Below are 71,751 nucleotides of genomic sequence, written 5' to 3'. Positions count from 1 at the left end.
TTTATTAAGAATTACACGTGTTATTGTTCTATTACTGCTGACGTTTTGATGAAACTTTACTACAGAGACTAAATTATTATTTTAGCATAGTCCGAAAACTTTTGAATTATTTTTATATAATATTGAGCGATTTATAATTTAGACCAACTACATAAACTGATTTTGCATTTATCCCAATAATATTTTTCGGCCATGAACAAAGAACAAAAAAGACAGTCTGGTGTTCCATCCAAACTCAAATCCCCCTCTTCCATCCCCACTTTATTTCTCAATCGAAACTAGTTTCTCCTACTCCATTTCCAGCACCGACGCTCTTTCTCCATGATGGGTTTCTCCACTACCACCTCCTCCATCATTGGGTTTTGGCGCTCCTCAACCATATGAACTTAAGAATAAAAAAAAGACTACTCTCTTTGTGTGAGATAATGCAAATTGCCTTGATCTTGTTTGGCTTAAATTGTGTTTGCTTTAATATAATTATCATTATCTAATTGTTGGGTCAGTGACACTAATTACTCTGTAGGCTGAGACTGCACTTACGTTTATTGGGTTTATTGAGTCAAAATTTCCTTATATTTTACGTTGTCTAGAAACCAAATAAGTGTAGATGACAAAAAAGAACGGTAAGGTTTTTGAAAATTTGATTAAAAATGGCCAATGTCTTAAATAAGTATCTCTTTTGAAACTCAGGAGGATTTCATATGTTATTGAATGGTGTTCTTCTAATTCAATTCTTTTTTCTTTGTTTCATTTTTAGATTTTAATTCTTGAGTGTCAATGCCAATTACTCTCTGTTTTATTTTGTAAATTTCGCTAAATAAACTTTCGTGTACTCATGACTATTTAAGCTTGATGCTTTAAGTCACATGCTTGATTCTCTGTGTTTGGTAATAATAAATATATCTACGTAATATTTAACATTAAATACTCAATGTCATATATAAAAATGATTTTCTAACAAAAAATTTAATATCTAAATCCTTACATGAGCACATTTAAATTCTCACACAAGTTTCATGAGAGCAAAACATTACAAAAGTGAGTAGATATAATGTACAACAAAAAGAACTCTATGTAATTAAGGAGAGTAAACATCAATAGCACACTCATATTTTAACTACAAAAGAGTGCATATGCTTTTGTTCTTAATCTACTAATATATGTAGCAAGACAAATTAATACAATATATAGTAAAAATTAATTTGTGGGATATTTGTTAATTGATATCAAATTTAGCTCCAAAAAAATACCACTTTTCAACCTCATTGTGAAGGCATAAATTTATTCATTTCCATTTGGTGCATCATGAACAAAAGTAATATTAAGTCTATGGCGTGGTCCTTTGCGAACTTCAAGCGCCATAACTCCTAGCCGGATAATAAATCTCGTTCAAAAGAAAGCTTTATAATGCTTTCGATATCTGCAATGCCATCCTATTACCAGTAAAGTGAAAATACGATAACCTTAAAAAATAATAATAATAATAATAATAATAAAAATACGATAACCTTATATTATGGATGAACATGGATCAACAAAAAGAACAAAACAACTCAAAGATAAATTTCTAATTCAAAAGCATAAAGCATAGACATTAAAGAAGCTTAAACCAGGCAACAAAAGAGAATCAACAGTCTAGCACCAAAATGTTTGGCAAGAGGCTTTGCTAATCTCCCGATATATCTTTGAACCTCAATAAATTCTATTGGCATATAATGTCTCACCAAGGGAAAAACTACACATAATAATATATATATTTTATAAGACACACTAATATGAAGTAGATCAACATAGAAATAGACAAATAGTAGCAGTACTTGCAAGAGCAATCAACATAGTTCAGTTATATGGTGCTGATTATTCAACCAGTGGCTTAAACTAATTAAACGGTAAACACTAATATTCTCGAGTCTCGACAACTTGACATATTGCCACAATTTACGTAGGATATGATAAAAAATAAAATAAATAAATAAAATAAAAATCCTCGCCCAGCAGCAGACCTGGATGAAATAGAATTCCTTGAGTTTCGACAATTTGCTTTTAGTGAATTATATCAGTATTTTCCATTTATTCTCTGCAATTTAAATTGTTTAATGTCAATTAATCCTAAATTTTGAAGAGTTTTTCACTTGTTCTTTAGTCAGTTGATGCTTCTTGAGTTGCCTTGATTGACAATATGCGAGCATTACACATAATCTGTTCACTATGTGATAGAATCATTCAATTTAAAGAATCTCGCTGAAAGAGGGTGGTGCTTATTGCTGATGTTCTCATGCTGTTTTGTCCTCTGCTAAAGTTGTTGTCATCCAAGGATATCAACCTTGTTGGCTACACTTTTAAGAACTTTGAAATTGATATCTACCTGCCTTTCTCCATGGACACATTTCTATCTAGTCTTATTACCTGAGCTTCCTCATTTGTTATTTCTCTGAATAAGAGTTGAAGAGTACCTAATGCTTTCTTTCTTATTTATGTGTTATTAGAGCTTCCTCATTTGTTATTTCTTTATGCAACTGACTCAATGTTGTTGGGAATAGGCTATTTCATATATGGCTTAGCTGAGCTGTGTTCAATGTGTACTTTTTCCTGATTAAAGATTGGGAAAGGGAGAGTTATTAGCTAGGTATGAAGAGAAAAGATGGGTTCCTACTTTCTAGAGATGCAAAAGCAAAATCATCATCAAGGTTATGACATTACTTTATCAAAAAATAATAATAATAATTACATGTTTCAGTGTTAAGGATATTCCCACAAGTGAAATAATTGTCATTAAAAATTAAAAGTCTTACCCCAAGTACACCATGTTAAAGTGAGTGACAATATCAGATAATAATTCATTTTAGAATATAACTCAAAAAAGCATATGAAAGCAAAGGAGCATGTCCACATTTAGCATAAATGGTGAATGGTACACTTATTCTTTGAGTTGCCTCAAAGCTCAATTAAGTGAATTCCTGTGTCCTTAAGAGCAGTAATGAGAGTAGCATGAGAGGAGAATTGTTTCGACAATTAAAACAAAAACTAATTATATAGAGAATTTGAGTTTCAACCAACATGAAGGAATCTTTGTACTATAAGGAACAATAGAACTCATGCTCTGGTAACCATTCAAGTTGATGATGAAAGGAAAAAAGCAATTAGCAACTATCAACTTAAATCAATAGCAGATATTCTTCACCTTCAGACAATCAACAGTCATATCTACTGCATCTAACATCCCCACAAATTGATTTATCATTCTGATTCGACCATGTCAACATTTTTAGTGCACCTTGACATATACAAAATGAAAATTTCCAGCAACAAATTAGCTAGGTTAGTACTTAAACTACCTAGACAGAAAAACATTACAAATCAGCAAAACTAGAGGACTAGACAGGCCCTTCATGCAGCCAATACGTCACGTGAATCAAGAAAAAGAAGCATCCATTTTAGCTTTTTCACTCTTTAGAGGCCAAGAAAAGACTTTAACAGCATACACAGAGTATGGATGTCTCGATTCAAAGCTAAGATTCCAATGGCAACCAACACTTGCAAATTAGATAAGCCAATTAATTGGCATTCCAAATACTAACTGATTCCGTCCTTACCAAACCTCATTTAAAAACTAGATAAGCATACTTTACCCCAACATCGACTAGACATGCCAATATCTACAAACTAATCTTAATTCTATAGCAGATATCACAAACACTATACAAGAAGGAATTCAGCAAATGATCCAGGTTATAAATCTAATCAACTAAGGAAAAACTGAAAGGAGAACAATAAAATTTTGTCTACACAACTGGTTGCAAGGAATAAAGGCTTTTTTGACTTGTGTTCATGCATGCGTGTAAAGATAATACAGGAATAAAGCTCTCAGACAAAGAAAATAATAACAGGAAGGTAGAGTAGTGATTCTGTGTAGGCTATATAAACATGTAATAACAAGAATAATAACAGAGTTGTCCTCTGCAAGAGCTATGCTAGATATCTTAATGCTATGTGGAAGAAACGTTTAGATTTCAGAAGACAATATGAATTGTTTTCATATGCATTTGGCCTAGACAAAATTATATAACTAAAATCTTGCATCACACACATTGTTTGTGTAACGACCGAGAGAAAAGCGCTAGCACATCTGCGCTATCACCCCAAAATAACTAGTCAATTTAGAGTTTCCCTAGAATTCTTTATAAAGCTCAGTTTCACCTAATAACTAGGCAATATGGAACTTAACACTCATAATTATCTTTATAAACCACCCACTGTACATAGGTTACTCATTTTCTCAATCTTTGACCCGCGTGTTACAGCTTGTCCTGGCATCACCCCTTTATCTTATGGGAAAATGGTGCAACAGCCAACAGAGTTGTCCTATGTAGCACCATACTTTATGATATCTTAATGACATGCAAGAGAACTAAAAACCACACTGTCAATTCAAAGAACATTACTCTTGATAGCTATCAACTGTTATGTTTGCATCAAACCAAGCCTGAAACTCAAGTATGTTTGGCAACAAATGAACAACACCACCTAAACTCTATGTGCTATATAAAATCTAGACAACATCGTGTATTCTTATTTTCTAATCCATACAAAACATTCCTTAAGAAACTCAAAATCACACATTCGGTAATCACTAATTCAATATCTCAAGGGAATAGTAATTTAAATATCATGCTACTCTCCTCATCTTGCAATATTTTGGCATTCGGACACTCTTAGGATTTTGAAATTCAAATCCTATATCTGCACCTATTTACAATTTCAGATTCATATTTTCTTATGAACAAGTTTCAAAACAATTTTATCTTCTTCATACGAAGGGCAGATATAATACAGTACATGAAAAAAAAAAAAAAAAAAAAAAAAAAAGGAGTTATGTTTCCATTACTCATTTATGATTCATCAAAGAAAATCAATAAACCCAAGTTACCCAACCCATAAATATCAATATATGTATATATAAAAGAATACTAAACATATGGGATAGGGAAGAGATAATTTTAGGCATTAGATTTTATGAAAATAGGGGAAGTTTTGAAAAACATTGACCAACAAGCCCAAATGTGCTGTCATTTTTATTTTATTTTTTATCAAATTTGACCTCTATTCAAAGAGCTCAATTTTGACAATTATGTCCACTAGCCCCATCAACCAGACCTAAGTACCAAAAAACCTTTTCAAAAGTAAATTGCTATGAAGTAGATGGAAAGAAATATCAATATATATATCAGAAATACTAAACATATGGAACTGTGAAAAGACAATTCCTCATGATAAGTAAAACAAAAATCATGTGCAGAACCCTTGTACAATTGCTTCTTTAACCATAAAAAAAATCTCTCACAATTGCTTCAAAAGAAATACAGGTAAAGTGTAAGAGTATAAATATTTGAGAAAGGCATAATTTGACAAGAATAAGCAGAAAATATTATCTCAGAATACACATGCTGCTTGAAACACACTTGGAAGAGATATAGAAAGATGAGCCCTCAAGCCTTGTCAACAATTGTTAGTTCAATGCCAAAAATTTTGTTAGTAGAACAAGGTAGCGAGAAGCCTTTTATTATTATTGAAACTTCAAATTTTCAATATATATATAACTCGGCAAAAATTCCATAATAAGCCAAGAAATTTTTGGGCTTTATATATATTCTAAAGACTAAACATATGGGACTAAAAAATAAATTTGCATGATAAATAAAATAAAGATCATTTGCAGAACCCTTGTACTTCTGCTTCTTTCGTCTTAAATTGTCTCACAATTGCTCCAAAAGAAATACAAGTTAAATGTAAGAGTTTATATATTTGATAAAGACATCATTTGACAAGACTAAGTAGAAAATATTATCTCAACACATATGCTTACTGAAACACACTTGGAACAGATATAAGATGGGCCCTCGAGTATTGTCAACAACTATATATCCTGCTCTTCAAATTCATTTCTTCCCTTGACAGAAACTAGGGTCTCCATGTAAGTAACCAACTGCATCGAGTCTCTGTGTCTATGATGAATTTAGAGATCAGTCATTTCTTTGGTAGAGGGGTCATACAAGACTAGTCCATTCACATTTTCCAAGAACATAGTGCCATTCTTCCAAAATCCTAACGGTCGTGGAATTCCCGGTCCAATAGTGAAAAGCTTAGTCCAAGAGTCTTTAACGCCAACTTCAAGCAACAACCATATATCAAAGCAAACATTCGACCAATCTTCAGAATGAGAACTAACTGCCATAGCAATCGATTCATTCAACAAAAATAACTCTTCCCAAAAATTTGGATCGCGATTCCTCATAACAACATCCGGCAGCGGAGTTTCTAGGAATACCTCGTCGCTCATGTCAAATGACAAAACACCCCCCCAATCATAACCATCACCAAGTACCCGCCAAGAAGCCACCCCGTTGACGTATGTCATCGGACCCTTATAATCATCTGTAAGAAAATGCACCCTCCTGTGTTCCCAGTCAACTATTCTCCAAGAATCGGCATTTAAACTGTATACCGCTTTTTGGTATGAATAATTTTGGTATGGATAATTTCTAGAGTTAGAGTGGGGATGAAAGAGAAAACGAATGTTGATTATTTTGTAGTCATTAGTTTTGGCATCAAAACCAAATCCGATACAAGCCAAGGGGGGTACGTTTGATTCGGGGACGACCTTTGTTTCTTTAGTTGCAGGGTTCCATATAACAACATTGAATTCATATATTGAATTACCGTGGAGACAAACGAGTCCATTGCAAGAACCCACCACATAAATCCCACCCTCCTCGTAGTCCCCAAAAGAAAACAGTGGAGGTAGAGATTGTGTAAGGGATACTTGGAGTGTTTCGTAATCAAGCGTGTACACAACATAATTCCATCTTAGGTCGCGCAGTTTAAGGAGAAGCTGGGTGTTGCTCCTGTTGTTGTTGTTCTTCTTCTTCTGTAGAAGGTGTTTTGTTATGAAGTTTTGGTGAGTAATGAGAGCGTACCAGGATTTGCAGACGCACTTGAATCGCAAGAGAGAGACGACCGGAAGCCATAGCAGAATCTGTGTCACCAAGTCTTCCGGCAATTCCTTGAACATCGCCATCGGGTTTCTCTGTTGCTTCGCCACAGGTATAGGGTTTTCAGATATTAGATAGAGGTTTCAATTTTATTTTACTTTTCTTTTTCGGTTTGTTATTTGGTGACTTAATTAGCCAGCTGGTAGGTATTAATGCTTCTTCTTTTGGGACTTAATTAGTTATCAATATAACTAGCCAGCTGGTAGGTATTAATGCTTCTTTTCGTGTCAACCCAACTGACCCGATTAAGTAAACGGGTTCAACACGAACCCGACCCAATATTAATCGGATTGAAACCCGTGACCCGAATATGACCCAATTATTAATCGGGTAATTCGAACACGACCCGATAAACACGATTACTTAACGGGTTATGTCAACCCGGCATGACCCGACACGACCCGATTTTTATTTGAAATGATTTTTTGAATGCTGTTTTGTGATTTTTTGAAGCTATTCATTCGAATCATTCTGCTATGTAGATCTACTGATCTACACTTCCAACAAGTAATACACTTTAACAAAAGAAACATTGGATTTCAAAAAACAAAAGAAACACTGAACCGTGTGGATCTGGTGGCCGTGGGTTGACTCCGATGCCGTTCTCCGAGTCTCAAACAGGAAGGGCGCCACGTGAAGGCCGAAGCCGGTGAGGCGTCGTGGCTGTCGGCTGTGTGAACATCGAACGATGAAGTGGTGAACGAGTGAAGCTGTGAAGGGCATTGATTCACTGAAGTCTGAAGATTGAAATTGAAGGCAGAAATGAGAGAGACTGTAACTCTGTTAGAGTGTAAGTCTGAAAGAGTGAAAGCAATGAAAAGTTGAAAACTGAAAGGGCGTGCGGCTAGGGTTCTCTTCTCCACTTCTTCGTTCACTAATTTACTATTTTATTTTAATTTTTTTTTTTTAATGAACCGTGTCGTAATCATGTTTGCGGGTCAAAACACGATTATAAACGGGTCATAATCGGGTTGATCTGATTATGACCCGAACCCGATAATGATAAATTCAAATTCGATATTTTTGTGTCGTGTTCATACCGGGTTCGTGAGTCATATCAAAAATTACCAAGCCTAATCGTGGTAACTGCCAGCTGGTAGGTATGAATACTGAATATAAATAGTTATATTTTTCTGTTTTTAATTAGTTGGAAAATTATATATACAGGAGTCGTGAGACTCATGACTATTTGGTCATCTTTCTGGCTTTCTGCTATTAAATTTCTTCTCATTTAAATTAAGATTTGGATATCTTTATTTTTAAGGGTAAAATCATTAATTAGGCAACTACAGAATTAAATATTTCTTTCTAGAGAAAGCAGAGATGATACGCACGGGGTCTGATAATTTTTTTTTTTTCTTTCATTCTTGGGATTCTAATTACACAGGCTGTATTGCAATTGATGACTAACCTTAATTAATATCGTGGTAGGGAAGACTAAGTTATTAATGGTAATAAATTTTTCTCTTTTTTAACTTGATACCTTCGTTATATAATATAAGAGAAAATGTAAAATTAGTTCATGTAGTTTACTTGATTTTTAATTAGATTTATGTGATCAAAAAATGAACTCAAATCTTTTATGAATTTATTTTTTTTCTTTTTATTTTGAACGTTGGACTTGTGTAGCATAATTTCTATCTTTTTAACGTTTTAGAATAAATTTTATATTATTTAGCATTGTTAAAATAATCCATGTCTCTTGTTTTAGAATATATGCAAAACTGAATAATTAAGTTGCAGAAATTGAAATTTATATATAAAGTTAAGATTCATAAAACAAACATAAATTCTGCTATCAACCTCTCTGTATAATGAGAATGGATAATTACATTCATAACATAGTTGTATAGAAATAAATAAAATAAGAAAATCCAGTTAATTTTTATATATAATGATAATGATAAAGATAAAGATAAAAGAGAATTTTAAAGCACTACTTCTATATACGTTTTTAAGTGTCTTAAGCAAAAACTTATATTTTCCTCTCACTAAATTTCAACCCTACCCGCCATAAATATTAATTAAGAAACCTAACTTTATAAATTGACAAATTTTGGCAGATATATAGCAGTCCCTCATATTTTCCAATACCGCCACATCTCTCTTGCAAAAATCTCGATTTCTCCACCTCTATCTCTCTTGTTTTTCTTTTTCTTCTTTTACTAGATGTAGCAGGTACTCTTCCTAGAATCAAAGTTTTTTTTTTTTTATAAAACAAAGGCTACCCAAGTTCTCAGTTCAGATGTTGATGAAGTGGTATAATAGACCTCTCTTTCGTCCTTTATGATGATTTTTCTTTGGTCAATGGCGAAGCTAGAATCTTAGTTCACGGGCAAAATTAAAAAAAAAAATAAAGTTAAATAAAAATTGATTAAAAATATAAATGAGAAAATAAATAAACAAATTTATCAAATTTTAATTATTATTTAAATCATATAAATATAATTTGCAATTTATTTTTTTCACTCTTAGCGCTAATTTACTCATTAAAATTAATGAATCGTTGTAGTTGTTTATAATCTTAACTATAATTACATATTTTCATACAATTAAAATAGAGTAATGTTATACATACTTCCCACTTTTCCACACTCATTTCTTTAGACCCTTAGGTGGGTTTTAAAACCACCATTAGATTAAAATTCAATAGAGATCCATATCAAAATTAATGGTGGTTTTAAAAGCCACTTAAGAATATTGAGAAGTGGGAGTGTGTGTATCAAAATATATAACGAAAAATATATATTCATCAACAATTAATTTTAAAAAATAGTCTATATATAAAAATCAACCTAGATGATTTTATTATTAAATAGTAAATTTATAAATAAATCAATGTAAAATTTTAATTATATACCTTAAAATTTTTAAGAACCAAAAGGCTGACATTTTTCTTTATTTTAAGCCCTCTCTCTTCACTCCCACCATCCAACCTCTAAAACAGAAAAAAGAAAAAAAGTTACATGGTTGGATTTTTATATGCGCAAATGTGGATTTGTGAGTTCAAGTACTTTGATAATTTCTTCCTGACGCTAGCTTTTTTTGTTTTTTAGACCTTCCTGACTTACACTAATCAAGCTAAGAACCAGACTAAAGTAATTTCAATTGCAGACGTGGGTTTAAAGCTTGGACACCTGGCTAGTTTTTTTTGTTCTTTTTATGGCATCAAGCCATGATCAACTCTCAGGGACTGCTACTATTTCTATGTTGATCTACTTCATATTAATTAGTGTGTGTAGTTTTTGCCTTTCTAATCCTTGGTGAGACATTTTATATGCCAATAGAATTTATGGAGGTTCAAAGATATATCAGGAGATTAACAAAGGCTCTTGCCAAACATTTTGGTGCTAGACTGTTGATTAATTGTTGATTCTCTTTTGTTGCCAGTTGGTTTAAGCTTCTTGTAATGTCTATGATTTTTGCTTTTACAGTATAAATTTATCTTTGTTTTCTAGGAATTTTATTACCATCTCCTAAGCTACAAATTTCTTCCAACAACAGTGTTTTTTTTTTTCATCTTTTGGTTAACATAAGCTCAGCTGGGTTGAACTAGGAATTTTCAATTTTGCTGGCATCTTGGAGTTGTTTTGTTCTTTTTGTTGATCCATGTTCATCTATAATATAAGGTTATCGTATTTTCACTTTATTGGTAATAGGATGGACATTGCAGATATAGAAAGCATTGCAAAGCTTTTTTCTGAACAAGAGTTTATTATCCAGCTATGAGTTATGTCGCTTGAAGTTGGCGAAGGACCACGCCATAGATTTAATATTACTACATTTTTTCATGATGCACCAAATGGAAATGAATAAATTTATGTCTTCCTATATAATGAGGTTGAAAAGTGGTATTTTCTTGGAGCTACGTACACTTGATATCGATCAACAAATAAACTTTTACTATATAGTGTATTAATTTGTCTTCCTATATTAGTAGATTAAGAACAATTAAAGCATATGCACTATTTTGTAGTTAATATATGCGTGCACCATTGAGATTTGGTACTCTTAACGTAGAGTTCTTTTTGTTGTAAATTATATCTACTCACTTTTGTAATGTTTAATTTGCTCTCGATCATGACACTTATGTAAGAATTTAAATGTGCTCTCATGTAAGGATTTATATATTAAATTTTTTTGTTAGAAAATAATTTTTATATGCGACATTGAGTTTTTAATGTTAAATATTACGTAGATATATTTATCATTATCAAACACATGCAGGGAATCAAGCATGTGACTTCCCAACTAGTATCTCAAATAAAACATCAAGCTTAAATAGTCATGAATACACAAAAGTTTATTCAGCTAAATTTACAAATTGAAACAGAAAGTAATTGATATTGACACCCAGGAATTAAAATCTAAAAATGAAACAAATAAAAAAAAATATATATATATATATATATAGATGTACTCTTTATTTTATTTAAATATTTTCTCTTAAAAATTTTAATTTTTTTTTTCTCTTCACTAATGTCATTGCTCTAATGTTTGCAATTCACGTTCCATTTCCACTCAACAAAAATGGAAAATGATATTCTTTTTTCTTTTCGTCCTTGACTCGTGCACGTCTCCACTACCACCATATTAATTAAACTGAGTCATCAACAGCAATTAATTAAGCCCATTAATTAGAAGCCCGCCCGAGAATGAGAAATAAAAATTAAATATATTAAATTAAATTTTAGGTTAAATGTATAATAAATTTCTGAGTGCGCGATTTAAAAATGGTCATTCATTTTTAAATTTTTAACATTGACTCCTTAACTTTTTTGCGATTTTGAATTGAGTCACTCTTTCACTTTTCCGTTCAATTTTGCAAATTCTATTAGTGTCACGTGTCCATTTTTGCTACATTATCTTAAAATATTGTTTTTTTAATAAATTTATTTTATAAAAATTTTGAAAAACAAAAATAATAATAAAAAAAGGTGTTGAGGGTGGCTACGTGGCTACCCTCAACTCCTGGCGGTGGCTTGCAGGCCACCATCTCTCAAGGGGGGTGGTTGCCACTACCTTTATTATTATTATTATTATTATTATTATTATTATTTTTAAAATAAAATTATTAAAAATATATATATTTTAAGGTGATGTAACGAAAATGGACACATGGCACTAACATAATTTGCAAAATTGGACAGAAAAGTGACGGAATGACTCAATTCAAAATCGCGAAAAAGTTAAGGAGTCAATGTTAAAAATTTAAAAGTAAGAGACTGGCCAGTTTCAAATTGCGGTCCAACTCAGAAAGTTATTATACATTTACTTTTTTTTCATGTTTTCAAACCGTTATATTTTTCAAATCGAACATTTTCTGCAATTTTATTTTTATATTTTAAAAATATATATATACTTTTAACATGCAAGTACCTCTACAGGATGTGGATAGACCTCAACAAAAAATTCAATAAGTGATTGTACGTGTTCAATAATTCTTCATATAAAGGAAATTAAGCACATTAATTAATCCACCCATTGCTAATTGACAATCTTGGTGACACCAAATCTCATGGTATAATTGTTTCATTAAGTTTATTTATTTCCATTTGCTGCATGTGATGTACAAACATTGCATTATATATATATATATAATCTCACTTATGCATGTGAAAGAATAAAGCATTCTTGTTATAGAAAATATCTCCTTTATTATATTTTTTTATTACGAGAAAAATTTCTCTATTTGAAAAGAGAAATGCTATGGTGTACACTCCTGTACGTCACCTTCACTTGTGTTTATCTATTTTATTTATTATTTTATTTGTTTAAAAAATAAAAACACATTTAATAGGATGAGAGATGTGCAGGGGTTTTCCACCCTAACATTTCTCGAAAAGAAGAGTAGCCAGCTAGAGAGTAGAAATTATTAATGAGCATTGCATTAATGTTCATCAAATCGAAAGCTATTATAAGAATTAAGTAAAGATCAAATTCTTCCCCCTACGGCCAAATAGAGTAGAGAGATGTACGTGGACTAAATTAATGCACACAGTAGTACTCTTACTACTCTTGGTAAGAGTAGAAAAAGAGTCGACTTAATTATGAAGTAAATAATAAATATTGTTTTAATTTCCACAGACTGCATGCATATATAAATGCTTTTAAAAACATGCAGATTGCAATCTGCAGGCATAGACGTTCTTGATATTTTTTCTTTCCCATAGAAATGCCCTTGTTTGTTTCTCATTTATGATATATTACGTTGGCAACAACTTAATTAGAACTTGAGGGTTGATATTAATTGTTCAAATAAAAACTATATATAGGGACTAAATGATAAATCGATAATTAAGAAACTAAAACTATATATATATATATATATATATATTGGCCTTGAAAATTCTAGTAAAATTCAATTGGATTTACTGGTTTTTGGAGGAGTACTAAAGCGGAGATCGATCACGCATGGCATTGCTAATTAATGTCTTAATTAAGGATAACATATTCCTTACACTCTTATGTGTACACTCAATCGATCGTGACTTGTGTAGAATCTCTTAATTAATATATATTTACCATTACCAACCAGTATTACTTATTCCCCAATATATATCATTTTGATCATCAATTAATTAATTATTTGTTATTTATTATTTATTTTTTTGGCTTTTTTTTTTGTGAATATATATGTCCAAATTATGTCAGATCGATAATGAACATGCATCCATGCAGTAATTATGACATAAAAAAGGCAATAATTAATGTGGCCATAAAAAGTACTTCATTAATTAAAAAGATCGAGTTATACAGCATGTTAATAGAAAAAGAAAAACCCAACATATTTTGAAATCTGCTAACTTATGAGCACCATCTCAAGCAATATATGAAGCAAAATTGATGATGATCGATCACTAAGAAGATAAAGATCATCATCGGGAGGCACCCACGCAGTGAGTACGTAACAGCTAGCATAAACATACTTCTCGATCCTTCCTAGTTCCTAGTGCTAACAGCCATGCATGTACGTGCCGCGTCCGATATATCCCCCGGCCAGCAGTATCCTCATGCATAGAGAGATCGAAAATATGACATTCAAGGAAATGCAATACTAGTAATAGGGGACTTTGTTGGATTACACGCCTTCGGAACGAACCATCTACAGTTAATAAACTGGGTTCCTGCCTGGTTCATACAAAATCTTATTTCGTACAGTTGTATAATGCTATTCAAGTCGGTGTTGCATGCGATGGATGGTGTCAGTCCAATTTCCAGTTCGATGGCTGTCTTGCATGTAGGCTATTGCATCGTATGTCCCACCACGATGAATCCCTGTTAAATGTACAAAAAGAGAAAATTTAATAAATAATAATAAATGAAATGTGAACCATTTAAGTTAATTAATTAACCTCTTTGATTGAGTGCAATAAGCACATCAAATTTAAAGGCCGCATTACAAGCTTTTAGAAAATATTCATGCTGTGTAAAGCTGGTACAAGTTCCGTGTGTAACCCATTCATAACCCCAGAATATTTGGTTTGCATTTCGAATGTTTCTGAAGCTAGGCCACATGAGCTGCATATACCGGTAGAGGTTTGGGTCATTTGTCACCTGAAAAACAAATGAAAAAAAAAATGAAAAAAAAATCATGAGATGATATATATTATTAGTTACTAACCATAATATTAAATTAATCATTTGGATAATATGCACAATATATACATACCACACTTGGATTGAATGGAGGTGTGCCTGCAGGGCATATGACTGGGGGGCCATTGATCTGTTGTGGCCATAGGCCATGTATGGTGAAGTAGAGAGGAATATTTGAACACTGGACTGAAGAGTCTGAGTTGCAAAATGAAACCGGCCATTGGAGAGAGAGGTAGAAAAAGTCAAACGCCAAGACAAGAGGAAAACAGAAAAGAAAAACAAAGATAAAAGGAAACAAGCAACTCATTTTTGATCTCAACAAGCTTGTGCATGTGATTGCATCATGTATAATGAGTGGTATATATAGCGAGACAATTGAACTAGCATTGAAATTAATAAAGTAGTTGGGAGTAGGTGTACTGAAATCCATGGAGAAAATTGCTTACGAAGTTTCTGCTCTAAAAGATTTTGTCTACAAGTCCCTTGCTGTAATCTACAATCCAAAAATCAACAAAAAAACAAAAAACACACCAGTACATGGTTTGAGCAAACTAAATGAGAAATTAACATTACTCAGTCTCACAAAATAATCTGGTGAGTAAACCTTCTTGATAATTAAAGTGAAAAGAAGAACTTGTAGCTTAAGAATTCAATATTAGTCAGCATGAACTTAAAGAAATCAATACACTTTTGACATGTAAGTACATTAATTAACTAATCCACCCGTTGCTAATTGACAATTAATCTTGGTGACACCAAATCTCATGATATAATTGTTTCATTAAGTTTATTTATTTCCATTTACTGCATGTGATGTGTACAAACATTGCATTATATATATATATATATATATATATATATATATATATATATATATATATATATATATATATATATATATAATCTCACGGATGCATGTGAAAGAATAAAGCATTCTTGTTATAGAAAATATCTCCTTTATTATATTATTTATTAGAAGGAAAATCTCTCTATTTGAAAAGAAAAATGCTAGGATATACACTCGTGTACATCACTCATCCCACCTTTACTAGTGTTTATCTATTTTATTTATTTAAAAAATAAAAACACATTTAAAAGTAGGATGAGAGAATCAGAGATGTACAGAGTGTACACCTTAACATTCCTCAAAAAGAGGAGTGGCTAGCTAGATAGCAAGAATTATTAATTACCATCGCATTGATGGCCATCAAATTGAAAGCTATTATAGGAATTAAGTAAAGATCAAATCCTTCCCCCTACGGCCAAATAGAGTAGAGAGACGTACGTGGACCAAATTAATGCGTGCAGTAGTCTTACTAATAGTAAATAATAAATATTGTTTTAATTTCCACAGACTGCATGCATATATAAATGCTCTTAAAAACATGCAGATCGCAATCTGCAGGCATAGACGTTCTTGATATTTTTTTCTTTCCCAGAGAAATTAATGCCCTTGTTTGTTTCTCATTTATGATTTATTACGTTGGCAACAACTTAATTAGAACTTGATCGAGGGTTGATATTAATTGTTCAAATAAAAACTATATGTAGGGACTAAATTGATAATTAAGAAACTAAAACTATATATATATATATATATATATATATATATATATAGTACTCCAACCATGGTCTAACATGAGGTAACGTTATGCTGACCCATCAACCGTACCTAACTACTAACAAAACCTCTTCAAGAGTAAATTGCTATGAAATAAATATCAAAAAACAAATATAAGAAATACTAAACGTATGAGACAGTGAAACCCTTGTACTCCTCCTGCTTCTTTAATCTTAGAATTTTCTTACTATTAATTGCTCCAAAAGAGATACAGGTCAAATGTAAGAGAAAATATTTGAGAAAGACTTATTGACAAGAATAAGCAGATAGAAAGATTGTCTCATATGCTGCTTCAAACACACCTGGCCAACAGATATAGCAATAATAATAATAATAATAATAATAATAATAATAATAATAATAATCCGACAATCATGAAAAATAAAAAATAAAAAGGAAAACGAACAAAAAAATCTCCCCAAACCATTATCTATGCACAAACAAATTCCATTCCAAGTCCACCTCTAACGACCCATCTAAAACCTATGTGAGGTAGTAGGAAGAGGCAACAAGCATCAGCACATATGCAATCCCTTGGTCAATTGAAATCCCTGGAGAAAATTGCTTACGAAGTTTCTGCTCTAAAAGATTTTGTCTACGTACAAGACCCTTTCTGTCATCTACAAACCAAAAATCAAAAAAAAAAAAAAAAAAAAAAAAAAAAAAAAAAAACAACAGTACATGGTTTGAGCAAACTAAATGAGAAATTAACATTACTCAGTCTCACAAAATAATCTGATAAGTAAACCTTCTTGATAATTAAAGTGAAAAGAGGAAATTTTTAATTTCTCTAGGGTTTGATTATTTATTTTTTCTCTAGGGTTTGATAATTAAAGTGAAAAGAGGAAAGTCTTGGACTCTGTCTATGTAGAGCATTTTGACTTTTTTGGTTTTATGAATGAAATCATATGTGTTCTTTATATATATATATCGTGGTTGCTGCCAGCTGGTTACGTATTAAAGCTGATTATAAGTAGTTTTATATATATATATATATATATATATATATATATATATATATATATATATATATATATATATATATATATATATATATATATATATTTTTGTGTGAGTTGGAAAATTATATATACAAGAATCCTATATGGTAATCTTTCTGATATTAAATTCTTCTAATTTAAATTAAGATTTGGATCTCTTTATTTGTGAGGGTAATATCGTTAATTAGGCAACTGCATCATAATTAGATATTTCTTTATAGAGAAAGCAGAGATGACTAGCAGGTTTAGGGTGGATTTAGCTTAAGTGCTATAAAAAAAAAAAACTACAGTATAAGTGCGGTAGTTTTAGCAATGATCAAGATCTAGTTTTAAGCATTTTATAAGAAAGAGACAAAAAAAAAAAAAAAAAAAAAAAAAAGAAAAAAAAAAGAGAGAAGATCTTGACCTTAAACTATAATTTTTTTTACAACACTTACCCTAATCTATATATTTTTCTATTATTATTATTTTTCAGTTTTCATTCTCGGGCTTTCTTTTTTTTGAAGAGAACTTGTAGGGTTGTATCGGAGTAGGTAAGACTAAGTTATTAATGGTTATAAATTTTTCTGATCTTTTCTTTTAATTGGACTGTTGTAAGGTAATAAATATATGGTTATTATATTTCTTCTTATTTAGTCATCGAAAAGAAAATCTTCTTACTTAAATTCAAGATTTAAATCGCTTTATTTGTAAGGGGAAGTAATATGATTAATTAGGCACGTACATCATTTTAGTGGGTATGCTAAATTGCTAATGCTTCGATGAAAAAATCTCAAGTGCCCAAAATTTATCCATTTTACATTATTAAATTATTTGATACAATCATTATAAAAGAAAAAATTATATCATTTTTTACACTCATGATTAGCAAAAATAATGATTAAAATGATGTAGTTGACAAATCATTTTTCTAATCATAATTAAATTATTAGAAAAATTATATCATTTTTAATAATGAGTATAAAAAATGATATCATTTTTGCTTATAGGGCAACATAGAGCCAAGCTCATCACTAATTGCGAATGCACATACTACAACCAGTTTCTTAAAAAAATGTGGAAGTTTTTTATGTCACTACTACCATCAATATTCTATCAACAAAATAAGATTAGGTTCTCGCATATGGGCTAACAGCTTGTTTTAAGTTCGGTTTTTTTTTTTTCTTGGAAAAAAAGGAAAAAAAAAAAACTTATATATATATACATGTGTGTGTGTGATTCTTTTGATATTTATTTTTAAATTTTATATATATATTGTTTTTTTTTTGAAGGGATATATATTGTTAATAAGGCATGTAATTTTCATATAATTTTTAAAAATCATATACATTTTGGACAAAAATATTATTTGCTTATATTTTTCACGAGGCTTCTCATTAACTTCGTCGGTTGGTCCTTCGTAATTAGTTAGACAAATAAAAAAGAGGCCAACAAGTATACTTGTGCACAGAATCAGATGCAGAGTCGGCTCTCTTTAAACTCTAAGAACATTTATGCATGCAGATTGCGATCATCTGACATTATTCGGACATAGTAATAAAATAATAATAATAATAATAATTGAAAAGGATATTTATTTGTTCTTTTTTATTATTATTTTATAACTAGCTAGTTACCTGTACTTTTGTTGTTACTGGTTGCATGGTAAATATTATATTAACTTCTATATGAGTCACGAGTGTAAGATATACGTTGTCCTTAAACCCTTCAAGAAGACATTGGCATTTGGTATGGTAGTGCCATGTGTCGTCCTTCAACAATTTAGTCCCTATATATATGGTTTTTATTTGAACAATATCAACTCTCAAGTTTTAAGTTAATTAACTTGCTAACTCGGAAAACAAATTAATAACATTTTGCAGGTTGTGGAAAAACACACTTATTATTTACGTAATAATTAAGTCAAATAATTAAGAGTGTCTTAATTTCGTCCCACGTATATATCTCTCTATTTTGCCATTTGGGAAATAATTTGATCCTTACTAATTAATTCTTACAGCTTTTGATTTGATGGCCATCTAGGTACTCCTCTTTCTCAAATAGGAGAGATTTTCCTTATAATAAATAATATAATAAATGCGAGATTTCCTATGACAAAATGCTTTAATTTTTTCACATGCATACGTAAGATTATATATAGAGTAATGATTCACTATCATCTTTTAACACAACTTTTCACCACTTTGCTTATGTGGCAAGGTGGTCCCCTACTACTTTTTAGATTTTAAAAATAAAATAAGGTGGGGGACCACCTTGCCACATAAGCAAGGTGATGAAAAGTTGTATTAAAAGGTGGTAGTGAATCATTACTCTTATATATATATATATATATATATAATGCAACGATTGTACACATCACATGCAGTAAATGGAAATAAATAAATTTAATGCAACAATTATATCATGAGATTAATTTACTGTCGCTAAGATTGAAGATTGTCAATTAGCAGCGAGTGAATTGTTCTTAATTTTATATAAAGAATTATTGAACGCAATCATTTATTGAATTTTCTGTTGAGGTCTATCTATGTCCTATAGATTAACACACCGATTATCCAAGCTTCGGAATCTATGGAACAATTCGTGCAAGCAAACACTCCAACCGAGACGCCTATTCGATCTAGCCAGCTAGTGCACCACGGCTGGAGTCAGCCGGCTGAGGGTCATTGGAAGTGTAACAGCTGGGATGCATCGCTGGATATATGGGAGAAGCAAGAGGATGGGAACGGGGATAGTGGTTCGGGATTCCGCTGGTGGATTCCGGGCGGCTGCCATTTCAACCCTTCCGCTCATCACTGACCCAGAGGCAGCAGAATCCATTGCAGTTCGAAGGGCTGTGATCCTGTGTGAAGAATTAGGCCACCAATCAGTTGAGTACGTTCGAAGGGGATTCCTTGGTTGTAGTCAATGCTCTAAACTCAGTCTCTTCTTGTTGGCGGGCATGTGGTAGTGTTGTAGAGGACATAAGGGATCGGCTCCTCCAGTTTAGCACCTGGTCAGTCCAGCGTACAAAAAGGGAGGCTAATCAAGTTGCTCATTCTATAGCCAAGCATGCTTTGACTTTTAATCAGGAGATTGTCTGGAAGGAGTGTCCATCCTTCCTCCAGGATATTATTTATGATGAGCAATTGTAACCCTCGGTTTATTCAATAATATTCACGACTTTGATTCAAAAAAAAAATAAAAAAATTAACAGACACAAAAGCAACAACATTTATAATTCACTACAAAAAACCGAACATTTAGTAACGTGCAAATTTTTAGCACGTTACTAAATATTATGTCAATAAAATTTTTAAAAAAAAAATATAATTTCAAGAATTAGTAACGTGCAGAATTTTACACGTTACTTCTTACATGTTACTAAATATTATGTCAATATATTTTGTTAAAAAAAGTAATATAATTTTAAATATTTAGTAACGTACGTGCAAACTTTTGCTCGTTACTAATTTAGCAACATTCAAAATTTTCCACGTTACTAAGTAACGTGCAAAATTTACTATGTTATGAAATATTTAAAATTATATTATTTTATATATATATATATATATATATATATATATATATATATATATATATATATATAATTTAAATATTTAATAACGTGGTAAATTTTCTACGTTTCTAAATGAGGAGAAAGAGTGATGGAAAATATCAAAAATTTGAAAGAGGAAGTAAATGATTTGATTGAAATGAAAGATTTAAAGTGGAGGCAAAAAGCTAAGCAAGATTGGCTTCAATTTGGTGATAAAAACTCAAAATATTTTCATGCTTGTGTGAACTAAAGAAGGAAGAATAATCAAATAAAGCAAATCCAGAACCGGTTAGGGGTGGAATGCAGAGAACAAGAGACTATTGAAGAAGCTTTTGTGGATCACTTTAAGACACTGTTTCAAGCAACCCGATTAGAAAATGTGGAGAGATGTCTGGTAGGAATGGAAAGCCGGATTACAGCTGAGATGAACGAGCACCTGCTGCAACCTTGTACTCCAAAGGAAGTCAGCCAATCATTACAACAGATGGGACCGCTAAAACCCAGGCCCGGATGGTTTTTCGGCAGATTTTTATCAACAAAATTGGGGTACAGTTGGAGATGAGGGCTACTTCGAGAGATTGGGGACGTTTATCTAACCTTCTTGAGTGTTATGAAAGAGCTTCAGGCCAACTGCTTAATAAGGAAAATATTACTCTTTTCTTTAGCCGGAATACAAGTCAAGAGGCTCGAGAATGTATCCAAAGATTATCAGGGGTACCCAGTACGCAGAGATATGATAAGTATTTGGGGTTGCCAGCTCTGGTGGGGAAATTTAGGGTGCGGGAATTTCAGAATATTAAAGATAGGGTTTGGAAGAAATTGCATGACTGGAAAACAAAATTTCTCTCTCAAGCTGGGAAGGAGATACTGCTTAAGGCTGTGATTCAAGCTATTCCTACATATAGCATGAGCATCTTCCTTCTCCCAAATGGGCTTTGTACGGATATCAATTCAATGATGCAGAAGTTCTGGTGGGAGCATAAAGAAAATGATTTCAAGATCCATTGGATGAGCTGGAAAAAGTTGGGTTTCTTAAAGTCAAATGGGGGGATGGGGTTTAGAGATTTGAGGTGTTTTAACACAGCTTTGTTAGCAAAACAAGGTTGGCGGCTTCTTCATAATCCCCACAATTTGGTAGGCCAAATACTAAAAGCAAAATATTTTTCAAGGGTAGATTTTTTGGGGGCTTCTCTCGGGCGTCGTCCTTCTTTTGCTTGGAGAAGTATTATGTCTTCAAAAGATCTAATTCAGGAGGGCATGCATTGGAGAATTGGAAATTGTAATTTGGTTAAAATTTGGGGGGATAAATAGTTACCTATCCCGACGACGTATAAAGTTCAGTCACCTATAACGATTCTGCCGGAGGATGCAGTGGTGAGCACATTAATAGATGGGGAGATCAGAGGGTGGAACAAGGCTCTTGTCAACTCAATTTTTGCCAAGGAGGAGGCTGATATTATTTTTTCCATCCCTCTTAGCAAATATGGACATCCTGATATGCTTACATGGCGGGGGTCCTCAATTGGAGAATTTACTGTTCAGAGTGCCTACTATATTGAGAAAGATAGGCAAGAGGTACCACAGGGGGAATGTTCGACAACTATAAGTGATCAAAACTTGTGGAAGTTGATATGGGGAATGAAGGTCCTAAACCCGGTTAAGGTTTTTATTTGGCGTGCATGTCAAAATATCCTTCCAACGAAGGATAATTTACAAAAGAAAGGTATTTCTCTTGATCCTTTATCCTTGTTTTGTAAGGCAGAAGTGGAAACGGCGAAGCACATTTTATGGGATTGCCCTTCGGCGGCTGATGTTTAGGGGCAGGTGGAAGGCTGATTCAAAAGAGCTATGTGGTTGGCTATTCCTTTGCAGAAGTTATGGAGTATCTATTTGACAGGTGTAGTGGGGAAGAGGTTGAAGTACATGCAGAGATTGCCAGATGCATTTGGTTTAGGAGGAATTCGGTGGTTCATGATGGGGAGTTTTCCCACCCAAACGATGTGATACGGGTTTCTGCAACTTTCATTAACAACTATCGGAATTCTCTGAAGAGAATGGGAGATTATGATTCGTTGCAGACGACTCGGGAAGTACCGGCTCTAGTTAGATGGGTTCCTCCTCCTTTCAGTATTTATAAAATTAACTGTGATGTGGCTTTAGACAACAAAAATGGCAGGATGGGTGTTGGTTTGTTGATCAGAGATTCAAACGGTAAGGTTTATGTAGCTGCTAGTAAGGTGGTGGACTTTATAGTTGACCCAGTTGTTGGGGAGTCCATAGTGACTTTGAAAGCTGTTGAATTTTGTAAGAACATGGGGCTGGATAGGATCATGGTAGAAGGAAATTCCCTTCAAGTGGTACATTCTATCAATAAACCGGAATTAAATTGGGGAAAGTATGAACACATTGTGGTTGATATTCATGAAGTCCTCCGATATTTTCGAACTTGGAAGGTTTGTCATACGCCAAGGGCAGCGAACTCAGCGGCACATATGCTTACAAAAGAGGGGATTCTTTTTGTCGCAAATCAAATTTGGATTAATTGTTATCTGAATAGTATTAGAGAGATTGTAATTTCAGAGTTACCTACTCAGGATCTTTAAGAGTTTTATACTCTTGTTGTTTACCCGTTTATGAATGAAATCAATACGGGTGTTTTAAAGAAATGAGGAGAAAGAGCGAATAGAAAAGAGATAAAGGATACTTGTAAAAACAAACAAAAAGGCTAATCATGAGTTTTTTTATTTTTTGAAAGATGATATTTTTTATTTTTTATTATTTTTTTTAAAAAAAAAAATTATATATATTGGTTTTTTTTTCTTAATTTATAGTTTTTTTTTTCGTTTGTTTTTTTTTTAAAAAAAAAAAAAATCTTTTTCATTTTTTTTAATTTAATAGAAAACTGGTTTTATTTTTTTCTTTTTCATTTGTTTTTTTTTAAATTGTTTTCATAATTTTCAGTTATTTAAGAAAAAACTTTTTTTTTTTTTTAATTTGCATTTTTTTTCGGTTTTCTTTAATTTTTTTATTTTGTTTTCAAAAAATAACTCTTTTTTTTGTTTTTTTTTTTCAAAAAATTGGATTTTTTTTTCATTTAATTTTTTGTTTTTTTTATTAATTTTTTTTTAAAAAAAAAATTCTTTTTCGTTTTTTTTTTTAATTTAATTGAAAACTGGTTTTTCTTTTTCCTTTTTCGTTTCTTTTGTTTTTTTGAAAAAAAAACTTTTTCGTTACTTAATTTTCTTTTTTTCTTTTTTTATAACTTTTTTTCATTTTTCATTTTTCTTTAATGTTTTTAATTTGTTTTCAAAAACTAATTTTTTTTAGTTTCTTTTTCCAAAAAATTGATTTTTTCGACCAAAGTAATATACTAGGATCGATTGGATGATTCTATCGATCCTATGATCATGTCATGATCGATTGCACGTAAGATCGAATCGATAACTGTGTCAAGTTTTATTGATCGGATGTTCGTATTACAATAAATCGGACCGATACACTAGGATGAATTAAATATTCGATCAAACCTTCACTTGTGTCAAGTTTGATTGATCAATTGATCGTATTACGATCATTTAGGCATCCAATTGTAGGCGTTTTTGTATCGAGAGGAGGAACAACAAAAATAATAATAAATGAAAGAATTAGTGACGTTTTACATTTGACACATCACTAATTAGTGATAGATATTCTATCGATTCTGTCATGATCGATCGGATTAATACTTATTAGGATCAATCACACGTTTGATCGAACATTCACTATGTCAAGTACGATCAATCGTACTTGACATAGTGAATGTGAGGTAATAGGAAGACGCAACAAGCATAAGCACATATGCAATCCCTTGGTCAATTGAAATTGCTTACCAAGTTTATGCAATCTACAATCCAAAAATCAACGAAAAAAAAAAAAAAAACAACAGCACATGGTTTGAGGAAACTAAATGAGAAATTAACATTACTCAGTCTCACAAAATAATCTGATAAGTAAACCTTCTTGATAATTGAAGTGAAAATAAGAAATTTTTTCAATGTCCTTGCTACCTTATATGAACAAGATTAAGAAATGCTGGTGGAACCAGCTGGTTTAAGAAAAATAAAATAAATAAATAAATCTGAAACACAAGTAAATAATTAATACATTGGAAACTAGACAAGTTAAGAATTGACACCAAAGAAAGGTAAGCAGCATGACGATGAGTCATGATGAATAAAACAACTCACTTATACACAAATGTCAATAGTTTTGTTTTTATAAGAAATTGAAATATTATTAAAAAGCGAACATCCCAACTCAAGTACAAAGAAACAAATGTCAATAGCTAAACACAAAAGAAGTTTTATCTTAAGCAATGAAGAAGCGTTGTAGCTTAAGAATTCAATATTAGTCCGCATGAACTATAAGAAATCAATACAACTGTAATACTATAAAAAGTCCATATTATATAACAAAGAAATCCCTACCAAATCTTCAACCACTACAATTTTGGCTCTCAAAAACAAAGCCATATTCGAACACTAAAAGGTTCATTGATATTTCAAACATATGATTTCATATAAATTGTTTTAAATCCATCCTCTTTAAGTTGTATAATGCTAATGTTCAACTATAATCAGGTTCCGATGATTGTTACTTATCTTTCTTCTTTTTTAAATTCTTCCTGTATCACTTCTGCATATCATCGTCTATGAACCCCGAAATGGAAACTAAATCCTTCTCTTAGTTCACCTTTGATGATGATTTTGCTTTTGCATCTCTAGGAATCCATCTTTTCTATTGATACCAAGCAAATAGCTCTCCCTTTCCCCACATTTAATCAGGAAAAAGTATATAATTCAACACAGCAAAGCTAAGCCATATAGCCTAATCCCATCAACATTGGCTCAGCTAGCTACATAAATTCAAAACCCTGATGAAGGAGGGTTTTGTCAGATCTCCAAGAACGTTAATCTTCAATACTACATGGACACTATAACTTATATGAACAATAAAGAGGGTTAAACACAGAAATAATAAAGAAAGCATTAGGTACTCTTCAAATTATTTAGAGAAACAACAAATAAGGAAGCTCAAGTAAAAAGATTAAGATAGAAATGTCCATAGAGAAAGGCGGGTAGATACCAATCTCGGGTAATTGATGATCATTTACAACTTCAAATTTCTTAATAAGTGTACCCAACAAGGCAACAAAGTTGGTATCCTTAGATGACAACGACTTTAGCAGAGGACAAAACAGCATGAGAAGTGAGAACAACATCAGCAATAAGCGCCACCCTCTTTCAGTGAGATATTTTAAACTGCATGATTCTATCACATAGTGAACAGATTGTGTAATGCTCCCATACTATTATCAATTAAAGGCAGCTCAAGAAGCACATCAATTGACAAAAGAACAAGTGAAAAACTCATCAAAATTTAGGATTAATTGACATTAAACAATTTCAGTTGCAGAGATGAAAAGGAATATACTGATATAATTCACTTTCTAAATAGAAACACAAGGAACAACAAAAGCACACCAAATTACTACATCAATTGAACACCAAAGTAGGCAGAGATTTGTATCAAGTTTGTATGTTCGAGACGACACCAGGTAAAACCAAACAAAAGAAGTGTCTTTCACCTTCTTCGTTCATTTCACTCAAAGCAAGAACACAAAAACATAACTTGAAGATTAGCAATTGTGCGTCCATGAATGATTGTTTTCCAAATCAAAACCCCAATCAACCCTAAGGATAGTTAATACAGCAAAGGAAAAGAGCCTTTTCAAACTTATTAGGTATAATGTCTATTAATGAAGTATCTGGTTCGGTAAAAAGTAACAATAACAAATGAATATCTCTCAACTTTCAAATTCATGAGATCAAATTAGAAAATAAATGGAACAAGAAAACACTTAAGTTTATGAAATTATCATTCTTGGGACAAACTTATGTACAGGACAATGGCTTGTCACACAGGTTATTTTTAATCAAATTTTGAGTCTTCATTTAGACAAAAATGGTCTGAATGTAGAAATCGTATTAGATTCCAACAGAATTACCATCAAATAAACTATCATAGCTAAAAGGTCAAGTCGCACAATTCGAGTCACCATCATCATCAACAACTTAGATGCAAGCAAAGGGATTCGATTAGATTCTCACCCTCTGTTTCAAGAGAATCAAAACTACAATCATCCAGAGTATTAGCAACAGATCCGATGGAGAGACGAATATGAAATGTGAGAGTGAAATGAAATGAGCTTGAGTTGATTAATGGGAAATCTTACAAATTCACAGACAATACCCTTGCAAATGAGGATGGGGACGATGAGGGCGAGGTTGCGTCATATCCAGTGGAAGTTGCACTCTTCCGCGAGAGAGAGAGAGATTTCATAGTGTGCGTGGTGAAATGAAACTAATACATATATGATACTGTCGTCACTATTGTGGCCACACACTAATTGAACAGAATATTTAATTAGCTTATATTGCTATACCAAAGAAAGAAAAGGCGGGAGAATTATCATATTAATTTAATTATCAAGAAAACAGACAGGATTCTTCAATTTCCATTGGAACTTTTTATGCAACCTAGAAGGCATCTCACTCACAAAAAAAAAAAAAAACAAATTAATAAATATACAACTTGAAAGTCATTCTTTCAAGAATTCACAAATCCTCTAAAAGTGATATCCAAACTGAAAGAGGCTAACATCCTACGAAGATGAACTTAGCATAATCATTTTTTGCCAGATTATCCGACTTCCGTTGGGCTAGATAAAGCTAAGCATAACAAAATTGTTATTTTATTTCATCAGCTTCTTTTTTGCCAAATAATCCAAATTGTTATTAGTATGTCCAACTAAAGAGAAAAATGATAAAACATTTCACAAAATGCTAGATTCATATCTATATTAGCTAAATAATCTTTGGCAAGCTTGTAATGGAAATTAGATGTTCATCAACCAAAAAGAAAATACTCTTGCCTCCAGGATTGTTATCAACCTTTTGCCATTAAATCTTGAAATCCATTGCTGGTTTCTAGCTTCTATTGACCAGCAAAACATTGAATGCAAAGTTATTATTCACTAAGTGTTAAGTGCCACAGAAGACGAGAAACAAAAGTTCTTTCTCTCCAAAAATATTTCTTGTGTATCTGGTGCGCTTTATGTTTTTAATGACATCTCGATTACTTATTAAAAAAAATATTCAAACATTCTAATCATCTTATAGTTACAATAATTACCATATAGGGTATAACATCTCATTTACCTATTCCTTAGTGATCTCTGAAAATCCACCTAAGGTCCTAAAATGATAAACAATGTTTAAATCTAAGATGGTTTTCGAAACTTGGCCAACTAATTGACATGGGGTGAAACCCTGAAATAGTTCATGTGATTTCAACTGGGTGAACCATCTTGCATCACCTATAAAACTTAAAACATCTATATCGATTTAAAAGATTAAGACATAGTTCAATGCCAAAATTTCTGTTAGTAGAACAAGGTAACGAGAAGCCCTTTTTATTATTATTATTATTATTATTGAAACTTCAAATTTTCAATATATATAACTCTGCAAAAATTCCATAATAAGCCAAGAAATTTTTGGGCTTTATGATATATATATTATAAAGACTAAACATATGGGACTGCGAAAAATAATTCTGCATGATAAGTAAAAGAAAGATCATGTGCAGAACCCTGAACTTTTGCTTCTTTAATGTTAAATTCTTTCACAAGTGCTCCAAAAGAAATACGGGTTAAATGTAAGGGAGCACATATTTGAGAAAGACATCATTTGACAAGAGTAATTAAGCAGAAAATATTATCTCAACACATATATGCTGCCCGAAACACACTTGGAATAGATATAAGATGTGCCCTCGAGCATTGTCAACAACTATATATCCTGCTCTTCAAATCCATTTCCTCCCTTGACAGAAACTAGGGTCTCCATGTAAGTAACCAACTGCATCGAGTCTCTGTGTCTATGATGAATTTGGAGATCAGTCATTTCTTTGGTAGAGGGGTCATACAAGACTAGTCCATTCACATTTTCCAAGAACATAGTGCCATTCTTCCAAAATCCTAACGGTCGTGGAATTCCCGGTCCAATAGTGAAAAGCTTAGTCCAAGAGTCTTTAACGCCAACTTCAAGCAACAACCATATATCAAAGCAAACATTCGACCAATCTTCAGAATGAGAACTAACTGCCATAGCAATCGATTCATTCAACAAAAATAACTCTTCCCAAAAATTTGGATCGCGATTCCTCATAACAACATCCGGCAGCGGTGTTTCTAGGAATACCTCGTCGCTCATGTCAAATGACAAAACACCCCCCCAATCATAACCATCACCAAGTACCCGCCAAGAAGCCACCCCGTTGACGTATGTCATCGGACCCTTATAATCATCTGTAAGAAAATGCACCCTCCTGTGTTCCCAGTCAACTATTCTCCAAGAATCGGCATTTAAACTGTATACCGCTTTTTGGTATGAATAATTTTGGTATGGATAATTTCTAGAGTTAGAGTGGGGATGAAAGAGAAAACGAATGTTGATTATTTTGTAGTCATTAGTTTTGGCATCAAAACCAAATCCGATACAAGCCAAAGGGGGTACGTTTGACTCGGGGACGACCTTTGTTTCTTTAGTTGCAGGGTTCCATATAACAACATTGAATTCATATATTGAATTACCGTGGAGACAAACGAGTCCATTGCAAGAACCCACCACATAAATCCCACCCTCCTCGTAGTCCCCAAAAGAAAACAGTGGAGGTAGAGATTGTGTAAGGGATACTTGGAGTGTTTCGTAATCAAGCGTGTACACAACATAATTCCATCTTAGGTCGCGCAGTTTAAGGAGAAGCTGGGTGTTGCTCCTGTTGTTGCTGTTCTTCTTCTGTAGAAGGTGTTTTGTTATGAAGTTTTGGTGAGTAATGAGAGCGTACCAGGATTTGCAGACGCACTTGAATCGCAAGAGAGAGACGACCGGAAGCCATAGCAGAATCTGTGTTACCAAGTCTTCCGGCAATTCCTTGAACATCGCCATCGGGTTTCTCTGTTGCTTCGCCGCAGGTATAGGGCTTTATTTTCGACAAAGAGGGGAACAAAAAATGTAAATCAGATAATAGATAGATGATTCAACATGTACACATGCACCCCTCATCATCTTGTCACCTTTTTATAATAAAAATTAACTTTTTTTAAGAAAAAAAAAAAAAAAAAGGTAACAAGTGAATAAAAGACTCATCTTTAACATTTCTATATATATATATTATCATTTTATTTTACCTTTCCTTTTTCGGTTTGTTATTTGGTGACTCGCTATTAATATAATATTAATATCGTGGTAGCTGCCAGCTGGTAGGTATTAATGCTGATTATAAATAGTTATATTTTTCTGTTTTTTATTAGCTGTAAAATTATATTATATAAACAGGAGTCATGACTATTAGATTTTGAGTAATGTTTCTGGTATTAAATTTCTTCTCATTTAAATTAAGATTTGGATGTCTTTATTTGTAAGGGTAATACCGTTAATTAGGCAACTACGTCATAATTAGATATTTCTTTCTAGAGATGATTCGCAGGGTTAGGGTCTTATAATTTTTTTTTATTATAAATATTTTTCATTTTTCATTCTCGGGTTTTTAATTGAGTAATTTTATTAGTATATTAAATGTTTATAAAAAAAAATAGGTGGCTTTTAAAATCACTATTGGATGATTTTGATTAAATAATAATTTTAAAAGTCATTTTATTTTTTTATGGACACTTGATGAACATTTAATGCACTAATAAAATTACTCCTTTTAATTACATGGGTTGTATTGCCGTTGCATTAATTAATATCATGGTAGGTAAGACTAAGTTATTAATGGTTATAATTTTTCCTGTTTGTGTCTTTAATTGGACTATTGCAAGGTAATAAATATATGGCTATTATATTTCTTCTTATTTAGTCATCAAAAAAAGAAAATCTTCTAATTTAAAATGAATATTTGGATCTCTTTATTTGTAAGGGTAATGTAATTAATTAAGCAACTAAATCATCTTAATTAGTGGATATGCAAATGCTCGGATGAGTAAGCCCAAATGCTTAATTAAGAGTTATCCCATTTAACACAAATAATAATAATAATAAATAAATAAGCATTACCATTTTAGTATATCTCTAAAAAAATAAAAAAATAAAATCTAGTTTTAACTGAATTTTTTTTTTTTTATTTGTTTTAGTGTGTTGAAAGTTGAAACCAACTGCCATGAAGAGTGATATTTTGCAAAACGTTTTAAAACATGAACATCTTACTCTTGACTCGCGATTCGCTCTAAACGGTAAAGATTGGTCGACATGAAGCATCGTATGGCAGTCAAATATTTTTCTTTTTAATGGGAAAGAGGAGCAAAGACATTCCTACAATGTGCTTATGATGAAATTATGTAATATTTTGGGTTATGCGCGCTCAAGAAAAAGTTATAGCTAATCTTATGTTAGGATTGAGAATAGCTCAATTAAGTCCATCGGTTGAGTGAAGCCCTAATTCATAAAAATAAAAAATAAAAATTAATTAACACTTCTTAAAGTTTGAACACTTAAATACAAAAGTAATAAAAAATTATTGATTATAAGTGAAACATCTATTATGCTAACTTTGAACAACAAACTTGGCTTTTCCTCGACATGGATGCAACCTTTTTTTGTAATTAGTTAACATCTACATAGTTGATTTTACTGTATTTGTTACAAACAATATTTTTTTTTTTAGAGGTCTTTAAAACATGTTAGTGTTTAATAATATGTTTATGAGTTTTTTTATAAAGGGAGTATAAATTTTTTTAACAAAAATTTTAAGTTGATGACCGTTGGTCATTAACAAGCTTTACATTTTTTTTTTTTTTTTTAATTTATTCAAGAGTTTTTTCTTTAAAAAAAAAAAAAAACCGTTTTTTAACCGTTTTTTTTTTAGCGACCGTTTGATATATATATATATTTTTTATAGATACTTGCTAAACAAATTACATCAAAAGGAAAAATACAAAATAAAACACGATTGGGCTGGGCAACCCAAGAACAAAGCTAAGAATGAAAATACGCGGGGGCAATGCTTCCGAAGATGCGGGCCCTTTGGCTTGAGGCACGGATGCCACAAAGCCTGGGTCACCAGTAAAGATGATTTGAAGAGTGTATTGAGTCACAAGGACCCAAACACCTCGATTACAGGGGTAAACATGGGAAAAGTAGAACAAGTAAACCCAAAAAAATAAGAAAATAAAAGCAAACACAACAGAAATCCAGAAGCAGAAGACGGAATGGGAGCTGTCCCTGACGGCGCGTGAGACACACGCGCCGCGAAGGGAGAGCCTCTCAGCAGCCAGAAACGCCGGCGAAGCCATGAAACACCGGTGGAGGACGCGGGTGAAAGCGGGGAGGCCAAACATAGCGTCCACGCGCAGAAGAGAGCAGAAAACCCTCTGGAGCGTGTGCACCACGCACAACCCTGGGAAAGGCGGTGGAGTGAACGGAGACTGTCGGTAGATAACGGAGACGCCGAGGAAGCCGGTGGTGAGGAGCGTGTCATGTAGAGATTGTGGAAAGAGCACAGATCTAGAACGGAAAAATTGAAACAAAACTCGATCCCAAAAATTACAGTAAACACGGTGGAAGGTAGAGGATGTAGGCTGCTGCTGTGAAGACACAAACCAAGACAAGACAAAGAAAGAGCTGGAAAGATAGGTGGATAGATGGAGATCAGGCCTTAACTCCAATAGCCAAAAGCACTGAAAAACCTTAGAAATAAAGGTGGCCGGATAGATGGAGATTTGGCCTTAACTCCAATGGCCGAAAAGACAGAAAACCAGTAAGAAAGGTAGAGAAAAAGATGGCTGAAGGTAAGGAAGATGGGGGTATTTGTGGAGGGGTGGAAGGAAATATTAGGGAATGGGTAAAGATGTTTGGGAAAGAGCTTCTCACAGAAAGTTTAAGGGAGTTTAGAGAGAAGGGGGACGTTCTCTCACTAAGGGGGGCTTCGCTTACTTTGCAACCGTTTGATATTAAAGTCATAACGTTCATGACTTTGTTTTTAAAGCTTTTGTCCTTCAAACGGTAAGGAAAGCTTGGTCATACCGTCAACCTTTCATTTATGATAGTTGTTAATCATTTCTATTTCTATTTCTTTTTCTTTTTCTTTTTCTTTTTCTTTTTCTTTTTCTTTTTCTTTGCTTTCCAACGTGAATGTGTGTATATATATATATATATACACACACAGGTAGCTTTCCAAAGAAAATAGAACACCGTACAGTGTTGCAAAATACTTGTTTCAAGCATGATGCCATATATTATATTAATAGTTTTTTTTATAAAGAAAAATATTTTACGAATTTCCTTATCTACTTTAATCAAAAGATTGTTTTATTTGGTCTTTATTTTTGGAATTGTGTCCTTAACGAAGATAGACGCTATAGTCTAATCCTGAGAGGTTGCGTGTCGAGAGATCCGATCACACCGAATTATATATTTTGGGAAGCACGAATAAACTTTTAAGAACAATGCTCTTGCGTGATTCGATCGCATTGTGAGATATTTTCTTGCTTTAATTTTAATCTCTTGTACTGTATTTATTTTATTATTATTATTTCGGATTAATATGGTCTAATATCAACAATAATATTTTCAGCAAATTATTTATTTAATTATTAATTTTCAGACTGATATTATTTTATTTCAACAAAAAATTTGTGCACCATCCAAAAAAAAAAAAATTATTTCCAACAGATTTCTCATAGGGACTTGAGATTGAAATATGAAATGCCCCAACTACAATGAACTCAAACAGGAATAGAGATCTGTTTTTTGTGAATATGATGTAAAGAATATATACATATATATAAACATAAAATAGAGACTACTTTTTTTTGTTTTTTTGTTTTTTTTTAACAAAATAACCGGAGTTACAATGCATTAATTTGAAGAAGCTCGAGGGCAAATACAATGAATAAAGGCACATCGACACCCTACACACTAAGCCAGAAAAATCTAACTTGAGTGCCGCCTACAAATAAATAAATATTATAGGGACAGATGTTTGAGCCACTCTTTAACAATAAAGCACCCCGAACAAAGAAAAGATAGTTGATCTAGCTAACAAGCCATAAAAAGTCCAATAAAATCTACAAATTTAACAGACAGACTTTCAAAAACTACTCTAAAAAAAACAGAGAAAAAAATGCTACAGAAAGCACCCAACACATGCCGACATCAAAAGATAAACTGCGCGTGTCTTACAGGAACCGGTAGAAAAACATAAATCTGGCCTCAAAAGTAGATGTAGAAGAAGAAAACTCAGTCAAACTTTCGCCGGCAACACGAACAGAGGGGCCGCTTCCTTACGAGACGTCTCGTGTTAGCGTTTCTACATGAAGAAACCAAAAACAAAGAAAAAATACAAAGCTCCCTGCCCTAGAAGGACTAGAAGACCCAAAACTCCATAGCCCTAAAAGGACTAGGAGAACAAAAGCGCTACTGGATCTAAGCCAAAGAAAACAAAAAACCTTTATAGCCCTAAAAGGACTAAGAGGGAAGCACCATTGGGGGAGGGAGGCGTGGAGCAAACTATTAGAGTGTGACAAAAGAAATAAAAAAAACGCTCCATAAGCCTGTGTAACAAGCTAACTTGATTAATTATTAAGTCTAAAAATGAATAAATAAAAAATAAAAAAGAAGTGCATAGGAGCGCAACAAGGGGTGTATACAAAGATAACTTTCACTAAAAACTAAAAGAATAACAAAAATTTACAAATTCATAAAAATTTATTTTTTCAACGTCCCATATGTTTAGTAATATTTCTTATATTTCTTTCCTGCTGATTCACAGCAGTTTACTCTTGGAGAGGTTTGGTACTTAGGTATGGATGATGGGGTTAGGAGACATAATTTTCAAAATTGAGCTCTTTGATGAGAGTTAAGATTTGATTAAAACAAATGGCATAGCACATTAGAGCCTGTTGGTCAATGTTTTCAGTGCTCCATTGCTCATAAAATCCAATGCCTAAAAGTATCTTGACTTATTAGTGAAGGCATTTATTTAAAGTTATAAATTGAAAATATTTCATTATTTTTTTTCAAATAAAACAAGAAAAGGCTTTTGACTAGTTCTACTAGCAGAAATTTTGGCTGTGAATTTTATGAAGTAAAAGTTGATGGATTCAACTACCATGCGGTAGAAAAAATGTACCTATGGGATTTATATGAGAAAATATGAGTTTAACTGTGGTAGAAAATGCTACGGCCTGCCCTTTAAGCTCTCCTTTCTTGCCCTTTGCCGAACGAGTGTGATCAAAATGCCCTCGACCCACCTCCTTTCCCAAGCTCGAACTTTTCCCTAAAGTTCTTCGCGTGCCCAAAGCTCTTATCGAGCCCTCCCTCTCGCTCCCCTTCCCCATTCTCGTCCAGTATCGGCGTCGGACCCTCCGGCGGCCTCTCCTGACCTCTCCGCTGTAGAATTGCCATGATCAGCTTTGCTGGCGAGGGCAGTGAAATTTTTGCTGTGATTGGGGATTCAAAAGGCAATTTTCGAAGGGGATTCCTTGAACGTGGTTTTAGCTCTGAGAAGGAAGGGATTTTGTTAGAGTTTGTGTGGACAATTGATTTCTGATACTAACCTTTGTCTTTCTCGCTTAAGTTTTTGTGCTATTCAACATATTAACAGGAATGCCAATTAGACAGTTCATTGTATGGCTAAGCATGCTTTATCTCTATTGCTAGATAAAGTCTGGGTTGAGGATTGTCCCAATACTCCATAGTATTGTATTTGCAGAGCAAGTGACAGATTATTAATGAAAGTTTTATTTTAAAAAAAAAAAAAAGATTTTTTTCTATACCATTTAACATAATTAAGTTATATACTTAAAGATATATTTGAGATTCAATAAAAGATATAACGTGTATATTCACTTTTTTTCTTAAATTTTGTACAATTTGATCAATTTATAAAAGTATTTTTAGTGGGGAATCACTCATAGCATTTGCTTTTCAAGGATTATTGGTAGAAAAAAGTTCAAAGAAATTACAACTTAATATAATGATCATTATAATTTATAGTTGTAATTGATTTGTGATGGCTTGCGGGAGGTCCAACTTTTCCAAAGGATCTTAGGTTGAATCATTTATTTTTCATATATGATAGCTTACTATTCTGCACGGCTACCTCGCAAGAATGGGGCAGTTGTTCAACTCTTTGAACATTATGAAAAGGCATCAAGACAAAAATTGAAGAAAGAAAAAACCTCTATTTTCTTTAACTGTACTAACACAAGCCAAAAGGCCCGAGACTATATCTAATGGTTATCTGGAGTTCTTAGTACGCAGAGGTATGACAAATATTTAGGGTTACACGCCCTTGTGGGAAAATCTAGAGTGGGAGAATTTAAAAGTATAAAAGATAGGGTGTGAAAGTGACAACATGACTGGAAAACAAAGTTTATTTCTCAGGCATGTAAGGAGATTCTAGTTAAAGCAATGATCCAAGCAATCCCAACATATAGCATGAGCATCTTTCTCTTACCTATGGCCTTATGTAAGGATATTAACTTGATGACACAAAAATTCTAGTGGGGCATAAGGAAAATGACTCTAAGATCTATTGGATGAGTTGGAAGAAGTTGAGTTTCTCAAAGGCACAGGGAGGTATGGGCTTTTGAGAATTGAGGTGTTTTAACAAAACTCTGTTAGCAAACAGAGATTACGACTTGTATAGAACCCCCACAGTTTGGCAAGTACGATTTTGAAAGCTAAATATTTATCCAGAGCTTCATTTTTTGGAGGTTAACCTTTGTAAACGACATTCATTTGCTTGATCTGTTGAAGGGAAGGACTGATTTGAGGAATTAGAAGTGGGAAAGAGGTTCACATCTGGAAGGATAAATGGCTATCTATTTCAACGATGTATGCCATCCAATTCCCGAGGAAAACCATTCCGGAAAATGCAAAAGTTATCGCACTATTGATCCCGATACTAAATGGTGGAATGAGCCTCTAATTCAAGCAATCTTTCACGAGGAGGAAACTGTGGTAATTTTCCGCATCCCTCTAAGCAAGTATGGCCAAAAAGACATGTTGAACTGGAAGGGGTCTACAGCACGTGAATTCACACTTCATGGTGCGTATCATATGAAAAAAGATAGACAAGACATTATATTTGTAATTGTTATTAATTTCTTTAAAAGCATGATTGAAGCTACTAGATTGGTCAATGAATAAAGTTTGCCGATTTTTTGTTTTGATTTTTTTTTTTTTTAAAAAAAAAAAAAAATTACCTCAAACAAAGTGGCCTTTTCCACACGTGGCACTATATATGAAGGGAGTTTGTTTGATGTTTGGAAGAACATTTCACTCCAACATGGTATTGGATATAAATTTTCTCTAACTCAGCTCTAAAACTGTAATGTGTCCACAAAATATGTGTTTTTAACATGTGTTTTTTTTTAAAAAAAAAAAAATATATATATATATATATATAGAAGAAAAAGCTACCATTAACTACAAACTTGTTCATCTAATAAAAAACTTTAGAAAAGATTTGCATATCCTCTTCAAACTGCTACCAAATTGATAATTTTCTCCAAATTTTTAATTAGGACAATATCCCTCATTAACTACCAACAAATTGTCAATGTTTTCCTAACGACAAAAATACCCTTAATAAAATAAAAATAAACACCCCTCAATAATTTTCCCATTTCAATTCTAGCTACAAAAATACCCTTAATAAATATTTTTTTTAAAAAAAAAAAAAAAAAAAAAAAAAACCACCCCTTAAAATTTTCCCCATTCAATTCTAGCTATGGCCATATTGATAAGCAATACATAGTCCTCAATTAAAAACGTATATTTGTTTACTCTTATAGTTTTTATGTCAAGATCGATCTTCGAAGGTTGTGGGTCACCCATAAAAGCATGGAATGAATGATCTGAAGCTCTAACGTGCAAGCTTTTCAAATCTTTTTTTTTTTTTTAGATGAAAAGCTTTTCAAATCTTCAACCAGGCGGCCGGCCAGTTCATGCAGTTGGCCGGAGATGATAAATATATTGACCAATTTGACCCGGAGAGACAGTAGATAACTATGCATTGTACAACTTAAAAGGAAATTTAGAGGGAGAAAAAAGAAAAAAGAAAAAAAGTTATGCCTTTTTTGAGGCATAAGGGGACAAATTTAAGTTATGCATTTTTTATTTTTAAATAATATTTATTTTAATATATTTTATTTAAAAAATGATTCTTCAAGTTTTCTGGGATGCAAAATTACTTAAGTTTTTATATTTAAGTTGTTCTAACATTTCATTTTCAATTAATAATATGACTAATTCATTTAATCTTTTTTGTGATATTGTTAATCTTAGGTAGGATTTTATCAATAAAATAAATTTAACAATAATACCTAATTTGTCAAATGAATTATTTCAAATTCACTTAAATATTCATGATAGGATTATCTACACTTTTAACATGTACAAGGAAAGATAAAATACTTATTTTTAATAGTAAATTTTATTACTAGAATCAAATAAAAAAATTAATGCAAGTGATTGGTTGAGTTTTTGGTAACTAACATTATTTTATCACTGATCAACTATGGAATATATGATTTAGTGAATAGTGAATTGTTGGAAAATAATGAAATTGTAGAAGATCGAAGATAATAATTCATATTTGAATAAGACTTGAATAGAAAAATAGAGAGAAAAAAAAATGGAAACTTACAAAAAGATCGAGGAGTTTATAATTGAATAAAATATTTTGAAAACTTTCCATATTCTTAAGCATTTATTTTTTTTCGTTTTATTTTGAACGTTGGACTTGTATAACATAATTTCTATCTTTTTAATGTTTGAAATAAATTTTATATTATTAGCATTGAATGTTAATACAATCCATGTCTCTTGCAAATTCAATTGACAGTTGAGATCAAAATTTATTGTTGTCCATTTTTCTTATTGGAATTTTGGCTGCTCAATGCTCATAACAAGGCCCAAAAAATTTATACCCATAATGTAATGAGATATGATACGTTTACAACTTCTGTATAACTCTTGTGCAACTTTAACATTTTTTTTTTTTAAGATTAACTATTGAATATATATGACACACATATAAGAAAACAGATCCAATATTGATTAGTTTGAAAAAAAAAAAATTTGTTGGAGTTGTACAAGAGTTAAACAACAATTATTTTTCTAACGTAATTGAATATTATTATTATTATTATTATTCACAAAAAGAAAACGATTAAAGTTGAAGAATTAATTAGTTTTATTTAATAATTTATTTTATATTATTTTTAATTTTTTATTTAATACTATTAATTTTTTTAGACTCATTTCAAGAATGAAATGTTGAAGAATTAAATTATATTAATGTTTTTTTAATAAATTATTACTATAATTAGGGGCCTTAATTAAAGAATATATATTGATTATAATTAGGCCGTTATATATATAAAAATCCTTATTAATATCCATTAATATTGATTAGTCAATTATCCATTTTACTCCAATAATAAACTTTTCTTTATTTAAATGAAACTTAATACAGATTATAAGTATGGAATATCACCATTATACACGGAGGATGGCGTACGTAAAGAAGAGAAAAGAAAATGAAGGATGAAAAACGTGAAAAGAAGTTACAAAATGTGTATGCAAGAGAATATATGTCTAAGGTTTTACTGTTTTAGAGTAAAGAGAGGACTGAGAACAGTGTGAATTGAGTAGAGAAAAAGCAGGAAATATATTATTGCAGCAATAAAACCAGCGATTAGAGCTCCGGCGACTTGGTCGCAAAACTTGGGCACTTGGCCGCAAATAGGCAGCCATCCGGCATGACTGTTCCCTTTCTTCCCCACATGAGCTACCGCCAAGGCGGCCGACACGCTCGAGGTCAGTAGCATCGTCATAACCTAAATTCAAAACGAAATATAAAAAGTAAATAAAAAGATGGAAGAAGAAGTGAACTTTGTGTTTATCTATCATAAAAAAATATTAAACAAAAATACAGAAAAATACACAGAATCAGTCATAGTGATTACACTGATTTACGATAAGCTTTATGTGATGGTATTCAAATGTTCTGATAACTCATTGTGGCATGTAAAAATAATAAATAAGTTTTTATCATCAATTTTCGCCTAAAATTTTAATGGATTTAGTTAATGATTCACTTCAAATCTAATTATATAGCGACACATAGGGCTGGTTGAATGCCTAGGCCAATTAGGCAATCTCTAAGGTCTCAAATAGTAACAATATAATTAAGTTTCCTTTTATATATTAAAAAAAAAAAAAAACTTTTAAGGCCTCATGAAATGGATGCTATCAATTTTATAATCATGATTTAAAGTTAATATATCTAATGGTGTACATGATTTCGCATTATTTAAAATTTTAAAAAATATTTCAACATTGACTTCATATACACCGACCGTTAGATGCAATAATTTCAAATCCTGACCTTTCATTTAAAATGGATAGTTTCCATTACATTAAATGAAACGTAGAGGATTCTATTCCCAAAAAAAAGGGGGCTAATCAATACTCTTCAATTAAGGCTCCAATTATGATAAAAATAATTATAAAGAATTGAATCCCGAGATATTGAGACTTTAGAAGAAAATAAAGAGAAAAATAAAAAGTTTCATTAATGGGACCCCTAAATGATTAACTGAACTCATAATTTCACATGAACTTAAAACCAATGTGTCCTATAAGTTTGTTAATTACAATAATTTTTAGGAAAAAGTAAATTTCATTTTACACAAATTAAATTATGTTCTTTATGCATAGCTCAATACAAAATATGTCATCTATTAAAATTAAATGTCTCGTATCAAAGATGAATTCTGCAATGTCGTTTGGAAAGAAATGAAAAGAAGAAGAAGAAGAGGTAGAGGAATTTTATTTTTTTTTTCAATTAAATATTTACAAATAAAAAAGGCATTGCCTAAATTTGGCGTCTTAGGTTTCAAAATCTATGAATTGACCCATGACACAAGTTCAATTTAATTACCGACTTAAAAAAAAAAACATGTATATGAATATTTGCACAGCCCACGTATATCGCCATTAATTCATATCACGTGTTGTTGTGTAATTGGACATGTATATAATTGAAATGAAAGGTGGATGACGAAAACATGGTTTGAACTTAAAATCTATGTTCTGATAGTATATATGTTACCTCACAACTTATCTCCTAAAAGCTTAAGCTTAGAAGAAATTGTAAATTTAATCATTTACTTGATATTTTAACACGCATTCTCACGTGTGGGTTCAAACTCTATCTCTCTCAATAAGTGAGGCCCAACACATGAAATTTTTTATTAAAATAAGGGGAGGGAGTTGAATTGATGAAAATAAGGTTCAAACTAAAAACTTTTTACTCTAATACTATGTTAAATTATCAGTTATCGATCTTAAAAGTTTAAGTTGATCATAGAATTGAATTATTTAATTTATTTTATAACACGAAATTGATATTACATATAATTCCACTATCTAGTTTCTTTTTTAAAAAAAATATATATATATAATCTTAGAAAAAAAAAATTGAAAGAAACCATGAAATAGCAATTCATTAATTACCACATCTAGGATCACAACCAAGCGCGAAAGCAAACTCTTTGAAGAAACAAAGAGAACAATAACGCTGTATCCACTCGCAACAGCTTCTGCTATCACGAAGTACCTACGTACACAAATTAATAATCCCAATATTAACAACTAATTAAGGGAAGAATTAAGAAGCTCGATCATGATGTAATAATTACTGAAAATATAAATTAAATTAAATAATAAACTTACTTAAAAGCGGATTCATTGCTATATTTTGCTTTGAACGTTAAGTTCAAGACTTCAGCTGAGTCATGGCTCGTAACCATGGCTATGGTTGCCGCAAGCGTTGCTCCCAAGGCTAGGAGCCTCAGCAAAAGGGCGAAGATCCTCCTGGTCTTAGTCGTCATGGCCGGATATTAATTAGCTTGTCACTGAGTCAAGTGAAGACGAAGATGGGTCCTCGATCGATCTAGGGAAGTCTTAAATGTGAAGAACTTAACATATATGGGACAAATCAGCTGAGAAGATACTGTGTTGGGAGGTTTGGTAACCTATAAATGCATCAAGATATATCGATCTGTGCTTGTGGGTAGCTTTAAGCCTTTAATTAACATGTGTAATCACAAAATTAAATAGAGAAAGTAAAAAACAAATATTTATTAGGGAGTTTGACTAACCAATGATTTAATTTCTCTAAACGTGTAAGGTTTTGAAGATGCCACATGCAATATGGAGAATTTTTTGTTATTTCTTTTGGATGAATCCTCCCTGGCCGGTTCAACTACCTACTTATGGGTTCATGAATTGGGAGGAATAATGCTACATATTACTCTTGTGTCTTCCTTTTGTCCCTTTAAAATTGATGTGATTCTTAAAATCACCATTGGATCAAAATTTAACAGTGGTCTATCATAAATTCAATGGTGATTTTAAGAGTCACATTAATTTTAGAGGAACAAAAAAGGAGGACACAAATGTGATATGTAACATTACTGAATTGGAGTTATTGGGATAAAGTTTTTATCCAGAGAGGGATGAGAAGTTCAAACTACCTACGTTTGCAACTTTCGTCTAACTTTTTTTCAAATTAATCATTGGATCTGTTTTCTTATATGTGGGTCGTACATATCTAATGATTGATTTTTTTAATTGGTTTTGTCTTGTAATATGATGTAACAATCCTAATCAATTCTTATATCAGCTATTATTAAAAAAAAAAAAAAAAAAAAAAAAATCAAGAGTTTATTGAGACTGTCAAGTTAGAATTAATTAATTAATCTTTTTTAATAAGTACTGATTTAAGAGTTGGTTTGAACTGTCAAGTCAACGCGATAAAATAGTTGTAAGACAAAATTATAATTTCTAACATTACTCCTGAAATTAGGCTTTAAGAAATCATTTTTTAAGAAATTAGGTTTCAAATGAAATCATTTTTTTTGGCCCAAAGTCGAACTAATTAAGAACCAGCCGGATGAAGACGTGAGGTGGGGGTTAGTTTTGTTTCCAAGGACTCTTGACGCATTAGCAGTAGAAATTTATTAATATTTTTTAAACATAGGAAATCAAATTATTTTTTATTTCTATATTCAAATATCCAAACAATAGATTCTATAAATCTTTCCATATATCATTAAAATAATATTTTTTTTCTACTTTTACCCTCTCTTTTTTTTCTTTTTTTTTTTTCTTTTCCTTTATTGCATAAACATCTTTTGATTTTCTCTCTCTCTCTTTTAAGCGGAATCGTGTCACCCGGTCGGATTGATTCGTGTTGGAGCTAATTTGTGGTGGTTGTGAGTGGCTCCAAGCATGAGTAGCCCAAAGCTGTTCAAACAGGTGACGGGAGCTCACCTGTCCGAACAGCTTTAAGGTAACGGTTGTAATTGTAAATGATCGTGGGGCCCACTCCATTTGGAGGAAATATGGCTCAATAGCTATTCCTTTAGGGCATTTACATCGGGTTTAACAAATTCCTTTTTTCACTTTTTAAAAAAAAATTATTATGTTAGTTATTCACTTTTTCAAAGCATTTATATCACACTCTTTATTTTAACAATTCACTTTCCATTTCATTTAATATTTATTTTCAAAAAATCTCTTAATTCTTTCTCCAATAATCATATTTTTGAAAACTTGCATTTTTTTAACGGTCACATTTTCAAAATTTCGTCTCTTCATAACGGTCATATTTTTAAAAATTCATCTTTTCTTTCCGGTCATATTTTTCAAAATTTTTACTTTTTCTAACATTCATATTTTTTTTTTCAAAATTTGTCTTCCTTTTTTTTTTTTTTTTCCTGAGCCACCAAAATGAGTTTAATTAGTTTATTTAATTGCCTGAGAATTCAAAACAAACTTTCTCATACATTCCCGTGGGGAGTTTGATCCTTCGTGGACGAAATTATAAGGGAAAACTTCACAAAAGGGTATCAAACTATAGCGCTTTTTCACTTAAGGGTACCAATGTAGCAAAACGTTCAATTGAGTATATGTATTTATTAAAACCATTCAATGTCGGGTATTCTGTCAGCCTCCGTTCTAAATCGATAACGAAAGTGGAGTCACGTGACTTCCATGTGATTTTTTAAGCAAATCATCCCTTTATGCCCCTCAGCTCCCTTTTCTCTCTCAAAACTTCTCACTCGGAACGCGGAACCAACTCAGCCCTCTTTGAGTCCCTAATATCGCACCTGATTTCATCGTCCAACGAGCTTCACTCCCAGGCCGAGTCCATCTTCAACCTTTGCAAGTGGAACGAACCCAACTCGTTGTCCCTAAAGCTCGCCTACCTTCTCCAGTCCTCTCCCCATGCGTCCCTTGCGTCGGCCAAAACACAGTGAAGATGACTTTTGAGACATCTGCTGCACATGCATGCTCATGATCCTAAGCTACTGCATGTCTCGTAGCTTCGGTCAAAACCTCCAGCCATGAAATGCTTACATATGTCAAAACCTCCAGCTCCACGTGCAAATCATCCTCAAGTGGGACTCTATATGACCAACAACTCACAATAAAAGACAAACAACTCACACCAAAAGACACGGTCACCAACAACAAATCAGCTCATGCACTACCAGATCATAATTCCTTAAACCTCATAATTTCTAGGTCTTTAATTAAGCTTGGTGATAGCTTCTATCCCATTTTCTCTTGACGAAGTGAAACATTATTACCTTATGATCTTCTCTCAAGTGGTTGCTTTTGTTTGCGGACTGAGTGAGTGATACGGTTGGGACATCTCCACGCACTGTTTTAGCCCATCAAAATGCCTTCCAGCTAGACTGCACTATACTACTTTTCTTCTACCTCGCCATTCTCAAGCTTCAACCTTTAGCTCCAACTCTTACCCGTGACAAAGTTAACGCCTCTGCATCCATAGTCGGCCTATCAAACCCAACTTCCAGGTCTCCATATGGACCCGTCCTGAGCCTCTTTGTGTGACATGTACTCTCCGATCGATCCAAAGTATTCTCTGAGCTCTGAGCTCTACTGCAGAGGTTTCGCCATCATTGACAGAAACCGCTTTTCTGTCGTAAACCATTGCCCGTATATTTTCACGTCGAGCACCATGATTAGAACTGCAAAAACCAGCCAAAGAACCGATAAGTAAGATTCTCTGTATAAGAAGTTTGAAGACACTATTTGATTGGTTGTAATTGTCTTACTCAGCACCCACACGGCCACACTTGTTCACTATTTATAGAAGTCAATTTACAGAGGAGGAGAATAAATAAAATACAAACATCAGTTGAAGGACATGTTAACTACAAAAGATACAACAAGTAAACATCAGAAAAACAAAACACGTTAGCTACTGAGAGGAATGGCATGCAGATTTGAGGAATGACACGTCTTGAAATTAGGGAGAGAAGAAGTCCCACATTTCTTGTTGTCAGCACTTGTTTTGCTTTGAAGTTTGGTTGTCTCAGAATCGTGATCTTCATTGACATTGTTTGCAGAATTGGTTGACTGTTGACCTTGTTGCATGTGGGAACCATGAGGTGGATCTAAAGACCCGTGTCTGCTCACTGTCATTGCAATTGGCCAAATAAGGACATAAGAATTTGCATAATTGATTAAAGGACAATAGGCTTAACAGTAAGCAAGTGTATTTCAGCATCAAGGATATATGTGTTCATCCGGTAAGGACACAGACAACACTGTGAAGCTTCAGTTCAAACACTTGCCTACATGCAGCTGATGCTCTTACAATACATTCACTTCGAACCAAAAATGGCCTCTTATTTGCCAAGAAGTTTATTCCTCGTGTTAAAGAGGATTCACGAGGAACTGATGCTAAAACAGAGGAACTATTTCACTTCCATCACATATACTCTGTTTTACTCTGTTTATGGAAGTTAAAACAGAGGAAGCTTATTAACAGTCTTGGACATTATTGCCGTCATCTCCTAGCGTATTGGGACCGTCCATCTCATGAGCTTTTGGACTATAGAGACCAATGGAGATGGGTTGCTTGTTCTGGCCAACTATGAGGAGAGGCTTCGTTAGTTGCCTCCCGCCTCGAGGTGGTGAAAACACCGCTGGCAGGTAGTGGTCCATTCCATGTATATATATGGGATCAAAGCTTGTAATAAATTATATTTAAAGTATAATATTGATTAGAGGAATAACAGGTAGATAGATTACTTGAAATCAATGGGGAGATACACAAAATCGTAGGAGGACAAAGGCTGGTCATCGCCGTCGATTGTCCAGCATCTTCGGTGCTATGCACAAAGCCATCCTTCACGTCAACGTCCTTGGGTGGAGTCGAGTCCCATGATCGAGTACTCCTGCCATGGATGGCCCAGCGTCGTATTCGAATCTCAACGGATAGAATTGTGCCGGAGATGGTGCATGGTGTTTTATTAATAAGCATGCTATTAATACGGTGTCGTCTGGGAGCATTTTATAAGTTTTGTCTTTTATGTGTATTTGAACATTTTCTTAAGGGGCATAATAGGAAGAACGCTCTTAAAAATCACATGGAAGTCACGTGACTCTACTTCCGTTATCGATTTAGAACGGAGGCTGACAGAATACCCGACATTGAATGATTTTAATAAATACATACACTCAATTGAACGTTTTGCTACATCGGTATCCTTAAGTGAAAAAACGCTATAGTTTGATACCCTTTTGTGAAATTTTCTCAAATTATAACTTTAATTTTAAGGGGCCGGATTGAATTAATTGTTTTTTAGGAGCCAAAGTAATGAATTTCTAATAATTAGTTCGGCTTTCTAGATTTGCCGCACGTGATTGTATTTGATTTTGGTTTTGACTTTTGGGTTGATTTGGTTTCGGGGGCAGTCCAACACTTAAGGGCTGGGCTTAATGGATTTAGCTTTTGCTTCTTTCTTTAAACTAATTCACAACACCTACTCTAAAACTGTTTTCCATCCTTAAAAATAAGGAAATTTTCATAAAAAAAACAAGCGGTTACCGCTTAGAGTACTAACAGCAGTTTCATTTTGATTTTTTCTAAATTTTAAGGAACATAATTAAATTTACCTTCTTATTCAAATACGCTTCACAATATTTTCTCTATTTTTCTCTATACCATTAAAATATAATTTCTTTACAAAATACAAATTTTCGACTTACCCTTAATTTTTTTTAACAAAATCTTCAATAAGAAGCAAAAAGATGAGAAATGAGGAAGATATCTAAATTAAAATAATGTATATAGAAGCTAAATGATAAATGTATTGGGTAGCATTGTATCATTCATAATGTTTAGGGAAACAATAAAGAAGCTGTTGCATGTGACTTTTCGTAGGATTTTTTTTTTTTTTAAAAAAAAAAAAAGATTTTCTCTATATTAAAGAAAGAGAATAGGTTATAGAAAAATTGTTGTTAGTGCTCTTAACAACTTCCCTAAGTTCTATAAACATTGGATATGCTATAATGTTACCCAATGTGTAAAAAAACTCTTTATAACTTATCTATCCATTATTTTAATACAAAATATTTATTTCTTCTCTCTTATATTTGCCTTTCATTAGGATTGTGTTGAAATTTTATAAAAAATGTAAAGGTATCTAGGGCATTTGTATTTGTAAAGAAAAAAAATATCTAATTGATATAGATAAATATAAAGAAAGCTATTATGAAGTGTATTTAGATAAGAAAGCAAAACGTAGTTTTGTTCTTTAAATTGTAAAGTGTATTGACTTAGGGTCCATTTAAATTTGCGATTTTAAAAAAGTGCAATTTAAAAAAACGCAATTAACTGTTTGTTAAAATTGTAGTTTAGCCTTTAAAATTGTGCTTTTAAAAAAAACACTATCTTGCGTGCAATTTAAAAATGCAAATTTTAAATCGCAATTTTTTAAAAAACGTAATGTCAAACGATTAATGTTCTGTAATTTAGTTTAAAATCGTATTTTTAATTTACAAAATCGCAATATCAAATACACTCTCCGACTATAAAGTTTTTTTATTTTTTTCCCTCATTTAGTTAGTTCTTATTCATTAAAAAAAAAAAAAATTAAACAGTAGAAGTTTCAAGTGCTCTACTAATCCCTTCTCCAATGTCCACGGGGCCACGCCAGCACGAACCACCGCCTAAGCCAAAAAATAAGTAAAAGCAACCAGCGCCAAAGGCGATACAGCTCCTAGCTATAAAACCACGCACAAGTCAGAACCCTTAACTTTCGCTGATTTTGAACCTCAACTGGTCGTTAACTCAACCTCACCTTCAACGCTCTGCTAGGGTTTTCACTCGCTCTCACGCAACATTTGAAAGGCTTTTGAATTTCAATCGAAGAGCCATGGAAGACGACCAAGAGTACGACCAGCAGATGAGCTACGACGACGACGAAGAGGAAGAGATCACCCAGGAGGACGCCTGGGCCGTGATCTCGGCCTACTTCGAAGAGAAGGGCCTGGTGCGCCAGCAGCTCGACTCCTTCGACGAATTCATCCAGAACACTATGCAGGAGATTGTCGACGAGTCCGCCGACATCGAGATCCGCCCCGAGTCACAGCACAACCCGGGCCACCAGTCGGACTTCGCTGAGGTCCGTTTTTTCTTGACGAATTTCCGGTATTCCTAACGGGATTGCCTTTTTTTGTTTGGGAACAAACGGAGTTCTAGGACTTCTAGGGTTTCGTGTGATTAATTTACTTGGAGATGAAGGGGAGTGGTTAGGGTTTATGTTTAGTCATCGGGGAGCTTAAAGTTTAACTTTTGGTGAAAATTCAAGATTAACCTCGTCGGTTGTGGTTTTAAATGATAGGATACTTTTACACTAGCTTCAAATCCTGGCGTTGCCTGAGTATTGGATAGCTTCAAATCCTCTAGCCGCTCGATTCCGTTGAGCTAGGAATTGTTTCTTCTTTACTCGTTTCCTGGAGAGATTATTTTCTGAAAATGTATTACTCAACTTTAATGAATGGTGGAAGTTCGAAATGCAAAAAATGTTCATGGGGAGTTTTTATTTATCGAGAAATTATGTTTCCAGGAACATATTTAGGAATGGATTCTCAAGGTGCGAGATTAAATTACTTGCGAGAATGACTTTGAGTGAAAGTTACTTGTTTTTTAAAGTATTTTGATTAGTTTCAGAAACATGTAACCATTAAGCGAAGGAACTTTTAGTGAACGAACCTCAGGCTCTGTTTGTTACAATGGAAGATAGCTCTTGAAAAAATTGCTGAAAGGCTGCAACTTGAAACTTCTTTTGGATTGGAGCTTGGTATAAATCACCAAGCGGGAGAACACTTATTTCAATATTCACTACAACAATTTATCGTTTGAATAATCTATTGTGGATACATATAAATCATCCTTTTATATCTGTGGAGGTCTGTTAGTTTATGAAGAATTCGGAAGTCTTTTTTGTTTGGACTTTCATGGAAACGGTGTCTTTATACAATTTATTTTTTCCATTGAAGAACCTTTATTGAAGTTTTTGGTTGGAATAAATGGATCCTATACTTTTAAAATTATGGAGTATTGTCTTTCTGATAGTTTAATCATTTTGAGGATTCAGGTTATGTTATCCTGATAGTTGAGAAATATCTAAATTTCATAACATTCAGGTTGACTGATGAGAAAATGTGGGGGAACAAAAAAGTAATTAATATTTTTTTTGATAAGTAATGCAATCTCGTTAGAAATGTGCCCCCTCTGCCCAGCCCTAGCACACAGAGACTATTCAAGAAAAAAAAAATGTAATTAATATTTTGAATCTTATTTTTATGTTGTTTTGGACTCCAAGGAATAGATGAATGTAAAAAATGGTATTAGATTTGGTTGAGTGAAGGGTTTTTGTACTATTGGGCTTATGAAATGTTTAAGAATCAAATTTTAATTTCTTTTCATCTCCCTAATTTTCAACCAATGAAATCAATTAGAAATCAAAGGATTTTAATGGTTTTGTTCTTGGTTCTTGACACCAATTTTTCCCCATCCTTGCAGACTATATATAAGATTAGCTTTGGTCAGATATACTTGAGCAAGCCTATGATGACTGAGTCTGATGGAGAAACTGCGACCTTGTTTCCAAAGGCTGCAAGGTTGAGAAATTTAACATACTCGGCCCCCTTGTATGTGGATGTCTCAAAAAGAGTCATAAAGAAAGGGCATGATGGTGAAGAAGTAACCGAGACTCAGGATTTCACCAAAGTTTTTATTGGGAAGGTTTGTAACTTGAACTCTCTATCGATGAATGGTTTGATTCAACTCTGTGAATTAACCGCTATGTGTTGTGTACTATCATGTATTAGTAGGTTCCAATAATGCTCCGGTCAAGTTATTGCACATTGTACGAGAATTCAGAGAAGGATTTAACAGAGCTTGGGGAGTGTCCATATGATCAAGGTGGGTATTTTATTATAAACGGGAGTGAAAAGGTTCTAATCGCTCAGGAGAAGATGAGCACCAATCATGTCTATGTGTTCAAGAAAAGACAACCTAACAAGTACGCTTATGTGGGGGAAGTTCGTTCTATGGCGGAGTCTCAAAACAGACCCCCCAGTACCATGTTTGTGCGGATGCTCTCTCGGACCAGTGCCAAAGGGGTAATGGGATCATTTATGGCCCTTGGGTTTGCTTTTTCTTAGAAAGACCGTCTATTCAGTTTTTAGCTATTGTTATAGTTCGCCGTATTTACGTGTTTTCTTATGCCTGTATCCACTTCTACTACTGCAGGGCTCTTCAGGGCAGTACATTCGTGCGACTCTTCCATACATTCGAACTGAGATTCCAATTATTATTGTATTTCGGGCTTTGGGGTTTGTAGCTGACAAAGACATACTAGAGCACATATGTTACGACTTCTCTGATACCCAAATGATGGAGTTGCTCCGCCCCTCCTTGGAAGAAGCATTTGTGATTCAAAATCAACAGGTACTCCCACCCCACCACACACACACACAGCCCCCCCAAAAAAACTCTTAAGTTTTTATATGAGGTGTTATTATTAATGCTATTGACTTTAGTTAGTGAGAGAAATCTTTACATGTGGTTTATGCTGCAAATTAGTGTTGGAGAACATAGATCCTTGCTTTATGGTGATGTACATAGGCAAGACATAATTTTTTTTGATAAGTAGGCAAGACATAATTATGCCATAAATAAGCATTTCAGCTTTTTCAATGTGAGCAACTTATACTTTTGATGTTTTAACGAAATATTTTTTTTTCTTCAATAATTTTCTTAGATGATGCGTGCTTTTCTGATAATTTTAATCCAAGGGGCTATACATGATTTACCTAGCCAAAAATATTCTCTCTTTTATTTTATTTTATTTTTTTTTTTGGGGGGGGGGGGGGGGAGGAGTGATACATGATTGTGTTTATTGGTACTGCATCATACTCAATTTACTGCAATATTCTTTTCTGTTGTGATCAATGGGTATGGTGCTCACTCCTATTCTTTCTGGACTCTGATGTTGGGCTTTAATAAAATGTTCATGTCTTTCTCTCTTCTGCTGCAGGTTGCACTAGACTACATTGGGAAACGAGGAGCAACTGTTGGTGTAACTAGGGAAAAGAGGATCAAGTACGTAGTATCTTGGTAAATTTTCGCGTCTGGGTGTTTTGCATAAGTTTTTAGTGCTTATCTTCTGTGCACCCTCCTCACAGGTATGCTAAAGAAATTCTTCAAAAGGAAATGCTTCCTCATGTTGGTGTTGGAGAGTTTTGTGAGACAAAAAAGGCTTACTATTTCGGGTAAAGTATGGTCTCCATTCTATATGCATTTGTATTGTGGCAGTGATATGTGTGCTAAAGTTATTGATGCTTCTACCAGTTATATTATTCACCGGCTTCTGCTTTGTGCACTTGGCCGGAGAGCAGAAGATGATAGGGATCATTATGGCAACAAGAGGCTGGACCTTGCTGGTCCCTTACTTGGAGGCCTTTTTAGAATGGTTAGTTTTGTGTGAAAATCTGGAGGTTACTTGAAACTTGGGTGTTCCTTTATTGTTCATAAGTTTTTTTTCCTTTAAAAAAAAATTGGTTTTTGTTCATATTATTGTTTATGCTTCTTCTGATATTTTATTGTTGTTTATATTAATACAGCTATTCAGAAAGTTAACTAGGGATGTGAGAGGTTATGTGCAAAAGGTTCCTTACATAAACCCTGATATTATTTTGGTAAGTTGCTATACTTTTTGTGGGGTGTGTGCCTAATGTATTTCATGCATGGTACAGTGTGTAGATAATGGAAAGGATGTTAACCTCCAATTTGCCATCAAAGCAAAAACCATCACCAGTGGTCTCAAATACTCTCTTGCCACTGGAAACTGGGGGCAAGCAAATGCAGCTGGTACAAGAGCTGGAGTTTCACAGGTTTAAGTCATAATTATCTTATTCGTTATGCTTTCCTCTCTCAATTTCTGCTATTTAATTTGCATCTTAAAAATGCATCTTAAAAATGCATCTCTTCTATGGTAGATGACCTCTGGCTTCTATTTTTTCTTTCTTTCTTTCTATAGGTGTTGAATCGCTTAACATATGCCTCCACATTGTCACATCTGAGAAGACTGAATTCTCCCATAGGACGTGAAGGTAAAAACTAGTTGTGTTGCATGATTCAGCTAATTCTGTGTTCTGAATCCTTGAGCTCACAGAGATTTGTGCTATTGGTGTAATATAGTGATAATATCATCCATGATAATTTTGTTTTCCTTCGTTATTGTCCTTTAACTGAGTTATATTTACCAGGGAAATTGGCCAAACCACGGCAGTTGCACAATTCACAGTGGGGAATGATGTGTCCAGCTGAAACACCTGAAGGACAAGTGTGTATTTTTGTGGACTTATGAAGAAACTTGTCTCACTTGTTTCTTGTGGCACTTATGACTTAATTTTGCTGTAACATCAGGCATGTGGACTGGTAAAGAATCTTGCATTGATGGTGTACATTACTGTTGGATCTGCAGCATACCCTATTTTGGAATTTTTGGAAGAATGGGGTACAGAGAATTTTGAGGTGTGTACTTTAGGTTCTGTGCAAGTGGGTATCAATTTTCTATTTCCTTAGTTCCGAGCTTGACATTTTAGCTAATTGCAGGAAATTTCTCCTGCGGTTATTCCACAAGCTACAAAAATTTTTGTTAATGGTTGCTGGGTTGGTATTCATCGAGATCCTGATATGTTGGTGAAAACATTAAGAAAGCTTAGACGAAGGGTCAGTATTTCTGCATGCGTGTTGTATATTGTACAAAAATAACTCTATGCTGAGAGGACTGTCGTGCATATGAATGTTATGACATGCACAGAATGATTTTTTATTTTTTGTAATGACATGCATAAAATGCTGACGAGTATTTACATGTGCAGGTTGATGTTAATACTGAGGTTGGAGTCGTTAGAGATATCCGATTGAAAGAACTGCGGATATATACTGATTATGGCCGTTGCAGTCGTCCACTATTCATTGTGGACAAGCAGAAGCTTCTCATAAAGAAGAAGGATATTCATGCATTGCAGCAGAGGGTGAGCCCACTGAATTTTTTTTTGTACTTTTCTTTCAAGTAAATGTGTTTTTAGCAACAATATTAATGTAATTACTCTATGTTCAGGAAACCCCTGAGGATGGTGGTTGGCATGATCTTGTTGCAAAGGGATTTATAGAATATATTGATACAGAAGAAGAAGAGACCACAATGATTTCCATGACCATCAATGTGAGCAATACAATTTTAGTTGGGCAAAACACATCTCTATTTAATGTTGTCAATTAACCATGTGATTAAGAGGTTTGAAGAACTTATAAACATCAAATTGCAAAAAACTTGAACCAGGATCTTGTACAAGCAAGGGTCAATCCAGAGGAAGCTTATTCTGAAACTTATACCCATTGTGAAATCCACCCATCATTGATTTTGGGTGTTTGTGCTTCAATTATACCATTTCCAGACCATAATCAGGTACATTTGTTATGCTGGTGTGAATTTATCTGGTTGAGAAATATTTATGTCTTTAATCCATCTAACTGATTTGTTGCTGGTGCATAGTCTCCTCGTAATACATATCAATCAGCTATGGGTAAGCAAGCCATGGGTATTTATGTCACCAACTACCAATTTCGAATGGTATGCTTTGGCTCTCATCTTGCTGATTACTACTGCCTTTTTCAACATTTATTGCACATTATACCTAAATCACTGTGGGTTCTTATTTCTCTTTACTTCACACAGGATACATTAGCTTATGTTCTGTATTATCCTCAAAAGCCACTTGTTACTACGCGAGCCATGGAGCATCTCCACTTTAGGCAGCTTCCTGCTGGCATTGTAAATATTTTAACTTGGTAAACTTGTGTTTCTTACTCACTTATTTTTGTCTTGGTTCTTCTGATGCTTTCTGCCTATTACTCTGCTTCAGAATGCCATTGTTGCCATTGCCTGCTATTCTGGTTATAACCAGGAAGATTCTGTCATAATGAACCAATCATCTATAGACCGTGGATTCTTTAGGTCACTATTTTTCCGTTCATATCGGTAAGTATATTCCTAACACCTTTTTGAATATATTTAGGCCTTTAGTTTCTGTACTTGTTCATTATTTTCCTTGGGGGTGGCACATTATTAGTTCTCTTCCTTTCATAGAGATGAGGAGAAGAAGATGGGGACTCTTGTCAAAGAGGATTTCGGACGGCCAGACAGATCCAATACCATGGTGAAAACTGAGTTTTGGATAGTCTATGTTCTATGCTACTTGAGTGAATATTTTCCATTTAACTAAGATCTTGTTTTACAGGGTATGCGCCATGGCTCTTATGATAAATTGGATGATGATGGCCTTGCGCCTCCTGTGAGTATATGTGAATTTGTGTTGTTACCATTTTGTTTTCTAGTCCTCAAGAGGTAACAATCTACTTATATTTCCATTTTGTTCTCTAAAAGTAACTTGTTATTGTATATTAGGGTACTAGAGTTTCTGGTGAGGATGTGATCATTGGAAAGACCACTCCCATGCCTCAGGAGGAAGCTCAGGGACTAGCTTCACGTTATTCACGGCGTGATCATAGCATAAGCCTGCGCCATAGTGAAACTGGAATTGTTGATCAAGTAAGCTTTAGTTGGATTAACATCACAGCTGTCTTTTGAATTAACTGGTGTCTATGTCAACGGAGTTGATTGATCTGAAGATTTAATTGAAACATCAAGTGTCTCTGACAGGTTGCTTTGTAATTTAAACATGCACATTTAATGCAATCTGACTGTTGTTTATGTATCTATTCCTTGGCAGGTTCTACTGACAACAAATGCTGATGGGCTAAGGTTTGTGAAAGTAAGGGTGAGATCCGTTAGAATTCCTCAGATTGGGGATAAATTTAGCAGTCGGCATGGGCAAAAGGGAACAGTGGGCATGACATATACTCAAGAAGACATGCCGTGGACCATGGAAGGGATCACCCCTGATATCATCGTTAATCCACATGCTATTCCTTCACGTATGACAATTGGTCAGCTGATTGAGTGTATCATGGGCAAGGTTGCAGCTCACATGGGAAAGGAAGGAGATGCTACTCCTTTCACAGATGTCACTGTAAGTTGATTCTCTTTTTTGAACCGCAGGATCTGAAATATTTGTCATGGAAGGAAATGGTACTCCCTTTATAGACTTCCACAACTGTTGTGGAAACTTCGTTATCAATACTCATCTTCTCTTTAGCTTTTAAAGTGTCATTATTTAGATTTAGGAATTGGGTCATGAAGCACTTTGTTCAGTATTAAATTTGTGTGGTCTGGTTTTGAAAGTTTTCTCCTGTTATTTTTGTTTTAGGTGGACAATATCAGCAAAGCTCTTCACAAATGTGGTTATCAAATGCGTGGTTTTGAGACGATGTATAATGGTCACACTGGTCGACGTCTCAGTGCTATGATATTCCTTGGCCCCACTTACTACCAAAGACTGAAGCATATGGTTGATGACAAGATCCATTCACGTGGGCGCGGCCCTGTCCAGATCCTGACAAGGCAGCCTGCTGAAGGACGGTCCCGTGATGGAGGTCTTCGATTTGGAGAAATGGAACGAGATTGCATGATTGCCCATGGTGCAGCTCACTTCCTCAAAGAGAGATTGTTTGACCAGAGCGATGCATATCGGGTCCATGTTTGTGAACGTTGTGGGTTGATAGCCGTTGCAAATTTGAAGAAGAATTCTTTTGAGTGCAGGGGTTGCAAAAACAAAACCGACATTGTTCAGGTGAACACTCTCCCCCTTGGAACGCAAAACATATCTTTGATCTTAACTGTTTTATGAGAGATTGTTGTTTTTCCTTTTTTGGGGATTTAATGTTTGTGTTTTCAGGTTCACATTCCTTACGCCTGTAAGCTGCTCTTCCAAGAGCTTATGGCCATGGCTATAGCACCAAGAATGCTCACACAGGAACCCAAGGAACCCAAACCATCCAAAGACCAAAAGAAGAAAGGAGCCTGAGATACCCAATTGAACAGAGCGTATAGGATCAATTATTCTTCAAGAGTTCTGCTCTGCAGCTAATTTGTGAAAATATTTATTGGCATGAAGAAGTCGATGTTTTGTGCCATAGAATCATATCAATGGAAACAAATGACCAAAAAGGTTCATTGGTGTTGATCAAGAGCCTCAAGATGCTGCTGCTTCTTCTTTTTCCTTTAGTCAAAATAGAGAGAACAGTTGCACAATGTTAAAGCTTAAAGGCTACTTTAAACAGTCTCACGCCGAGTCATCAACCATCTCATCTCAGCAGCGACACAAGTCAACAGCTCCATACTTCACGCCTGAAAGCAGCCCATCTCCCTTGATTCACGCCTCTTCCAGCATTTGAGCAACAGCTACTATACAGCCGGATCTCCTTGTAACAAAGTCTATGATAGAAGTCTTTTTATACAATTCCATCTTTGTATCTCACACACACGTGGGCTCTCCTTTTGCTGTTTCTACTTTGTTATTTCTCTTGTATTGCCTTCGGTTAAGCAACCAAAACGGAGTTTCTCCAAACTCTTTCACAAATAAGTAAACTAATCTAGTCGACGCCATTATAGGTGATCATGGTGTTAAATGTGATGTGACGAGGAGGATACTCTTTCAGGAGCTCATTCAATCCAACATCTTTGAGGGTCTTGGTAGACTTTCCACTCCCATAATTGACCTGTTATTAGTTCATGGTTCCCTTACCTTAACTCTGTCACTCTTCCACGAGCTTCCAAATCCTAGATGTGTAAAATGCTTTATACACAAACCACAAAGCTACTACACGCTAATTAAACACAATATTTAATTAACTTATCCTTTTTCTTTTTCTTTTTTGGATGAATAAAAGCTTTTATAAAACCAACACACAATTACTAGTTACAACCTTCCAGTAAAAATTGGAACACAGACCGAATAATGAAAACACCAACAAACACAGGCCACTAAGCAGCAACAAGCCCTTACACAGCCAACTACAAGAGCACAAACAGACTCAAATACCCAAGAATCTGCAGAAACAGAGCAGAATCTTTACAACAAAGGGTGTAAATTCCAGCTATACACTAGAGCCAGATTCTTCCTAATACACTTGTAATGTCCTTTAGCCAAGACCCTAGCTCGTATTTCCCACTTAATTTGAGCCAAAATAGCCTTTTTCGTACGTGGGGTATTACAATGCAGCAGATCATTTCTTTGCCTCCATGGTTGGTAAACCGTGGCTCCAAGACAAAGTCTTCCCAAGCAAGCCTTAAGGCTTTTTCAATGCAGAACAGCAGAGACCCAACTCTCAATGCTATCCCAATCTAACGGAACATTCAAGAATGAGCAATCAACCATAACACGAGTCCAGATCCGACGGTTAAAGCAATGTGTTCTCTACTTTCCTGCCAACCATGACAAAAAAGACAAAGGCTCTTGCCTGAATAACTCCAGCAACACATTCTTTGTTTGGTTACCAAAGCATCACGAAAGACTAACCAAAGAAGAATAGAGTGGCCAGGGATAGACATAGGATCCCAGACCAACTCCCACCAAGTAACAACCGGATGTCTCTCTCTCAGATTCTTCCTCGTTTCAGCACAAGAATACTGTCCACTTCTAGAATTCCACACAGGTATGTCAACACCTCCTATCTCCACTTAATTTAATTAGCTTATCCTGCTCTACCAAAGAAAGAAAAGGCAGGAGAATGGATGAAATACAGAAAACTAAAGCCCCTTCATAACTTGATAGTTAATTTAACTATCAAGAAGAACTTTCATCTACAGTTTCCACTAGAAGAACTTTTTATACTGCCTAGGAGGATTCATATCTCACACAAAAACAAAACAAGAACACGTTAATACACATACAACTTGAAAGTCATTCTTTCAAGAATTCACAAATCCTCTAAAAGTGATGTCCAAACTGAAAGAGGCTGATATCCTACGAAGATGAGCTTAGCAGAATCCTTTTTGGCCAGATTATCCAACTTCCTTTGGGCTTAGATAAAGCTAATTAAGTATGACAAAGTTGTTATTTTATTTTACCAGCTTCTTTTTTTGCGAGATAATCCAAATTGTTATTAGTATGTCCAACTAAAGAGAAAAATCATAATATATTTCACAAAATTGCTAGATTCATATAATATCTAACTAATCTTTGGCAAGCTTGTAATGGAAATTAGATGTTCACCAACCAAAAAGAAAGTACTCTTGCCTCCAAGATTGTTAGGATCCTTTTGCCATTAAATCTTGAAACCCATTGCTTCTTTCTAGCTTCTATTGAATAGCAACACATTGAATGCAAACTTATCATTCGCCAAGTGTTAAGTACCATACAACACAAAAGTTTTCTCTCTTATAATTACGATGATTAGCAAATATGGTATAACATATCATTTACCTATTCCTTAGTGATCTCTGAAAACAATTATTTAAAAAACTTTTCATTCTTTATTAGAAAAATGTTTTGACAAAATAAAAACTTATTTTTTGCAACTTTAGCAGATTACTTATTACTTTAAAGAAATTAAAATTAAACTAAAAAAAAAAAAAAAAGCGCTATGTGGCCACCTCATTGGAAAAAAAAGATGGCCGCGTGACTACTTCTATCCTGGTTAGAGGTGGCTGTGTAGCCACTAAAAAAAGTTATAGATGGTTGTACGTTCATTTTAACTAAATCGAAGTGGTCATGTAGCCACCCCTCTTCTTTATTGAGAGGGGCAGTGATTGGTAGGGGACGGTAACCCATCCCCTGCTTGCCTCTTTTTAATAATTTTTTTTTTTTTTTATCAAAAAGCAACTTTTGATGTCACATCAAAAGTTGCTTTTTGATGTAAAAAGCTTTTTTTTTATTAAAAATGTTGGTTGGGGGACGGTAAAACGTCTCCCGACAATCATTTGCCTATTGAGAGTGATCATATTGTCAATTTTTTTTTTTTTTCCATAAGAAAAGAACTTTACATCTGCTCATGTTTTCCTAAAATAAACATTTTATCAAATATAAATCCCAAGAAAAACAAATCTCACCCACTAAAAAGTACTTTTCATTTTTATATTATATCAAAAATGCTTTTTTAAATAAAAGATAAAAAAAAAATAATAATAATAATAATAAATTCCACTATCAAACATGTCGCAAAAATCAAGCCTTAAGTATAGACATTTATTGAGAGATAATAGTATAATACTGCTAGAAGTAATATCTTTATTTTACAATTATTTTATAAATGTTGATTTGATAAACTCAATTAACTTTTGTATCAATTATTTAAAAACAAATTAAATATTAATTTGGACTGCACGTTATCATTGCAAATTAAAGATTAATGTGAAACAAAAATGTAGTAAATAGCACTACTCACGTATTGATATTTGATCCAAACGGAGCGTTTGTATCCAAGCGTGAGTCATTCGGCAAACCATATAACGACGCCGTGTTCGGGACACGGCTCTGTAAATTCTGAGAGAGAGAGAGAGAGAGAGAGAATGGGGAGCAAAGAAGTGGAGGAAGAAGACGACGAGGGGCCACCGCCAGGTTGGCAATCCATCCCTCCCCCTTCTTCACAACCACCACCAGCCCCACCTTCCGGTGAGTCTCTTCCGATCTCTTCAGTGACACTTTATCACGATTTTTGGTTCCATAAAATATATGTGCGTGTCATTAGCAGTTTCAATGAATTTTTGACACTTTTGAAGGCTACCCACTTGGTGATTCACTATAATCTGCTTTGTCAATTGCGTTTTTCCATTGTTGTTCTAAACAATCAGCTGGGCCATCACCAACACTCTCGGTGGCTCACGAACACCAAGTGTTGCTACTTTCTACGAAATTGTTATATGGAGCTCCCCACGAAAATTGGATCTTGCTACTTGCGGACATTATAATTAAAAGGGGTTTTGGCCTGAAAGGCATAATTCCTCTAGGTGTTACTATGATTGATTTAAGATGTATAGATGTCCTTCTGGGGAGTTCCTTTTTTGATCTTGTATGTTATCAAGAATGGCTGATTGTCTCTGCGTGCGGTTTCTGCAAAGAACATGTTATTGGATTGAGTATGTTAGGTGCAATGTTAATATGATTTCAGTTGAAAACATAAAGAAGCTGCTTGATTGTTTGAATATCTGAAGTTGTATGAAATGCTTTTTCTGTATAACAAATTACTACATTTAAGTAGGAAGGAAAGAGCTACACTGGAGAGCACTCACCTGAAAAGTGTGTTTCAAAACTAAATCTTGATAGTTTTAGTTGACTGGAGTGGACAGAAGGAAGCCACTGCTTGCATAATGGAAGTTTCATGTAGGAAGACCTATAATTGCTGGGCTCTACAAATCTGGCATAGCACCATTGCCATTGGGTGAGCAATGGCATTGAGGGAAAGTCCTTTGCTTGTGTTTGGAGAAAATGTCATTACAAAGTGGTAGTAACCTGAAATTGAAGGATGCCATGCAAATTCTAAAGAGTCTGATCTTGTTAGCGAATAATCAGATAAGGTGTGGACATGATAGAAATATGGGGCCATAATTATATATGACATGTATTTGGATGGATGAGTCATCTTGGTGTAATAGGCAGACTGTTGAAGAGGGCATGAGGGTCATATGTTTTCAATGTTGAATTTTAATTTTGCTTTCTGTTGGAATCTTTGCTGCTAGGGAAAAAAACGAAGATACTAGAAAGCCAGCCTTTGCTGCCTATTAAACTATTGCTGTTGAATGTTGCTTATACACTTGACTTCAATTGAATATGTTAAACTAAACATGATAATGGTAACAATAGCAGCCACAGTAGGGCAGTTTGCAGATGATAACAGCAGGAAGGGATTAAAATGGAGTCGGTGCTTTTTGCTTCAGAAGCGTGTCTTTGACCTAAAATTTCATCCATTAGGAAGTTGATGATTCTATGTTTTCCAAACCATTGTACAACTAAATGTATCTAAAATATTAGATTGTAAAGGTATTCTCAACTGGTCAACCATGTTATTCTGATGCAGAAATGGCTCAAATGGTTTGCGGTTCTTGCCGTCGCCTGCTGAAGTATCCTCGTGGAGCCAGACATATTGAATGCTCATGCTGTCACACAGTCAACTTTGTATTAGAAGGTTCATCCTCTCTCTTCCTCCTGTATCTAATCCAATACCTAGTTTCCCTAGTCATTAGCAGTAAAGCTTCTCATGGTGTTATGTTTAAATTTAGCACAAAATGCTAGAGGTTTCTTTGCTTTTTGGTATATATTTGTTGGAATTTTGTTAATAGACTTATAGACCCATATTGGGTGTTACATATTACCTCCTAACTGAGGTGAAACAGTCCCACAGTACTTTTTTCTATAATGGCATGTCACTGACTTCACTTGGTGTGGCAAGGCTTTGAATACATAAGTCATGATGATTGTCTTTCATTGCCTCCCTGTCAGATCACATGCACATGCATACTCCCAAAGTTCTCACTATACACATATGTCAGATACTCAGTCTCAAATCTATCTGGAGTTGGCTCTAGTAAGTTAAATTGCATGTTAAGATTCTTGCATCTGACTTTTTGCAATGGAATAATTAGTCCCAAAACATGGTATTGGGGATCTCCTTCCAACTAAGGTGAAAGCATTTAGGAGTCTCAATTCATTAATCTGCATGTACGGGTTGCAGAATAGATGAGAGTAGACCTGAGGCCAGCCATTGATTTCTATAGCTGAGACAGGATTTCAAATGATTATGACAAATAATTCTGTCTTTGGTCAGTTTCACGCAGTCTCACGCATCAAATTCATATTTGTAATTACTGTCATAAAAGCAAGATTGTTAATGACCTAACCATTGATCCAAAAGTCCTAGGACTAATGGTTACTAATTTTGTTAAACCCTGAACCCTTAGGATCGGAACATTTCACCGCACTTTCGAATTCGATATCCAAGACGGCCCACTCTATCGACATTGACTTGATTGTAGCCCTTTCTCTTTTGTTACAGCTCCACTCACCTATCAATATTCAAAGACTTTAATATTATGCCTATACACAATACCAATTTTAATCCACTCTATAGGTCGCTTCCTCCGTGCCTCGAACTCGTGACGTGGTTACTGGATATCAATTGTTAAGGATCTAATTATTGATCCAAAAGCCCTATAATGTATGGATATCGATTTGGTTAATAAGCCATTAACCCTTAAGAATGTAACAAAGACATACGATTTTGTAACTTGATTTTCAGCTCAGGAGGTAGGGCAAGTTAAGTGTGGCAGCTGTGAAATGTTGCTGATCTACCCATACGGACCATCATCAGTCAAGTGTTCCTCTTGCCATTTTGTGACAGAAATTGGGGTATGTGAACTACTTTCTTGCAAATATATGGATGCCTATGTGTTCTAGACATACTATTTTCCATTTCTTTTGGTTGCTTGAATTGGAATGCTTTTGCATGCATAGTTGCCAAGAGGCTGGTCTTCTGAACAAAAGATTTGGATATTTCCCAGCAACCACATAATAAACCATTTTGGTTGATGCCTGTTAATCTGCAAACTAAGCCTTCTGTGAACAGTTGTTGGTGAAGTGTAAGAATTTTTGTTACTAAGCAGGATCAAGAAATTGTCATGGCTTAAAAAAAGGCTCGGTTTTTTTTAGGACAAAGTTCATCCGACTCAGTTTATTAAATTGACATCTTTCTTTAAAGCATATGATTCTCACATGTATTTTAAATAGGATTAAAATTTTGTCCTTTTTTCTGAATGTTTGATATTAAGAAAAGTTTTCCGCTCTTCTTCTTCTTCTTCTTGGGTAAAAAATGTACATGTCTGAATCTAGTCACATTAATTTATGGGCATACCAGACTACATACAAAAAAGCCATGCTTTTAGCACTGCGAACTGAAATTATATCTTTATTGCTAAAACTACAAAGATTCGGCAGTAGTTATTGAAATAAAAAGCACAAGAACACTTTTCGAAAGGAAAGAAATTTGATTAAGATGTCGTTTGACAACTATAATCATCTCATGCACTGTATTGTTCGGAGATTACAATGTATGAAAATCTATGTAGTCTGACCAATTATAAATGGCATTGGTTGTTAACATGTATTAATTACCTTGATTGTGTTAATTGGTTCTTTTGTAGGAGCACAATAGGCGACCTCCATGGTCTGTGCAACAAGCCAGGGCCGGCTTGATAAATTTTGAGGCTTAAGACGACAAGTTTAAGTAATGTCATTTTCTTATATTTAATTTAAATATTAGTTAAATTAAATTTTAATATTGATATTATGTTTTTTTTATTATTATTTAATATGTCAATTAAAGCACTTTCTTCTATTTGTAAAATGTATTCTAAAACTTTTTTTTATATATGTAACTTATTAGATATAGTATGACTTATCACTTGATTCAAAGACATGAAATAATAAGATTAAAAAAGAAAATAAAGAGAAAAATGATAATAAGTTATTTAAAGATTGATTTGTAATAGAACATAATGCAGAAAAAAATGTTGAACATTGAAGACTCATCAAGGGTATAATTCTATCGATTATGCACAACACAAACAATGAGAATTTATTCACTTTAAGGAAATTTTACATTTTTTTAAACAGTCAATTCAAATGAACGTTCTAAAAAAATTATGCACATTGGACTAATTTTGAATGTAAAAATGGAGTTTTTAAAAAGAGTAAATAAATGGGATTTTTCAAGAATTTATTTATTTTTTAATGTGACTAATTAGACTTTCAATTTGTAAATACTTTTATCATAATCGAGGGCCTTAAGTAGAAACTATTTATTAAATTTTTACTATATTAGAGTATCAAAATTTGTTTTGAAAATAATTTTTATTGTATAATTATTAAGTGGGGGCTTTAATTAAAGAGTATTTTATTAACTTTTTATTATATTAGAGCCTTAAAATGCTCTTTTGAGCCTTAATTTTTTTTTTTTTTTTTTTTTTTTTTTTTTTAAATGTATATATTTATTATATAATTATTAGTTTGGAGTAGTATTCAATTGGGGTTCAAGGCTCGAACCGCCATGAAAAAGAGCAACCTCCTGCACTCAAGCCTGTTCATTAAACAACTTACCATTCCTGTTAGGCACGTTAGCTGGGGAGTCCTGTCTATTAATATAACATGTTTTTAAAACACGCTTTCTGTTAATATAAAATTTGTGTGATAAATGAACGGAAAAAGTAACGTTGCAACATCTATTTGATAAAATCTTGGAAGCTTGAAATTTGGTTGATAAAGAGTAATACAAAATGACAACCATCAAACACTCGCAGATTTTGGCGACGGCACCACAAAATCAACAACGACCTCATTCTCCACAAAAGCCCTAACCTTCTCTTCCAAAATTACCAAATCCTCGTTCCCATCCACCTTCTCCAACTCGCTACGTCCAGGAAAAACCGAGAGCCACGCGACCGAAAACCCCTTGGCTCTCCCGGGCGAGAAGTTCTCTCCAAAAGTAAACTGACTAATTTCCCCAAATCTGTCCTTAATTCCCTTGATCCCCCCTAAAATCTCTGCTTTTACGTCATCGCCCAGATTGTCCTTCAGTTTCAGGGATGTGACTCGAATCGCAGACCCGGGCGGTGGCGGGGCCACGTGGAGATCATCAGCGACGAAGACCCAATCGACGGCCATGATGTCTTCGATCAACGGCTGGTACTCCTTGACCACGCTGACGTGGTTGGGGTGGGCCGAGTAGGCGGCGAGGTGGTTTTGGGAGCTGTAGCGGCTGTGGAGGATGTGAGTGAAGCTGAGGGAAGAGGAGGTTCGGTTGCGGAAGACTGAGCTCGCGCTGAGGTGGAGGACTTGGTCCAGGGAGATCAGGCCGTTGAGCGCGTGGAGCCACGCGTCGACCTGGGAGGGGTCGGCGTTTTCTTTGACCTTGAAGAGGACCACGTGTTCGATGGTTTGGGTTTGGGTTTGGGAGGACATCTTGATCGAGTGGAGATTTGGATGGGAAGGTGTTTGGCCGGTGAGAAAGTTAGGGAAAATGGAAGGGAAAAGAGCGAGTGTACGGGTTTTCGGACGCAGCATCGGGTTTAAAGGGTGGTAGATTGGTAGTGTTTTTTATTATTATTATTTATTTTTATAAGTAGTGGTAGACCGGTAGTCGAGAACTTGAGAGTTCGTTCCAGGATAGCAGGATGTCTCAATGACACGAAAACGACATGTCGTGGCCAATGGGTCAACAACACTACCACTACGGGTCGAAATTACATTGCCAACGACATTTAAGAGCCTAAACGGCTGTCTTTGTCATCTTATATACTAGCTTCTACTACTGAACCCAGTTTCTTCCATGAATTCGTAACCAAAATTTCTAATTGCTATGATGGACATAAACGGACCATGGCACCCCAAGACGCACACAAACTATACTCAAACTTTGATTTTAAGATATGTTTGGAATACATTTCCAGAAGATACTCTTTCACTAAAACCAACTCTTTTCATATGACTTCAGAATGACCATATATGTTTTCGTTTTCAATTCTTCTATCGAAAAAACAACACTATGGATTGCTATGGAAGGCAGACACCATATCAGTTTGACTACCCTAATGAAATTATTGCAAAGCATCTTTCACCTATAATAGCATTACATTTAAATTGGTATTGGAAGTGCTAACAGCACTAACAACCCAAGTTGGTAGGGTGTGAGAAATCAAGGGAATTTACAGAACCATCAAAGCGACTTTCCAGACAACAGGACGTTTGAGAGTTTGTATTTACCTCTTGCATGAAATTGGAAGGCACAGGACTTATATTAAGAGTTGCTTACAGACATGAAATCAGAATCTGCCGATTGTTTTTTAACCAAGGATGAAAGAGATTGCAGCACTGTCTATTGAAGCCATGTTCAATCATCGGATGGGAAGTCCTCATCTGAGGCATCCTCCCAAAATGTACCGAGGGTCTTCCTCAGGATGCTGAAAGTTTTGTCATCCTGTGTTCCAAAAAATAAAGTGTGGGTTAGAGCTGTTTGCACACATCTTTGAACATTTGAGACAGAGTGAAAGAGAGAGAGAGAGAGAGAGAGAGAGAGAGAGAGTAGCTCCAAAAATCAAGCAACTCAAATGCTTATAATTACTATACCTTCTTCTTCTTTTTCAAGGACTCCTCTAATTGAGCAATTTTAGCAGCACAGGCTTTCTCTTGTTCAGATATCATACTCCTTTCTCTCTTCCCTGATATATCAACCCATAAAAATTAGCGGATTTATGTTTCGGTTTCTTTCGTTCTTTTTGGATGAACATGGAATTATGTTTCACTCAATGGGGGAGGAAGAGTGATGTTGCTCACTCATTTGTTCATATCGTGTGAATAGCTTTTCCTTTTCTTCTTCAAATCCTGAAATAGAGTCTGTCAAACAGAACCTGTCAATTAGCAGCTACTCCAACTAAAACTAGTAGAACTCAAGTTATTTATTGAAATCATTTGAAACAGAAACATGTCGTTCTGCTAGAGAAAATGGCAAACTGCATCTTTGAGAATTATGCTTGGCTAATTAAGAGATTCAGGTTACGTGTATGAATCAAAGTACTTGTACCTTTTAAGGCCTGCAGATGGGAAGCTTTCTCCTTGCAAAATTTCTCGTACAGTCCTTGGAACTTTGCATTCTCATTCTTCAAGCAGTTTTCACACTGCAAATATTCAATCACAAAATGTTCAAATCATTTCTTTTGTAAACTCAATAACAAGTACTAATGCTGAGCCCCTTTGCCACAGACCTCTTTTGAGCTCTTTGAAAGTGCCTTGGCAAAACTTTGTCTGACAATAGAAGAATGCATGAGCATTCAATTAGATACACAGATATGATCATATGTCCAAATTTAGACACTTAAATTTGGTATAAAAAAAAAATTGTGTTTATCGGTCTTCCACTGTACCTATCCTTTTCAAATTTTGACTTCAACTCATCAATCATTGATTTCATCTCAGCAGCCACACTGTCATCAAAACACAATTAACTGTCACAAGTAACTATTTCATTGTATTTCTTACATGAACTTTAATTAAGTAAGCTGATTAGTATTACATAAACTAAGTGTGATTAATATTACTAACAGCTATAGCTAAGTAGAGAATATGAGCTGATTAGCTAATAAATTTCCAGATTTGGAAATCTCTAAATCAGCATTTCAACAATAATATTGCAGAGAGTTTAAAACCAATCAGATTTAGTTCTGTTTAGGAAGAACAAACAAACTTTGAGAAAGTTAAATGCAATTTACAACTTCATCTAAGAACGCTATACTTTCACAATTCGGGATTTAAACAAACTGAACAAAAACTATACTTCAACGGATGAAAATCTCAGATCGGAATAGCATCGGATCATAAAATCCTTCAAATATAATCTGTCTAGGCTGAGAGAAACTAGATCACGATAGTATATTTCTTTAAAAATCAATTTTCCATGAAAACGTTTCTGTGCTAGCAATTTCATCGAGCACTAAAGTTTTCGGAATCATATGAATGCTATGAAAGTTTCTGATTATCAATGGGATTAATTCGTACAAAATGCACACAAATTACAGCTTCGAGTAAATTGTAAATTCAGAAATTTCGGATAGTCAACTACATGTAATCGATTCCGATAACGAGCAAAACGATTCGTATTACCTGGCGATGGTCTCTTCGTTCTTCTTCTGCCCGTCCTTCTGAGCCTTGTCTCTGATCTGGTGCAGCGCCGACATAAGGCCTTTGATATCACTGCGATTCCACCATTTTTTTCAACAAAAATTCAACCTAGATCTCTATCAAAAACACACAAAAACCATAAAAGGACTATCATTATTCGTGGTAACTAACTTGGAGAAGTCGAGATCGAACTCGTCCTCGACTCGGTTCCTCTTGGCCGATCTGGCGAGCTCGGACTCGGACCCTTGCTTCCTGGCGCTTCTTGCTTTGGCCGTGGACATTCCTGAAATTTGAGGCTCTGGAGGTGAGGTTTTGGAAATGTGAAGCTCTTTGAACCGCTTAGTTTGAGAAACTGAATGAAAGCGAGACGGGTTCTTGTGGCGCGCGCTCAAATAAAATTCTTCTAAGTTCAAATTTTAGAGCGTTTTTTTATTTTATTTTTTTTTTGCAAATTTCCTTTTTTAATTTTTCTGGGCAATTTATTTTCTTAATTTTGTTGCCTTTTTTTTTTTTCTTAATAGTTGAAAGGAATTCTAACCTTGAAATAGTAAGATTATTCGACTCTTTGTTTTAATTATTCACTTTCACAATTCCGTTTTAAATATTCATTTTCAAATATTTCTTTATTCTTCATTTGAGATGAGAGAGAATATTATAATTTTTTTTTTTTTTTTCTTTTTTCACATTTGGTGATTGAATAGTAATCGTCAAATTTGGTGAGCACGGTAGAAACTCACCAAATGTTTCAGCAGTTTGTTGAGCCGGATCACGGATGTAGTTTATTTTGGTTCCATTTTTACATATATATATATATATATGTATTGGCTAGCTAAAATAATACTTGAATTATTTGGACTAGACGAACAAGAATACTTAGTTTATCAAATACTTGGCTAAATCTATATAAAACTATCAAAATTCTTACCGGCTATGTAAACATATACACGGGTTGCTCTTTTTGCATTCCAAATCATTTTAAATATTGTATAACCCATCTCAATCAGTTTTATAATAGTCATTTACAAACACTAACATAGTAAAACAAATTAACAATAACAAGATGATTATCCTCTCTTTTTTAACCTTTTTTTTTTTTTACTGGGTCAATTTGAAATTTATTTAAAAGTTTAAAGCTTAAAACTTACTGCCTTCTTTTCTTATTAAAGGAGCATTAAGTCACTATTTTCAATAGTTAATTGTCATTATTTTTTTTTTTGAAAAAAATAGTTAATTATATTACTCTTTTTATTTTTTATTTTACGGTAGATATGCCTTCATTATAAAATCAGCAATTTAAGCATAATGTTTTATATGGCAAAAACCATTAAAATAGATAGGAAATTTCTCAAGAAAAAACCCGTTTCTTACCAAGAAAGAGAGCCTCCTTCGCAAAACTATGGGCAGCCTTATTAGCAATACGCCTAATATTAGCAACCTTCTACTAATAAAAACCATTTAATACCCAATGAGTCTCCTCATAATATGGTCATATTTACTCAAATTACTGCCTTCCTTTCGCAGGGTTTGTACCATCTGGAGAGCATCTCCTTCCAGCTCCACCCGTTGATACCCCAACTCTCTACAAAATAAACGGCTCGCCAAGCTGCATTGGCTTCTACAATAATTGGGTGAGTAATATAATCTTTCAGAGTTAACAAAGTAGCCAAAACTTCACCCTCATAATCTCAAATGATCACTCAAATACACATCTTCCAGTTGTCTTTGTCCACAGCCGCATCCCAATCGTATTACTCAATGAAATATTTGGTTAAATCTCTATACATAAAACTATCAAAATTCGTATCGGCTATGTAAACAAACATATACACGGGTTGCTCTTTTTGCATTCTAAATCTAAACATTGTATAACCCATCTCAATCTTCTATAATAGTCATTTACAAACACTAACATATATAGTAAAACAATAATGAGATTATCCTCTCTTTTTTAACCTTTTTTTTTTTTTTTTACGGGGTCAATTTCATATTACAGGAACATTAAGTCACTATTTTCAATAGTTAATTGTAATTTTTTTATTTATTGAAAAAATAGTTAATTATATTACTCAATGAAAGTGGGAGTCTCATCGCATATAAGCTTGAAATTAGTTGGTGAAAGCATATAGAGAGTGCCATAGTGGGCGGCTCCATGTGAACCGACTGCATTTCTCATGCCCACAAATACGCATGATCCTCTTTGTGGGCATTGAGTTTTATATATCAAGTCACTGTTTTTGAAAGGACAAATTTCCTTTTTTTAAATTGGGTTTAAAGAAATTCTGTTAATACATATCTGTTTTTAGAGTATACAATTCTCACATGTATTTTTAATATAATTCATATATCATGAAAAAAAAAATTATAATTAAACATGAAAATCACGTGTTTTAAACGAACGTGAAATTTAATTAATAGACTTGATTGAAAGATAATAAGCGAACCAACCGATTTTTTTTTTTTTAAGATACTTGAAAAGAAATTACAAATTAAAGCCAAAGCAAAGCTTAGGCTTAAAGTAAAAGAAATTACAAGATACTAGATAGTAGAAAGAATAGAAAATAAAGGAAGATCTTTGCCGCTAACTATGTGGATTGAATGGATTGGGGGAGGATTGATGAGAATGCCGGCTCAATGTGCCAGATAATGAGCACAAAAGTTTACACTTTTTTTAACCTTTCGGGCTAACCACGAGAAATCAACTGAGATAGAGTCAATAATATTATGGATGGCAGAGGAAATTCGTCAATCTTGAGCTATGTTGGACTGTTGAAGTGCTACGATGACAACTTCAGAATCTCCTTCAAGGATAAGTCTTTTGATGTTGAGAGAAGAGGTCAAGGACGCAATCTAGCAGCTAAGACTTGGCAGACACATGGAACTAATCTAGGAGGTCATTCTGATAATATATGCTTATAATGATTATGACATACAGCTGCTTAATTGTGCCGAGTAGGTGCCTCTAATGGCGAACCAACCGACTGGTTAAATACTCATGAGCCTCTTTGTGGGCGTTGAGTCATGGCCATGCAAGTCAAAAACATATAATTATGAATTTGGAAAGTTTATTAGATTTGAACTTCTGTAATCTGTAGAGTATCCTGTTTGTCATCCTTTTTACCAGGTAAACTTGTTTCAAAGGACTCATTTTCAGACTTGGAATCCTGTATGATATTGATATAGTCAACCATCATTTCATTATGATCGATCATTTTGAATAATTACTTGTATTACTGAATGAAATTAGCATTCAAATTTAAAAATTAACCAATGAAACAAATACATTAATTGTGTGCATACCTCATCTCCACCACAACACATACAAGTGAACAAGAACAACCACTCAGAAGTTAGAATCTTCTATACTACCTTTGTGGACATTTTACATATGGGTTTTTCATGCAATTTTTGTAACCTTTCACACTCCATAAAGTGGAATATTGTCATAATATTCTGTCTTACTAAAACTTTGGGAAATATATGAACCTCGATCCCTGCACTTTTATGGATTTTTGTTTTAGACCTCGTCTTTTAAATTGACCAATTTAATATCCAAGTTTACAAATATTCTAATTTAAGACCACTAACCATTTTTTCCCTCAAATAAATAAATAAATAAATACTATTATACCATTTTCATTATATAAAAAAGAAAAAGACTAGGGTGCATGGCTCGCGGCCCCCGCAATAGAGGTGGGAGTGGGGTGGCCGTGAGCTGTGCCTGTCTCTGTCTGGTTGGGGCGGGAATGGCCCCTCTAACCCCGTCCCTCCGCCATTGAACACTTGCTAGCTTAGCCTACAC

At 33.8% G+C, this 71,751-nt stretch overlaps 7 protein-coding genes across 7 annotated transcripts; 2 read left to right on the top strand and 5 right to left on the bottom strand.

Annotated features, from left to right (window-relative positions):
- Positions 1–6,013: 6,013 nt before the first annotated feature.
- Positions 6,014–7,075, bottom strand: LOC133868916 (F-box/kelch-repeat protein At3g23880-like). Its single transcript, XM_062305914.1, has one exon. The coding sequence runs from the start codon at positions 7,073–7,075 to the stop codon at positions 6,014–6,016; it is 1,062 nt and encodes a 353-aa protein (XP_062161898.1).
- A 21,625-nt stretch (positions 7,076–28,700) lies between these two features.
- On the bottom strand, positions 28,701–29,858 carry LOC133868915 (F-box/kelch-repeat protein At3g23880-like). Its single transcript, XM_062305912.1, has one exon. It carries the CDS (start codon positions 29,856–29,858, stop codon positions 28,701–28,703), a length of 1,158 nt encoding a protein of 385 aa, XP_062161896.1.
- A 9,610-nt stretch (positions 29,859–39,468) lies between these two features.
- Positions 39,469–41,868, bottom strand: LOC133867751 (CASP-like protein 1C2). Its single transcript, XM_062304516.1, has 3 exons — positions 41,661–41,868; positions 41,442–41,544; positions 39,469–39,760 (listed from the first exon to the last, which is right to left on the bottom strand). Exons 1-3 carry the CDS (start codon positions 41,816–41,818, stop codon positions 39,527–39,529), a joined length of 495 nt encoding a protein of 164 aa, XP_062160500.1. The 5' UTR covers positions 41,819–41,868; the 3' UTR covers positions 39,469–39,526.
- A 6,160-nt stretch (positions 41,869–48,028) lies between these two features.
- Positions 48,029–57,004, top strand: LOC133868031 (DNA-directed RNA polymerase II subunit RPB2). Its single transcript, XM_062304827.1, has 25 exons — positions 48,029–48,436; positions 49,840–50,061; positions 50,151–50,441; positions 50,572–50,769; positions 51,359–51,423; positions 51,507–51,593; positions 51,673–51,793; positions 51,945–51,989; positions 52,077–52,214; positions 52,361–52,433; positions 52,590–52,666; positions 52,750–52,857; positions 52,939–53,055; positions 53,208–53,363; positions 53,450–53,554; positions 53,672–53,797; positions 53,885–53,962; positions 54,068–54,163; positions 54,255–54,370; positions 54,479–54,548; positions 54,630–54,683; positions 54,797–54,940; positions 55,122–55,421; positions 55,659–56,081; positions 56,187–57,004. The coding sequence occupies exons 1-25, from the start codon at positions 48,188–48,190 to the stop codon at positions 56,313–56,315; spliced, it is 3,588 nt and encodes a 1,195-aa protein (XP_062160811.1). The 5' UTR covers positions 48,029–48,187; the 3' UTR covers positions 56,316–57,004.
- A 2,702-nt stretch (positions 57,005–59,706) lies between these two features.
- LOC133869506 (protein LOL2) lies at positions 59,707–63,684 on the top strand. The gene is made up of 4 exons (XM_062306529.1): positions 59,707–59,903; positions 61,306–61,413; positions 62,524–62,633; positions 63,425–63,684. Exons 1-4 carry the CDS (start codon positions 59,801–59,803, stop codon positions 63,491–63,493), a joined length of 390 nt encoding a protein of 129 aa, XP_062162513.1. The 5' UTR covers positions 59,707–59,800; the 3' UTR covers positions 63,494–63,684.
- An 820-nt stretch (positions 63,685–64,504) lies between these two features.
- Positions 64,505–65,373, bottom strand: LOC133869626 (stress-response A/B barrel domain-containing protein UP3-like). Its single transcript, XM_062306669.1, has one exon. The coding sequence runs from the start codon at positions 65,340–65,342 to the stop codon at positions 64,566–64,568; it is 777 nt and encodes a 258-aa protein (XP_062162653.1). The 5' UTR covers positions 65,343–65,373; the 3' UTR covers positions 64,505–64,565.
- Positions 65,374–65,862: 489 nt separating this feature from the next.
- On the bottom strand, positions 65,863–68,296 carry LOC133869627 (uncharacterized). The gene is made up of 8 exons (XM_062306670.1): positions 68,124–68,296; positions 67,935–68,024; positions 67,199–67,258; positions 67,040–67,079; positions 66,859–66,952; positions 66,612–66,671; positions 66,405–66,496; positions 65,863–66,255 (listed from the first exon to the last, which is right to left on the bottom strand). Exons 1-8 carry the CDS (start codon positions 68,231–68,233, stop codon positions 66,169–66,171), a joined length of 633 nt encoding a protein of 210 aa, XP_062162654.1. The 5' UTR covers positions 68,234–68,296; the 3' UTR covers positions 65,863–66,168.
- Positions 68,297–71,751: the final 3,455 nt, after the last annotated feature.

Source organism: Alnus glutinosa, chromosome 5 (assembly GCF_958979055.1).
Source record: "Alnus glutinosa chromosome 5, dhAlnGlut1.1, whole genome shotgun sequence".
Lineage (NCBI taxonomy): Eukaryota > Viridiplantae > Streptophyta > Magnoliopsida > Fagales > Betulaceae > Alnus > Alnus glutinosa.
Note: the sequence above shows the minus strand (reverse complement) of the source record. Positions and strands in the feature narration are given on the sequence as shown.

Coding starts and splice junctions, on each gene's coding strand:
- LOC133868915 (XM_062305912.1), bottom strand. CDS start 29,858: ATGGCGATGTTCAAGGAATTGCCGGAAGACTTGGTAACACAGATTCTG.
- LOC133869506 (XM_062306529.1), top strand. CDS start 59,801: ATGGGGAGCAAAGAAGTGGAGGAAGAAGACGACGAGGGGCCACCGCCA. Junction 61,414..62,523: donor AGTCAACTTTGTATTAGAAG/GTTCATCCTCTC, acceptor CTTGATTTTCAG/CTCAGGAGGTAGGGCAAGTT. Junction 62,634..63,424: donor ATTTTGTGACAGAAATTGGG/GTATGTGAACTA, acceptor GTTCTTTTGTAG/GAGCACAATAGGCGACCTCC.
- LOC133869626 (XM_062306669.1), bottom strand. CDS start 65,342: ATGCTGCGTCCGAAAACCCGTACACTCGCTCTTTTCCCTTCCATTTTC.
- LOC133869627 (XM_062306670.1), bottom strand. CDS start 68,233: ATGTCCACGGCCAAAGCAAGAAGCGCCAGGAAGCAAGGGTCCGAGTCC. Junction 67,259..67,934: donor AACGAAGAGACCATCGCCAG/GTAATACGAATC, acceptor TTTTGATGACAG/TGTGGCTGCTGAGATGAAAT. Junction 67,080..67,198: donor TCAAAATTTGAAAAGGATAG/GTACAGTGGAAG, acceptor TTCTATTGTCAG/ACAAAGTTTTGCCAAGGCAC.
- LOC133867751 (XM_062304516.1), bottom strand. CDS start 41,818: ATGACGACTAAGACCAGGAGGATCTTCGCCCTTTTGCTGAGGCTCCTA. Junction 41,545..41,660: donor AGCAATGAATCCGCTTTTAA/GTAAGTTTATTA, acceptor TTGTGTACGTAG/GTACTTCGTGATAGCAGAAG. Junction 39,761..41,441: donor TGGTTGTGATCCTAGATGTG/GTAATTAATGAA, acceptor TTTTGAATTTAG/GTTATGACGATGCTACTGAC.
- LOC133868916 (XM_062305914.1), bottom strand. CDS start 7,075: ATGGCGATGTTCAAGGAATTGCCGGAAGACTTGGTGACACAGATTCTG.
- LOC133868031 (XM_062304827.1), top strand. CDS start 48,188: ATGGAAGACGACCAAGAGTACGACCAGCAGATGAGCTACGACGACGAC. Junction 50,062..50,150: donor CCAAAGTTTTTATTGGGAAG/GTTTGTAACTTG, acceptor ATGTATTAGTAG/GTTCCAATAATGCTCCGGTC. Junction 53,798..53,884: donor CATTTCCAGACCATAATCAG/GTACATTTGTTA, acceptor GCTGGTGCATAG/TCTCCTCGTAATACATATCA.